Source organism: Magnolia sinica, chromosome 8 (genome assembly GCF_029962835.1).
Source record: "Magnolia sinica isolate HGM2019 chromosome 8, MsV1, whole genome shotgun sequence".
NCBI lineage: Eukaryota > Viridiplantae > Streptophyta > Magnoliopsida > Magnoliales > Magnoliaceae > Magnolia > Magnolia sinica.
The window spans coordinates 16,069,328-16,141,416 of NC_080580.1; the positions used below are offsets into that span (position 1 = coordinate 16,069,328).

At 39.9% G+C, this 72,089-nt stretch overlaps 2 protein-coding genes, 1 long non-coding RNA gene and 1 other non-coding gene across 5 annotated transcripts; 3 read left to right on the top strand and 1 right to left on the bottom strand.

The window, feature by feature from the left end:
• The first annotated feature begins 10,041 nt into the window (after nucleotides 1–10,041).
• Nucleotides 10,042–42,377, top strand: LOC131252981 (arginine biosynthesis bifunctional protein ArgJ, chloroplastic). Its single transcript, XM_058253797.1, has 18 exons — nucleotides 10,042–10,229; nucleotides 10,287–10,378; nucleotides 11,004–11,129; nucleotides 24,031–24,154; nucleotides 27,081–27,154; nucleotides 27,360–27,404; nucleotides 28,577–28,627; nucleotides 28,727–28,795; nucleotides 29,396–29,454; nucleotides 30,094–30,163; nucleotides 30,320–30,400; nucleotides 30,490–30,576; nucleotides 34,076–34,198; nucleotides 38,215–38,277; nucleotides 38,843–38,920; nucleotides 39,032–39,177; nucleotides 40,251–40,321; nucleotides 41,855–42,377. The coding sequence occupies exons 2-18, from the start codon at nucleotides 10,319–10,321 to the stop codon at nucleotides 41,935–41,937; spliced, it is 1,410 nt and encodes a 469-aa protein (XP_058109780.1). The 5' UTR covers nucleotides 10,042–10,229; nucleotides 10,287–10,318; the 3' UTR covers nucleotides 41,938–42,377.
• LOC131252983 (uncharacterized) lies at nucleotides 12,543–13,717 on the top strand. The gene is made up of 2 exons (XR_009174782.1): nucleotides 12,543–12,792; nucleotides 13,521–13,717. It is a non-coding gene; the product is annotated as an uncharacterized LOC131252983 (long non-coding RNA).
• Nucleotides 21,185–21,291, top strand: LOC131254518 (small nucleolar RNA R71). Its single transcript, XR_009175630.1, has one exon. It is a non-coding gene; the product is annotated as a small nucleolar RNA R71 (small nucleolar RNA).
• Nucleotides 42,378–44,138: 1,761 nt separating the features above from the next.
• LOC131252982 (uncharacterized) lies at nucleotides 44,139–51,476 on the bottom strand. Of its 2 annotated transcripts, none has more exons than XM_058253800.1 (4): nucleotides 50,783–51,476; nucleotides 47,147–47,695; nucleotides 44,875–45,149; nucleotides 44,139–44,652 (listed from the first exon to the last, which is right to left on the bottom strand). In XM_058253800.1, exons 2-4 carry the CDS (start codon nucleotides 47,678–47,680, stop codon nucleotides 44,421–44,423), a joined length of 1,041 nt encoding a protein of 346 aa, XP_058109783.1. In that variant the 5' UTR covers nucleotides 47,681–47,695; nucleotides 50,783–51,476; the 3' UTR covers nucleotides 44,139–44,420. The 2 variants fall into 2 exon arrangements, with proteins under 2 accessions (XP_058109783.1, XP_058109782.1); XM_058253799.1 differs by having other exon boundaries at nucleotides 47,147–47,710; nucleotides 50,783–51,475.
• Nucleotides 51,477–72,089: the final 20,613 nt, after the last annotated feature.

A 72,089-nucleotide genomic window follows, 5' to 3' on the forward strand; every position in this document is an offset into this window, starting at 1 on the left:
CACCTACTGCCAGAGGTCGAGCCATGTTGACAAGTATTATTTCACCAGGATGAAGGACAATAACTTTACGCCCCCTCAGAGGATCAACCGTTAGATGCCACCACCTCTCTCGACTCCACCTCTACGGTCAGCACCACCACATCCATCTTTTCGGCTGCCTACACCTTGATTTATGCCACCTCAATGGCCCATGGTATCGTAGTTGAACCGTTCTCAGTAGGCTCATGTGCATTCACTTGCAGCTGAGGCATCCGAGACAACAACTGCAGTACCACTGGCTTGTGAAGTCACTACGCATATGCAAGGTATACCGGTCTTCTTATTGGTGGACACCGGGTCCACTACCTCTATAGTATCATGCGCAGAAGTCAAGCGACTGGGGTTAGAAACTAGTCCCATGAAGGGAGTGAGACTTCTTGCCGCCATTGGGACTTTTTCAGACATTACCAAGATGTGTAAGGATTGCTCGATAGACTTAGAGGGCAGGACAATTCTCGTCGACCTGATTATTGCCCCACTATGGCATTATGACGTTATCCTCGGTATGGATTTTCTCACCGAGATGAAGGCTGAGATCGGTTGCGATACCAGAGTGGTGACAGCTCATGCACCTAAGGGCACGACCTTTACTTTTGTGGTTTAGGTCAGTTTGCCCTTCCGCTTGCATTGTTACGCTTCCTTGTTGAAGAATGTTGATGGCCCAACACTTGAAACCACGCTCGTAGTTCGAGATTTTGAGGACGTGTTCAGGGCGATACCTGGACTACCTCCTCAGCGCGAGATCGATTTTACCATTGATCTAGCGCCTGGTGTGACACCCATTTCGTTACTGACTTATCGCATGCCCCCGTGTGAGATGGAGGAATTGAGGAAACAGATAGATGATCTGTTGGATGCTGAATTCATACTGCCTAGTGTGTCTTCGTGGGGAGCACCTGTGCTGTTTGTAAAGAAGAAGGTTGGATCTCTGCGATTGTGTATTGATTACCATAGATTGAACCAAGTGACGGTGAAGAACAAGTACCCTTTGTCCGTGATAGATGACCGTTTGATCGATTAAAGGGGGTGCAGATTTCACGAAGATCGACTTACGTCAAGGTATCACCGATTGCGCATTAGGATGAGGACGTGCAAGACTTTCGGACTAGTTTTGGGCACTACGAGTTCCTGGTGATGTCGTTTGGACTCACGAATGCACGGCATGTTCATGGATCGATGAACAGGGTGTTTCGGCGTATCTTTACCGATTCGTCATCATATTTATAGATGACATCCCGATATACTCCAAGAGTCGGGAGGAACACGAGGAACACCTGCGAGCATTCTTGATACTCTTAGGCAGAACTAGTTGTTTGCGTAGTATAAGAAGTGTGACTTCGAAAGAAGAAGTCAAGTTCTGGGACATGTGGTATCTAAGGAAGGGATAGCTGTGGACCTGCTATTACGGAATGGCCGATCCCGACAAACATTCTTGAAGTGAGGAGTTTTCTTGGCCTCGCCAGTTACTATCGGCAATTCATTCGGGACTTCTCCAAGATAGCCAGGCCCTTGTCTCAGGCTGACTCGGAAAGATCTCAAGTTTGCATGGAATGAGAAGGCGAGCAGCTTTTCAGGAAGTGAAGGACAAGTTGATGTCCGCCCGTGCTAGTATTGTCGAGCAAGGGGTCAAGTACATGATATATACCGACGCGTCTCGTGTTGGTTTGGGTTGCGTCCTTATGCAGAAGACAAGGTGATCGCCTATGCATCGTGACAGTTGAGGAAACATGAGGAGAATTACCTTACGCATGTCTTGGAGTTGGCAGCCGTCATCATTGCATTAAAACTCTGGAGACATTACCTCTTTGGAGAGGAGTTCGAGCTCTTTTGCGACCACAAGAGCCTTAGATACATATTCACACAGAGAGACCTGAATATGAGGTAGCGGCAATGGATGGAAACCTTGAATGACTTCAAGTTTGAGGTCTCCTACCATCATAGCAAGGCTAACCTTGTGGCAGACGCGTTGAGCCTCAAGAAAGCTATAGCATTTGCGGCTCCGCTGATGATAGGCGAGTGGAACATGGTGGAATTTGTATGAGACTTCGAGTTGAAGCTTACTGTTGATGAGCCATTCGAGAGCGTCGCTCATGTTCGTACGCAACCACTTATCGATGACCGAATCATAGTGGCTCAGTGGGAGGATAAATGGTTAGTGAAGATGAGAAGGCGAGCTAGTGACGAAGAATACTCTGAGTGGAGAGTTGGTATGGATGGGGGTCTACGTTATCGAGGCCGCCTATGCATCCCAAATCTTCATGATTTGAGGAGGGAAGTTCTCGAAGCCGCTCACAATTCGAAGATGGCGATGCATCCTGGGAGTACGAAAATGTACCAAGACATGAAGCGTTCGCACTGGTGAGACAACATGAAGGTCCACATAGTAGCACGTATCACGTTGTCTCACGTGCCAGCAGGTCAAGGCCGAGCATTGCCAACCTCCTGGACTGCTTCAGCCCATGCCCATAGGAATGGAAGTGAGATTTCATCTCTATGGATTTTATTTCGGGGTTACCCAAGACGAGGAATGGACATGACTCCATTTGGGTGATCGTGGACTGGTTGACGAAATCGATCCATTTCCTCCCTATCAGAGTTTTGAACTCAGTAAACGATTTGGCCAGGTTGTACATCAAGGAGAGTGCGTCTGCATGGAATTCCTATGGAGATCGTGTCGGATAGAGACACGCGATTCACATCTATCTTCCGGACTCGTATCCAGGAAAGCAATGGGTGTGAAATTGAAATTCAAGATCGTGTTCCACCCACGATCGACGGCATACTAATGTAAATCGTGTTGGAAGATATGTCTGCGAGCTTGTGTGTTGGATTTCAAGGACAGCTTGGGACGACTGTCTTCCTTATGTAGAGTTCGCGTATAACAACAGCAAGAGAGTATTGACATGGCTCCCTATGAGGCCTTGTATGAGCGTCCCTGTCGAGCACCGCATTGTTGGGCAGAGGTTGACGAGAAGAGCTTGATTGGCCCGAGTTAGTTCAGGCGACTAGAGAAGATCGACATTATTAAGCGTCGACTTCTGGCAGCACAGTAGGCAGAAGAGCTACGTCGATACGAGGCGGCGATCGCTAGAGTTCGAGATTGGGGATCATGTTTCTGAAAGTTTTTCCAATGAAGGAGTTCTTCGGTTTGGCAAGAAGGAAGCTCACGCCGAGATTTATTAGCCCATTCCAAATACTTGATCTAGTGGTGGTGGTAGCTTACCGCCTTGCTTTACCCACGCCACTCGCGTGCACAATATATTTCATATATCTATGTTGAAGAAATACGTTCTGACCCTTTCCACATTATCAAATGGGAGCAGTACAGTTAAGTGAGGACGCTACTTGTGTACTGTGACCGATGCGTATCTAAGATAGGAAGGAGCGGTGTTACGCAGTAAGGTTATTCCGCTAGTGAAGGTATTATGGATGCACCATACCGAGGAGGAGGCTACTTGGAAAACAAAAGCTGAAGTTCATAAGAACTACCCTCGATTCTCGAGGAGTATGAAAAGGTACTAATTTCGAGAATGAAAATTTTCTTTAAGGGGGTAGATTGTAACGTCTCGAAAAATCCGCACAAAACCCGAGTACCACCTCGACAGAAATCCTCAGACCAAATCCTTTAGAAATTAGACGAAATTAACTAAGTGCTAAACAAGATTAGATGTGAAATTAGCTTGAACCACTTTAAATACGAATGTGAGACCCAAAACTTGTAGAATCACTAACGTTACATTGCCTAAAAACTTAGGATCCATCTTAAAACCCGGTTTCTCTGGAGCACATTGAAACTTCGTATCGGACTAGACCACGCGTCGAAAGTCCGATTTCTCCAAAACTATACGGTTATGACCACCTTATTGGGCTTGACGACCATCTCGGAAATCAAGTCCTAAAGGTATCCGGAAACGCACAACATGAGCCCTGAGCGAAGTGTGTGAGAAACACGAATATCTTTAGGAAATGAACCGAAACTTAAGTGAATTGAGTCGTTCGCTTGAGGCCGAATCTAAGGATTCGACTGCTATATTCGACCTAATTACATCTTCGGATCGTAAAAATTACCAACACATGTCAGCTTGTGACCGATCAAGTACGTGACGTTGAATCGAAATCGTCCCCGCGGCTAATCCATCGATCCGATCGGACCGAGATCTTAACTCGACCTAGATCCAATGTCGGGGAGCTTAAGTCTGACCACATGTAGAAAAAGGGCCTCCGATTAGCTCCGTTGGCCCGAAACAACCACTATTTGGTTATAACCTAAGTATACCATGGCCCCGGGGCCATTGAGCTAGTTTTGGGCCTATATAAGCCCCTTAAACCCTCTCTCTCTCTCTCATTCCATACGAATTTAGAAAACCCTAAGAGAGAGAAGAGAGAAGAGAAAAGAGAAGAAAAGATAGAGAAAGTGAGAGAGAGAGGTGGTGTTTGTTCATGGGATTCAATCCCACCACTCCCGTGCTTAGCTACCACTTCTATATCGCTATTCCGGCGATTCCGATTCCATTTTTGGGTAATAAAACCTAACCCTAACCTCTTTTAGGGTTTCAAATAGTGTAAGTGATGAAATAACTAACATATATTCATGCTATAGGTGACCGTCGTGCCGTAGACAAAGACTTGGCATACAAACCGAGTTCGATACTCGTTTATCGGCAAAAGGTGCCGACTATAAATATTTAGGTTATGGTTTTCAAGGCTTTCAATGTCGCAATGATTTGTTACTGGCTTGATTACTATCACATGTGCTTAGATACGAGGTTTTCGTACATATGCTTATATATAGACTATATTGATTTATAACGCATTTCATGTGTTTGTTAAAATGTTTGAATGAGTATAGAATTTAGATTCGTGGTTGCCATGATTATCCGTCGTAGATATATGATTGTTGTATATGTGACAACTCCTTTGTGAAAGGATTTTTTCTAATACATGTTATGACCAACATACGTCATGTATGTTGTAGTGTGTAGTCTAAGTGTTTGTAAAAATGTCTGATGAGTAAATATTTGGTAAATTGTATTTTATATGGGTATTGAGATAAGATTCTTAACTACCTTACAGTGTTTAAATTCATTCATGTAACTTAGATTATTTGATGTGATTTACGTATGAAATGTATAGGTGTGAAAGCATGTTTATTTGTACTTCATAAAAAATGCTCAAGTGATTCCCTCATTTGAATTAATTGTTTATTGCGGATATGCCGATCACATATGCTTTCTTGTTATGTTTAAGTATGTTTGTGACTGCTATATAGTCCAGGCGATCGGTAAAGATTCCCGAGTTAGTGGTCGAGGTCGTTCCGCCAAATCAGATGTGTTCGGGGAATCCGAGTCGTGCGCAGATTTGCCGACAGTGGTTAGGCCACGTGGAGTGCTTACGCACTCTATGTCGACCAAGTCAACGTATGCTCATACTAACTGAGCTTGTCAAGTAACCAGATTGACCCATTATATGTTCACCATGTATGGACACTACTGTTTGAATCTAAGATACCAACTTACCAGTGAAAATCCTGTTTAACCTTAGTACCTTGATCCACTAAGACTCATGAGCCGGACATTGTGGTGTATGGGACACCGTGGTCGAGTTGTCTGCCTACGCTGGGGTGACGAGCCTCTCTATAGTGACCAGTGAGCAACCCAAACTCATGAGCTGAATATGGTGGTGTATGTGACACTGTATTCGAGCTATTGGCCTATGATCAGGTGACGAGCCCGTAGTGACCATGAGTATACACGAGGACTACACTAAGGTGACGAGCCTTTCTGTAGTGACCTCGAGTATAAACCAGGCCTGCACTGAGGTGACAAGCCGCTCTATAGTGACCTGAAAACTACCTATCGTATGTGACTACTAGGATTGACGACCCTAGATGGATTAATGTTTGGATATATGATATAAAGGGAGGTGCCTTAGCTTCCCAATCCTGCTGTATGAATATGCCTAATTAAGAACTTGGCTAATCACGCACATGCACCGCATTGCATGTGCCTTTGGCGTTGGAGTTGAGCACAGCAAGAGTGTTGCATGCCGCGACCGTGAGATGATGTCGCAGAGGGAGTGCAGGAGAGGGCATACATCATTAATACATACCATCCTTGCATTAACTAGAGTACTTAGGAATGCTTGTTGTATTACTTTATCATTACCGCTTGACTTAATTGATAACATGTTAACCTTTTCCTTATAACTCCACTGAGTTGATCACTCACTCCCACTCTAGGATGGTGTTTTAAACACCAACCAGACCCTGTTGTAGATGCAGATGATGGCGATGCTTTCGAGGCAGAGCCGGACTTTTGCGATGATGAGAAGGAGTTCTCCAACATGCAGATATTAGGCGGGTCTATGTAGACCGTGTTCTGATCAATGGGGTTGCAGGGATGCTGTCTAGATGCCATTACACTTGTCATTTCACATTTTGGAGCACCCATGTATATTCATTTTATCCATTTTGGGAGTATATATGTATATATTTAGCCTGGTAACATGTTTACATTTTATATAATTATCACGTCTTACGCTTGCGTAATTTAACCGTCTCGAAGTATGATATGCTGTTTGGTATAATCCCACTCACATTTAAGGCTCTAATACAGACGACATTCAATTATCATTTTCTATGTTGCATAAGTGATGTGTTGGAACTGGGAGTTGAGCTTTGCTCGACCCCGATTTTCTAGTTTGGCCCGCTGAAATTCATGTTTGCCCCGCTGAAATTCAAGTTTGCCCCGCTCAATTTATAAGTTCTTTTGCTCAATTTCTAGATTGCCTCGCTATTTTTTTCATGCTTCCCTCGCTCCATTTCTAGTTTGCCTCTCTCAATTTCCATGATTGCCTCGTTCAATTTATAGCTTGCCTCACTCAATTTTCATGTTTGCCGTTGATTTTTATGCTTGCCTCACGTAATTCTATGATAGATAGTGTTGTTTAATTTAGCGAGCACCACATGAAGTCATTCGTATCTTTGAAATCCTTATCCATATAAGCTTAATCTCTCTAGTTGTTTATTTAGAAAATTAACGTATTTCTTAGTCTTTATTTCCTCAAGTTTTTTTATCATTCTTATCTATTATGGAACGTGAGTACTCGGTCCTCTAGTTTGCCCTTTTGAATTTCATGTTTGATCCACTGAATTTCTAGTTTGCCCCACTCAATTCCACGTTTGTCCCGCTCAATTTTCAGTTTTCCCCGTTGATTTTCTACTTTCCCCCACTGAATTTCATGCTTGCCCCGCTAAATTTCATGTCTGCCCCACTCATTTTCTAGTTTCTCCCGCTCAATTTCCAGTTTGTCCCACTCAATTTCATGTTTGACCCGCTCAATTTCATTATAGGTGATGTATATGCCATATCCATGTCGTTCATCGATTCTGCCTATTCATATTAGAGCATGAGCCCAAAATGAGGCAGATTCAAAGCTCAAGTGAACCACCACAGTAAGCAATGGGAATTGAGTACTTACTATTTGTAACTTCTCGAGGCCACAAAAGTTTTGAATTAAGCTAATTTTTATGTTTTGCCTTTATCCATATCTGCATGACCTTATGAACAGGTTGGATGACAAATAAGCATCATTATAGGCTTTAGGAAGGTTTAAACTTTTAATGGATAAGGCTTGTTAGAATCACAGTTTCATATGGTGTGGTCCACTTAAACTTTGAAGTCTTTGAAGGCAGTTATTTTGAGAAGGAAGCACCTGTTTGCCCAGCTCAATTTCATGTTTGCCCAGCTCAATTTCATGTTTGCCCGCTCAATTTCATGCTTGCCTCGCTCAAATTTCAATTTGCCCCACTGAATTTCATGCTTGCCCCGCTCAAATTTCAGTTTGCCCCGTTGAATTTCATGCTTGCCCCGCTCAATTTCCAATTTGCCTCGCTCAATCTCATTGAGTCAATTTTATGTTTGCCCCAAACTGAATTTCATATTTGCCCCGCTGAATTTCATACTTGCCCCCCTCAATTTCATGTTTGCCTCGCTCAATTTCATGTTTGCCCTGTTGAATTTCATGTTTGCCCTGCTGAATTTCATACTTGCCCCGCTCAATTTCATGCTTGCCCCCACTCAATTTCATGTTTGCCCCGCTCAATTTCATGTTTACCCCACTCAAGACCATGACAACCTAAGTGAACTAACCCCATCTCAAGTTGGGCCAGTTGATCCAAACAAAAGTTGTAGTGAGGGGTAGGTTGGGGATGACAACATGTTGAAGCAATATGGAAAAATTACAATGATTTGTAAATAAGTTTTTTTGTCATTCCTTTGAATTTCAGATGTTCCAATTGTGCAACTATACAGTTCCTTGTTTGATATTTATTTGTCAACACATCAACGAACAATATCTTCAATAGGATGTATCAGCGATACAAGTAGGCACTAATTTTAAGTAGGGAGGTGGACCCAAATTTACAAATGTCATGTGAGACTCAACCATGGATAGACTTTCAACTAGTATCAAGTTCAATTTTCGTGTTGTAGAAAGTCACATGATCCACTACTTCCAACCTCTTGTGATGAGTGCAATCAAACAATCGATGAACTGATCTTCTATTGAGCTGTGTACTTCGTATTTTCTGCAAATGTTTAATGTGGTTAACTGCTCAATGTGTGTTTAATGTGGTTAACTGCTCAATCTATACAACGTTCTTCAATTTTCTTTTATGGTTGTTGGTCTCTCTTGTAGGAATACTTGGTTCCTTAAAAATACGTACAAACAATGAGACAGTCCATGCTAAATTGATGTCTGGTTTCTTCTTACGATCAAGTTTGTGAAGTGTTCATGAAAGAGCTTGGAAGTATGCCACATGAATTATGTTATTTTTCTTTCATTGTTTGTTAAATTCTTTGTTCATATCATCTTAGGTACATGAGATTTTTATCGTTAATATTTTTTCTTACCAAAATACACAGCCAAAACTTTCATGTTCTTATCTTTGATTTTTTTCCTTCTTTTTTCTTGTGAAGAGTAGTTTTATAGATTGATTAAATGCTCAATTAGTGCAAAACTTGCCAACTGAATGAAGCGATCTTTTTATGAAACAGATTTTTGTTGAGTCTGATCTTGTTCTACTAGTAAGTGCTTCCCTCGCAAAAGTTCATGTTGTTCACATGCATGGTGGCAAAAAAATTATTGTAAATGTAATTTTTTGGCGTTCTTCCATTTGCATAGGCAACTAGAGCTTCAAACTCCAGATTGGAAATCTCTATGGCATAAATTTGAAACTTTTCATATTAAAAGTTACATTCTCTATGGTGTCCTAATGCTTTGTTTCTTTTTTTTTTTTTTAATTTTGTTTTATTTATTTATTTTTGCATCAAGTGTGAAGAAGTAAGTTTATAAAGTAATAGTACTTGTGGGGAAAGGAGATGAAGGCTACGGTGAGACCTATGGCTACGGATTATAGATGAAGTGAAAACAAAAATATCAGCTTGATCGGAAACTACTGTGGCCCGTAAGAAGTTTTGAACGGTGGTGTCAGTGTCCTCACTGTTTTCTATGGTGGGATCCAGTTAAACTTTAGATCTATCTGATTACTTTTGTAACACAATAAAACTATCTCTCCAAATGGTTAGACGGTATGGATAAAATACATGCATCATGGTGGGTCTGAAGAGCTTGGTGACGTCGCGATTTGGCTACTGACCTTGTCAGTATCTAATCCGGGTCCGAGATACACCTATACCAGGGTCGTGAGGTTCATATAGATTTCCGTGACAAATTCACTCCGTTCATCTGTTTTTAAAGACCACAGGATTCTAAAAATCATTAATATCCTGATAGTTGTTCCTACGCTTTATCTGAGTAGTAATAATACTATGAACGGTTTGGATGGCATATAAAAATCATAGTCCTGTACAGGAAGCTTTCAACAGTGGACGTTTCCGTTTCCACTGTTTCGTTTGGTGTGTCCCAAATCAGTTTTTACCGGACTGAATTTTAAAATCCTATCCTATTATGGTCTTTGAAAAACAGATGGACGGAGTGGATTTGTCACAGAAATCTCTGTGAACCTCACACAGCACCGGGCACAGGTATATCTGTGTATACCGGGGTCACAGGCAATCCGCTTCCACCGAATCCGATTCCGAGCTCGAAATTCGAGAACGAAAACCGTCCGTTGGTGCGTATTTTTCACGAGCTTGGGCAGCACGTGCAGTCATATACACTGAATAACGGTATAAAACCCTCCCCAAAACCCTTCAAAATCTCCACACTAACCCTCTCTCTTTCAGCCGTTGATCTCTCCTTCCATACAATCAAAGAAATGTCCCTCGCTTTCCATCATCCCATCTCGATCGAAATCCCAGAAATTCGTCGAAAAAAGGTACTTCCAGAAATCAAATCCACTCTATTTTCTTTCAAAAATTCGCACTGATTTTTGGAAAAAGGGTTCTATGAGGTCGACCGTACGGACCTTACTGTAAGGTCGACCTCCATGGCCCCACTGATGTGTCAGACATCCACCCTTTCCATCAGTGGCACGCCTCCCTATCAGGTCCGGATCCCAAAAATCAGGCCGATCCATAAGTTAGGCGGGGCCACACGAAAGGAAACAGTTGGGAGCGGACGCCCACCCATTAAAACCTTCTTGATTGTTTTTTAGGTCCAGTGGGAGGTGGTTCAGACATCCGATCCGTCGATCGTTTGCGTCCCATCATGATGAGGCGTCCTTTTATATTTCAGGCCATTCCAAAACTCAGTTGGGCCACACCAAGTGATTTTAGATGTTTTAGCCATGATTGACGGTTCCAAATTGTGTGGCCCATCTGAGTTATGGATCACCTGGAGTGGGAAACTCACAGGATGAACGGTTCAAATGTCCAACAGATATCATGGTGGAGCCCACAGAGGTCACCCTTGCAATTTGCTCCGATGCAGTCAATCTCGTAGGAACATTTCCCTTTTCATTTTAGGGATTTTAGCAATATTTTATTTATTTAATTTTGCAGCTTTGGAGATCGATCGGTTCATCTCGGTTCAATTCTAGGGTCTTTTCCGTCTCTTCGAGTGTGGATGTAGCTGTGAACTATGTACCTCCAGCTCCAATTCTGCTACCAGAAGGACCATGGAAGCAGGTGAGGAGGAACTACTGAAATAGTGAATGCGGGCTGGTTTAGTAATCCGACTATAGATTTGGTGCACCACCACGTGGACTATAGATTTAGTGGGCCTTCATGTGGAGGGATCATAATGCAAGAAGCGAGGCAATCGGTCTGTGGTAGCCATCTGACCGGTGATGTTAAAATGGGCGATTAACTCAAAATATTAGCAAGCAGTTAACAGTCAATAGGCAAAACTTCAACAACCAGTGGCTGGAGTTGTCCAATTCCAACAATTTTGATCTATGTCCCATCCACATGCTGGCCCACCAAGTCAACAGTTCTGATCACATGCTCATTTGCAACATATACAGTGGCAATGGTACCTCATTTGACTTCAACAAAGCATTCTTTGTGGTAGCATTTACCTTTGATACACTACTAACTCATGCATTAACATTCGAGTCAGTAGAATACTTATAAATCTGATCATATTAGAGCTTGTCAGGAAGTACTTGGCACTACGATCATATACTGTAAAACAGTATAAAACTTTTGTGGGACACAATGTATGTTCTCTTAGGCTTGTTTGGCCCAGGGGATTAGATGGTATTAAGTGGTATTGTATTTCAAATACCATATTTTAAAGTCAGGTCATGTTAGCTTTCTCCACCACTTGCTTTAATTTTTGCCATTGGAAAATGTGCTTGTATTAAAAGGGATTTCAGCAGTTCCTCTTCATATCCGCCCAAATCCAGTGTGGGTGCACACCACCGACCTTACATCACTAGGTTCTGTGGGCCCCACCATGATGTATGTGTTATATCCACACCGTCCATCCATTTTTCAAGATTATTTTAAGGCATGGGTATAAAAATGAGGCAAATACAAAACTCAAGTGGACCACACCACATAAAGAAGTGGGGACAATAATGCCCATCGTTGAAGCCTTCCTAGGGCCCACCATGATGTTTATTTGCTATCCAACTTGTTCATAAGGTCACACAAACCTTAATGAAGGGAAATCAGAATTATCAGTTGGATCCAAAACTTTCATGGCCCCCATGAAGTTTTCAATGGTAGGCGTTCAATCTCCACTATTTTCTGTGGTGTGGTCCACTTGAGCTTTGGATTTGCCTCATTTTTGGGCACAAGCCCTAAAATGCTCCCGCAAAATGGATGGATGGTGTTGATATAACACATACATCATAGTAGGGCCCACAACTCGCTGATAGTCTTGGAATGAAAGATAATTCCTTGTTGCAGTCAACATCCTTCCAAACGTTGTATATCCGATGTATTGCTGACCACCCATGACCTTCTTATAATCCAAACATGAGGTAGAATTTGAAAAACCAATAGTATTAGCAAACAATCCACCTGCCACCTGTAATGATTGCTTTTTTCAAATTTTATACCATCTAATACACTCTAATCCCTTGTGCCAAATAGGCCCTTGGGGAGTTGTTTGGATGCATGGAATTGGAGTCCATGGAAAGAAAGCATATCTTGAAAAGACAGGATTGAAAGAATTTCTCTTCATCCTGTTCGGGTGATAATTTTGGATTTGCATGGAAAGATGAGTTCATATTTGGGTATAGAACTCTTCCAAGGAAAGATTGAAGAGAAGAATGCAGCATCCATGCCAACGTGGCACATGTGCAGGATCCGAGACATTCATCGGGTTGGCCTTTGTGATGTAGAGCGAGTCGCGGACAGTTTCATGGCCAAGATGGATCAGAAAAGGCCCGGTCGACGACAGAAGTGATCCGGACCATCGGACCTTAGATCGGGCGTATCTCGCAATCCGGAATGAGTTATCTGACGTAAAAAATATGATTTTGGGGTAGAACGAGCTACTTTAGCCAACCAACCCAGCTACGCAGGGTTGCGTAGCCCAGAATTGCGAAAAACCCCTTGATCGACGATCGTTTCCCTGTTTTAATTTCTTTTTTATTATAAATAGTAAGTTTTAGTTTGATTATAACTCTTCATCCGTCGGGCTTTAGGCGTTGCGTCCAACGTGAAAAGAGCTTAGAATAATTAGGAGAACGGTTTGGTGAAGCCAAATAGGACACTTACTATTTTTGGCCGAAAACCTTGCGCACTAGTAGACATCACGACTGTCTATAAATAGTAAGTTTACTATTTATAGTAAGTCGCGGATTCTAGGAGTTTGAGTTGTAGTTTGATTCTGATTTCTTTCCCATTGCTTGGTACCTTATTTAAAGGGCTGTGAACTCGTTTTTAATTATTTATCAATCAATTTCGAATCTATTAGAATTTATTTTTATTTTCTGCTTTCTTTCCTCGTGGATTCGAGAAGTCTCTGTGAGGAGTCCAGAGAAGTTCCGTGGATTTGGAATAGTTATCCTCTTGAGGAAGACGGTGCTCGACCTCACGTCCTCCCCTGCGTCACTTTGTGAGAAAGGAATGAATGCAAGGAGAGAGTGCATGTTGGAGTGAATTGTGACAGTAGAAGGTGTTTATAAGAGCCAAAGTATAGCTGTTGCAAAGGATTCTTTTTCCCTGAATGCACATTTCGGTTTTTAGCTAGAAATGGAAACTAGGCTGAAGAGATAAAACACGAAGAAACCATTTTTGCATTCTTGACAGTGCCATGCTGATTGCTTGCCTCCAAGTGCAGATGTTCGTAAGTAGTATCCCGTGAATACAGGGTTGATCCCACAGGGAGATGAATTGCGAGAAGGAAAAAATCAAATGCAAAACAAACTAAGTAATAAAAACTAAACTGATGATTTGATTTTGGGATTTTTGGAATGGATGTAATTTAACTGAATAAAATAACACCCAAGCTTTAAAGTTCCACACATACGTTAATGTTCCAAAATCATGATGACTTGGATAACACAACTAGGATCTGAGCACTATGGTCAGCTTAATCGGAAAATAAAACAGTTTAAATATTTTAATAAGTGATATCCAATATTAGAAAATCATGGATTTGCATCATCGATATATATTCTCAAGCGTCAGTGATTTTAAGAATCCAATATTAATGAGATAATGAAAATCAAAGAAATATAACAGGTTGAGAACCTCTCCTATCTAGGAAATCTGATTGATCTAGGGTAAACCTATCAATGTGGATCTCATATGATGGAAACATATGGATCTCATAAGAGGATAAAAAAACAAAACCTAAATAATAGATAACATACATAACACCATTCTTCTCATCATTAAAACAATCAATCATCATAATCGTAAAGAATTATTAAAACCATGTGCTTCCCTTCTAGCTTGAGCTGGAAGGAACTTAAAAAAACATAATTAAAATAAGAAAGAAAGAAAAAAAAGAAAAAAATAAATGCAAATAGAAAAGATCTAAAAAAAAAAACTTATAAAACTCTAATAAAATTAAAAACTCTTTAAAAACCTTAAAATTTACTTTGGGATGCCTTGAATGATGCTTAGGAATGCCCTAGGAAGCCCTATTTATAAGTAGGGAACTCCAATTTTCGTACAAAGTTGAAAAATCCTAGAAACCGCCTCAAATATACGCAGTTTTTCAAAATAGACTTATCGCTGCATAGTTTGTTTAAAATAGATTTCCTGCTGCGCAGTTTTCCAAAATAGACCTCAGAGCTTCAGAATACACTTTTTCAGGACAATTTCAGGATTCTTCACTTCAAATCTTCGATTTTCTTCATTCTTCACTTGGTTTTCTTGGATCTTTGGCATGTGAATTCTTCAATCTTGGTCTCCTAAGATCCATCCCTTGCCTTGGTGATTCTTGAGCATCAAATCCATGCTTTTTAACACCGTTTTTCAATCAAAGCACTTAAATTCACCTTACAACACATACACGAGTAAAATAAAATATTAAGCGGATTCATGTTCATAAAACCAAGATATAAATGGAGAAAATTATGCAATATTTGAGTCCCAACACACCCCCCAACCAGCATTTTGCTAGTCCCGAGCAAAATAAGCGAAAAAAATAAAAATAAAAGTAAAAATTAATTCCAGAAACAAAATTAAAATGAAAAAAATTCTAACTACACTTTCGCAGGTAATCTCGATTGCATTTAGCATATGCAACAAGCCTTTAAACCCTTAGGTTTCTCCTAGTGGACGAGTTATAGTCTCGTGAGGGTTTCTAGAAATGTTTCCCACAAACATTGAAAATATAAAAAATAGTTCAACACTCAGAAATTTATACAATTATGCCTCCAATCATCATATAAATTCCAAAACAAAACAATACTTACCCTAAGTCTGAAGTTAGTTAGAATCTCAATTTTCTAATCCATTACATCCTTAAGTTCAGAGACCTAATCAAAATTTAGAATAGTTATGATCCAATATCCTTAGGTGCTCCGTGACACTAATCTAACTTTGAGAAATATGCATGTTCCCTATCCTAACTCCTTTCAATCATCCCAAGAATATGAAATCTCTAGTTATCTCATTTTTTTCATGTCATTTTTTCTTTTATCATCATATCCTCATTATTATATACCGCCCTTAGATGAAGATTCTCATCGGGTTTGCTTCATAACATAAGATATCGTACTTGTAATGGTAACAGTAATGGATACTTAGGTATCCTTACTCCGGATTACTGACACGAGTGCTATGGTAATTGCATTCATACTTTATAATAAAATTTTCTTTTTCCATTATTTTTTTTCCTTCAATATTCTCTCTTTTAAGCATATATCAATGGTACTAGTTCATTTTGACCTTGTTTGAATCAAAATTTGTTATTCTAGTTCATTCCTCACTTAGTTAGCTGGGGTGTGTTGTGAATTCAGTACATCAAATTATAACTCACTTTAAACTAGTGATTAGATAATTGAACTCAAGTCTATAATTTTCAGTTATCAGATTTCTGACTAATATCAACCTAGACTTAAGTATTAACTTTGCCTTTGGAATTCGCAAAATATCATGTTCACATAAAAATATTATTTTGAAAATGTTGAAAAAAATTTCCCCATAAACCTAAAAAAATAAACTTAAACCTAACTGAAACCTAAAAATAATAATAAAATAAACTGAGATCCAAAAATAAAAAAACCTTCACATGGATGACTATCCACACCTCCCAACCTAAAAAATCTACATTGTCCCTAATGTAATGATAATGTAATGCAAAGAACAATAAAAATAAAAGAAATGGTGGATAGTACCTACCATGAAAAACTCACTTGCTATGTGACACTAAAAAGAATTGAATATGATACAAATCCTACAGAAATGCTCCGTTAGACTAGGAGCATCATTCTAAATATTCTGGCTCATGAAGAGGGAAGGACTCCTCTCCCAAATGAAAGTTTTCCACATAAAGCTTCAATCTCTGACCATTAACCTTGTACACGTTGCCATTACGTGGATTCTCAATTTCAACAACCCCATGAGTATAAACATTCTTCACAATGAAGGGGCATCTTGATCTTAACTTTCCCGGAAAGAACTGGAGACGGGAATTGTACAATAGGACCTTTTGCTGAGGTTCAAAATTCTTCCTCAGGATATTTTTGTCATGAAAAGCTTTGGTCCTCTCTTTGTAGATTTTAGAATTTTCATAGGAATCTCTCCTCAGCTCCTCTAATTCATTCAACTCTAATTTCCTTTGTCCACTTGCTTGGTCCATATCAAAGTTTAATTTCTTTATTGCCCAGTAGGCTCTATGTTCCAATTCCACAGGCAAGTGGCAAGCCTTCCCATACACCAATCTGTATGGAGACATTCCAATCGGGGTCTTATAAGCAGTCCTATAAGCCCATAAAGCGTCGGATAGTCTGAGGGACCAATCCTTCCTATTTGGCCTTATAGTTTTCTCTAAAATGTGTTTGATTTCCCGATTAGAAATCTCAGCTTACCCACTCATTTGTGGGTGGTATGGGGTGCTCACTTTATGCTTGATGCCATATTTCTTCATCAAAGCCTCAAATATCCTATTGCAAAAGTGAGACCCGCCATCACTAATGATGGCCTTTGGAGTTCCAAATCTAGAAAAAATATTTTCCTTGAGGAATCGTATGACCACTTTGTTGTCATTGGTCCTACTTGGAACTGCCTCAATCAACTTTAAAACATAGTCCACACCAACCAATATATAAAGAAATCTAAAAGAAGATGAAAATGGGCCCATAAAATCAATACCTCAACAATAAAAAATCTCCAATAGTAGAATTGGGGATAAAGGCATCATGTTGCGTCGGGACACTCTTCCCAACCTTTGATATTTATCACAAGCAACACAGAAAGCATGGGTGTCTTTAAACATGGTGGGCCAGTAAAAACCACATTGCAGGATTTTTGCAGTGGTTTTCTTAGCAGAAAAATGGTCACCACATGCTTCCATATGACAAAAGGAAATAACACTCTGAACTTCATCCTCTGGGACACAACGTCTAAAAATCTGATCAGTACCATATTTATATAAATACGGGTCATCCCATAAGAAGTTCCTAACCTTGGTATATGACATTTTTCCCGTTACAAGATAGTTCACTATATCCGCATACCAAGGCAATTTGGAGATCGCAAATAATTGTTCATCAGGAAAAGTGTCCTGGATATGCATCTCCTCAGTGGAATCATCTAACACCAATCTAGAAAGGTGATCAGCCACTACGTTTTCTACTCCTTTCTTATCTTTTATCTCTAAGTCAAATTCTTGGAGTAGGAGGATCCATCTCAAAAGTCTCGGCTTTGCATCCTTCTTAGATAGCAAATATTTCAAAGCCGAGTGGTTCGTGAAAATGACGACTTTGGATCTCAGCAAGTAGGACCTAAACTTATCCAAAGCAAAAACTACTGCAAGTAACTCTCTTTTAGTTGTTGAGTAGTTCACTTGGGTCAAGTTTAGAGTTCTACTCGCATAGTAAATAACGTAGGGCTGTTTATCTTTCCTTTGGCCTAAAACAGCCCCCATGGCATTATCACTTGCATTGCACATTAGTTCAAAAGGAAGTGTTCAATCTGGTGGATGCATGATAGGTGCAATGGTAAGGGATGATTTAATTTTATTAAAGGCACTTGCACACTCATCTGTCTACTTAAATGGAACATCCTTTTGAAGAAGATTAGTCAAGGGTTTGGTAATGGCACTAAAGTCCTTGACGAAATCTTCTATAAAAACCAGCATGCCCTATAAGTGATCTAATATTTCTAACAGTTCGGGGGATAGGTAGCTTAGCTATAATGTCGAGTTTTGAGCGATCTACCTCAATTCCATTTTTGGAGATAACATGGCCCAAAACAATTCCCTTTTGAACCATGAAATGACATTTCTCCCAATTTAAAACAAGGTGTTTCTCTTCACACCTAGATAAGACAAGAGATAAATTGTCGAGGCATTCCTCAAAACTAATTCCAAATACGGAGAGGTCGTCCATGAAAACCTCAAGAAACTTCCCAACCATATTTGAAAAAATACTTAACATACACTGTTGGAAAGTTACTGGGGCGTTACACAATCCAAATGGCATCCGTTTGAAAGTAAACATGCCAAATGGACAAGTGAACGTGGTTTTCTCTTGGTCTTCCAGGTCTATCTCTATTTGGTTATATCCAGAATATCCATCAAGAAAACTATAGAAGGAGTGACTTGCTACCCTCTCTAAAACTTGATCAATGAATGGTAGAGGGAAATGGTCCTTCTTTGTGACCTGGTTCAAATTTCTATAGTCAATGCAAACACGCCAACCAGTGGTGACACGTGTTGGTATGAATTCATTATTAGAATTCTGCACAATAGTCATTACGGATTTCTTTGGGACTACTTGAGTTGGACTCACCCAAACACTATCAGATATTGGGTAGATGATTCCCACATCTAATAATTTGATCACCTCATTTTTTACAACTTCCATCATGTTTGGATTGAGACGCCTTTGAGGTTGTCTAATTGGTTTGGCGTCCTCATCGAGGTGGATCCGATGGGTGCATATGGAAGGGCTTATACCCTTGATGTCAGACATGGTCCAGCCCAAGGCTCCTTTGTGGTCCCTTAGAACTTTCAACAACTTAATCTCTTGATCCTTCTCTAAAAATGAAGAGATCACCACGGGATAAGTTTTATTTTCACCTAAGTATACATACTTAAGCTCATTTGGTAGTAGTTTTAAATCAAGCTTTGGAACATTGGTTGGTGATGGCAGAGGTCGCGAGTCCTCGATAGATAGGATTTGAGTGCGCGGTCTCTATTGGTACATACCAATGTCTTGGGTGGTAGTGCTCTCATTATCATCACAAATTTTAATAAACACTTTTACTAAATCAGAATTTTTCAAGTCCCCAATGACTTGAATCAATTCCTTAGTCAGACTGGGTTCCAATTCCTCTTCTTCTATCAAGCAGTCCATGAACTTCAGCTCATGGATCTCATTATTATCAATGGGCTGCTTACATAGATTGAAAAATATTTAGCTCTAGAGTCATGTTACTAAAAGACAAGTTCATCATTCCATTCATGCAATTTATGATTGCATTTGAAGTTGCCAGGAATGGGCGACCTAAAATGATCGGAACTTGAGTGCTAGCATTTACACATGGTTCAGTGTCTAGTACAATAAAATCCATGGGAAATTAGAATTTCTCCACTTGGACTAGCACGTCCTTTAAAATTTCCCTTGGTACCTTAATAGAGCGGTTAGCGAGTTGGAGTGTAAGCATGGTTGGTTTAAGCTTGCCTAACCCCATTTGTTTGTAAACTGAATAAGGTACTAAGTTGACACTTGCACCCAAATCTAGTAAAGCATGCTCAATTTGGAAATTCCCAATAATATAAGGAATAGTGGGACTTCCCGGGTCTTTGTATTTGGGTACAGCCCTTTGTTGAATGATAGCACTCACTTTCTCAGTAAGGAAGGCCTTTTTGTGCACATTTAATTTCTTCTTTACAGTGCACAAGTCCTTAAGATATTTAGCATATGATGGAATTTGTCTAATGGCATAAAGCAGAGGAATATCGACAGTAACCTTTTGGAGCACATCCAACACCTCTTGATATTTCATGGGGACAGTTGGATTCTGAAGTCTAGATGGGAACGGAACTGGAGGCTCATATGACTTAGTCTCTTTATCCTTTTGCTGTTGCGGCTCTTGAACCATAGCTGGTTCATCATTTTCTTGAGACAGTGGCTCATCCTCAAGTATTTCTACCGGTGGCATTATCTTGTTATCGACTTCTTTTCCACTTCTTAAGGTAATGGTGGCCTTAGCTTGTTCATGATGTAGCTCACTTGGATTCGAGTCTCCAATGAAATGCGTGTTTCTAGGGTTTGGCACAGGTTGAGAAGGAAGGGTGCTCCTTAGCATTTAGTTGAGTCTCAATCCTAGCTACAGCTGTCTTTAATTCCTGATTTGATTGGATTAGAGACCGATTCATTTGAGCTTGAGAGTTCATGAATGCGGTCAATGCATCCTCCACAAATGATCGCTTTGGTGGGGGAGCTTGAGAGTTCATGAATGCGGTCAATGCATCCTCCACAGATGATCGCTTTGGTGGGGGCACATATGGTGCATTGTTAGGTGCCCCAAAGAAGTTGTTTTGTGGAGGCATTTGAGGTGCATTGGGCGCATTAATTTGTGGTCCATTCCTCCAACTAAGATTAGGATGGTTACGCCAATTTGGATTATACGTGTTTCCCATTGGTTGCATAACTGACCTTTGGTAGTTATTTATAGCATTTGCTTGATCATGCTCATGCGTGATATTTTGTACAACTGAGATTATTGGACAATCCTTTGTGTCATGGTCTGTACCACCACAAATGCTACAAAAATTACCTAAGGAAGTGTTTGCTTTAACCATATCAACCTTCCTAATTTCCAAGGCTTCGACCTTTCTAGCTAATGCAGCGAATTTTACATTAAGGTCGTCTTCCTCTCTTAGGACATACATCCCCGCTTTTTCTCTAGGAATGGGTCTAGTTTGGTATGATTTAGCAGAGACATCCCATGTCTGCGTATTCTCTACTAACATATCTAGAAAATCCCAAGCCTCATTATGATCTTTGTCAAGAAAGGTTCCACCACACATCATCTCTATGAACTGACGGATATCCATCGTGAGCCCCTTTCGGAAAGCATCAATCACATGCCATGGTTCATAACCATGATGTGGACAAGTAATTAGAATGTCTTTGAAGCGCTCCCAAGCTTGAAAAAATAATTCATTCTCTTTTTGGGAGAATGACATGATTTCTTGTTTTAGTGCATTTGTTTTGTGCTCGGGAAAGAACTTTTTCAAAAACTCTCTACTTAAGGCTTGCCATAAAGTGATGGTATTAGGTCTTAGAGAGTTGAGCCATGCTTTGGCCCGATCCTTTAGAGAAAATGAGAATAACCTAAGCTTAAGTACATCTCAATTGCCATTATTTACTTGTAACGTTGCAATTACTTCCTCAAAGTCCTTGAGGTGTAAGTAGAGGCTTTCAGAATCCAAGCCATGAAATTTAGGAATTAATTGAATCACACCTGGTTTAAAATCAATGTTCCCTGTGTGAGTAGGGAATACCATGCAAGATGGTAAAGTTGATCTCTCAGGGTGTAAATGTTCACGTAAAGTCTGTGGTTGGTTTAACACATTCCTATGAACTTCATTTTCATCCTCAAGAGGAGGATTAAGTTGATTTTCTCTGTTTTGATTTATAGTTGGATCTGGTAGATTTGGATTTGGATTATCAACTGGGTCTGCCATGGAATTCAAGTGATGTTGAGTGCCTCTTCTAAGTGAATGATCAAGGCTTGGAACTAGTCCGCCTTCGGAGGAGAGTCGATTGTTTTGATCCCTACTCCAACGGGACATAAACCATCCACACCACACAACAAATACCACTAATTTAAATAGCAAGTATGATACTTAAAATAAAAATAAAAACTTAACCAACAACCCAGGCGGCAGGGCCGACCATGAGGGTTCAGTCTACAAAGCAAAATAAACCAACAACGCAGGCAGCAGGACCGAGCATGAGGGTTCAATCCACAAAGCAAAATAAATCAACAACCCAGGCGGCAGGGCCGACCATGAGGGTTCAGTTCACAAAGCAAAAATAAATCAACAACCCAGGCGGCAGGGCCGACCATGAGGGTTCAATCCACAAAGCAAAAATAAATCAACAACCCAGGTGGCAGGGCCGACCATGAGGGTTCAGTCCATAAAAAATAAATAAATCAACAAAAGTAAAACTAATGCAGAAATTAAACTATGCTAATCTGGAAAATAGATTCAGCGGATGATCTTTGTGATCAAACAGCAACTGTAAGACAACCATAGCACTTGGGTGATAAAATCCCAAGCAAGGCAACCTTATGTCATAGTTAGTGCTTGAAAAACCCAACTGAATTTACTTTCAAATAAAAAAAATAAAATCTATGGAAAATTTGGAGGGTTTAGAAGAGAACTTACATTAGAAAAGAACTTACCTTAGCTATCTTGTACATATCTGATCTATCTCAGTCTCTCCCCGGCAACGGCGCCAAAAACTTGATTGCTTGCCTCCAAGTGCAGAGGTTCGTAAGTAATATCCCGTGAATATAGGGTCAATCCCACAGGGAGATGAATTGCGAGAAGGAAAAAATCAAATGCAAAACAAACTAAGTAATAAAAACTAAACTGATGATTTGATTTTGAGATTTTTGAATGGATGTAATTCAACTGAATAAAATAACACCCAAGCTTCAAAGTTCCACACATAGGTTAATGTTCCAAAATCATGATGACTTGGATAACACAACTAGGATCTGAGCACTATGGTCAACCTAATCGGAAAATAAAACAATTTAAATATTTTAATAAGTGATATACAATATTAGAAAATCATGGATTTGCACCATTGATATATATTCTCAAGCGTTAGTGATTTTAAGAATTCAATATCAATGAGATAATGAAAATCAAAGAAATATAACAGGTTGAGAACCTCTCCTATCTAGGAAATCTGATTGATCTAGGGTAAGCCTATCCATCAATGTGGATCTCATATGATGGAAACATATGGATCTCATAAGAGGATAAAAAACAAAACTTAAATAATAGATAACATGCATACATCATTCTTCCCATCATTAAAAAAATCAATCATCATAATCTTAAAGAATTATTCAACCCATTTGCTTCCCTTCTAGCTTGGGCTAGAAGGAACTTAGAAAACCATAATTAAAATAAAAAAGAAAAAAAAATAAATAAATAAATGCAAATAGAAAAGATCTAAAAAAAAAAACCTTATAAAAGTCTAATAAAATTAAAAACTCTTTAAAAATCCTAACTTTTGCTTTGGGATGCCTTAAATGATGCTTAGGAATGCCCCAAGAAGCCCTATTTATAAGTACGGAACTCCAATTTTTGAACAAAGTTGAAAAACCCTAGAAACCACTTCAAATACACACATTTTTCCAAAATAGACTTATCACTGCATAGTTTGTTTAAAATAGATTTCCTGTTGCGCAGTTTTTCAAAGTAAACTTCAAAGCTTCAAAATACACTTTTCAAGACGATTTCGGGATTCTTCACTTCAAATCTTCGATTTTCTTTATTCTTCACTTGGTTTTCTTGGATCTTTGGCATGTGAATTCTTCAATCTTGGTCTCCTAAGATCCATCCCTTGCCTTGGTGATTCTTGAGCATTAAATCCATGCTTTTTAACACCCTTTTTCAATCCAAGCACTTATATTCACCTTGCAACACATACACGAGTAAAATAGAATATTAAACAGATTCATGTTCATAAAACCAAGATATAAATGGGGGAAATTATGCAATATTTGAGTCCCAACACATGCAATAAAATTAGCTTTCCACAGAAAGCTCTTCAACAAGTCATTGTTTTCATGCATCCAAACGTCCCCCATGTTTTTGTTTGTTGTACTAATCACCTCAATAGCATGTCTTATGCGATCAGGCAAATGCCATCAAGTTGTTGTATCCACATACTCATTACCTGTTGCAATTATGCAGTTACCAGGTGGGGTTACTGCTGCAAAGGGATTCAAAGCTGCAGGTATGTATGGTGGATTGCGTGCGAAAGGAGAGAAGCCAGACCTTGCTCTTGTGACATGTGATGTTGATGCCATTGCTGCTGGTGAGCTTTCCTTTTGCCAATTCTGAATAACATAGTATAAATCGACCTGGAGTCAATGTTGTCAAAATTGTCATTGTATCGCAAATTGTAATAGGGGTTGAATTGTATATCATAAATCATAATATTTTTTATGATCTTCTTGAAATATGAAAAATATAAATAAATCAGAAACAGAAATTAAAAACTCAACAATCATCCTTTTGCCATCAATATGCAAGTAATACCATGTCATGATAGTGTCAAAGGATTCTTATATTTAAGTGTTTCAAGAAATTTTCCTTGAAATATACTGAAGTATCCTTAAATAATTTATGTTCTTGTTGACTTTCTGACTCAAGACAACTAAGCACTTGCTCTAAAAGCTCGAACCGATAGAGCGTGGCGAATCAATCCATTTATCTCATAGCCCAGGCCCACTTCCCATGGGTTAGGCCCCTCAGCCGAACCCCCCTCGGGGGCACATAGGTCTCGCTTCACACGAGTCACCTGGCGGCCCCCCGAGTGTGTCCCCCAATCCCATGGGCCACCCCACTCGAGCCCGGTGTGAAAATGCCCCTGCATTAATCACCCCCAGTGTGAAAATGCTCCTGCATTAATCACCCCCGGTGAGGAGTCTCGAACACGAGACTTCCCGCTCTGATACCACTTTAACACATGACAACTAACACTTGCTCTAAAAGCTTGAATTGATAGACTATGGCGAATCAATCCCTTTATCTCATAGCCTAAGCCTCACTTCCCATGGGTTAAGTCCTCAGCCAAACCCTCTCATGGGCCCCACATTACATGGGTCTCGCCTCACACGAGTCACCCGCCACACACTAGTCGCCCACCCTGAGTGTGCCCTCGCATCCCATAGGCCACCCCACTCGAGCCCGGTGTGAAAATGCCCCTGCATTACTTTCTTGAATGTAGAATCATGTTGGAAATGTGACATTTGATTTTGTAAAACATCGAAAAAAAATATTTTGATTTCTAACCATCATTCCACAATATATGTAAGTCAACATTCATAACCATCGATAAAAACATTCTAGATAAGGCATATATCAATTTGGTGTTTTGACTAGTTAAGAAGTAAGAAATCATTAAAAAAAGCTCTACAATTTAACATTGAAAAGAATATATATCATTTGATCTCTTGTAACGAACAAAATAAAATAATTTACCTTTTCTAAACGATTTTTTTTTTCTAAATGATTCTTAAAGCCCCATCATTTCAAAAACATAAAATGAATGCCAAGTGAAGCTTAAAATAGAAGAGAACGAGTGTAATTTGAATCGGACGTTGGGATTTGAGTCATAAATTATAGGATTCAAATAAAAAGGGATTCCAAGGTGGGATTCAAATCATTTTGCTTAAGATTTGACTCAAATCATAAACCATAAATTGTAGGGTTTTGCCAGGAGTATTTCAACTTGATTAGTACATAATAGATAGCATATAAATGAACATGTGTTAGACTTTAGAAATGCAAAATTGAGAAAATTGAGAATGTGACAAAGCAATCTAAAAGATAGCGGAGGCTGTTGTTCACAGCTATCTCACAAAGCTGATGGCTTGGGTGGGGAAGTAACTTCACCTCTATGGAGTACCGACCTAACATTCAGTTGCCTCTTGGGGCAAACCTTTTAAAAAGTCTAGGTTGACAAACCTTGTATAAATCTAGGGGCGTGCTTCAGTGGTACCGGGCAGATGTGGGGCCCAAAATGATGTATCATAACACTTTTTTGAAGTTGGCGGCGTTCAGTTGGCTTGTAAGAAGGAATAAAGTGTTAACAATTGATAATCTTTGCAAGAGGAAGATGATTCTCCTAAATATTTGTTTGTTGTGTTATGAGGATGCAGAATCAGTGGCTCACCTTTTCATACATTGTCCTTATGCATGGGAGGCGTGGAGTCATTTTCTTCAGATGTGTGGGGTGTTATGGGTCTTTCCAAGCCTAATTTCTGAAATTTTTTCTCTCCTGGCATGGTGGTGGTTGGGGAAATTGGGGACAAGATTGTGGAGGTGAAGTTTGCTAGCAGTTTTTTGGGCCTTATAGTGGGAAAGAAATGAGTGATGCTTCAGGAATAGAAAATGTAGACCTATAGACGTTTTCCGAAGGGCATTTCTTAATGTAAAGGAGTGGGTGGAAGCATAGTTTCAAGAGCAAGGTGTATTCATTTCTTGGGTGGGTTTTGGGTGCTTGAGTTGTATATTTGTATATGGGTCTTTTATTGCTGTGCCTCTTATTTATTTTTTTCCTTGTATATTTGGTGGCCTTCCTTATATGAAATATCATCATCGTTTCAAAAAAATAATAATAATAATAAAAGATGTATCACAGCCAATCCGTCCATCAGTTATGTCCCCTCGGGTTACTCCTGGGACCTGAAATCAGATCAATCCAAAACTCCGGTGGGCCACAGCACAGCGAACAAGGTGGGTGGGGGCGCCCAACCTTGATTCTCACCCGGTCCCACCTGATTTGCAGAATAGCCTATTTTTTTCCTGACTGTTCATCCAGGGCATTTGAAGAGTCTGGATGGTATGGATTCTGTATACACAACACGGCGGAACCCCATGCAAATTAAGGGTGAGCATACCCTTTCAACTTGTTGCCCGTGCCCCGTGCTATGGCCCACCTGAGTTCCCTTTTGGGCAGATTTTTGGGACCTGGGTGCAACATGAGGTGACGTATCTGATGGATGGGTCAAATGTCTTGAATACATCATGTGGACCCCACTTTTTCCACTACTACCTCAGCTTATGGTGGTATAGGTGCTGCTGGAGCACACCCCATAAACATTTTGTGAGAACTTGAGTCATATCTTCTTACTCTTTGCAATGGTTGAGAATTCATCCAGATAAGGAAATGCATTTGGTGGAGCTGGAAGTTAAAATAGTTAAACTTCTAACATCTTGTTTCGGTATTTCCTTAGGGGCATTTACTACAAATGTTGTTGCAGCTGCCCCAGTGGTTTACTGCAGGCATATATTGGACATTTCAAACACGGTATGTTAGTGACAATCTCTATTGTTTATTTTATTATGACATTTTGTTGGATTTACTGACTTCCGTTCCATTGAGTTTTAGGTGTTTCGATTATGTTTATGGTAGTCCCATGTCTGGTTTATTTTGAATTAACTTCTGAGGCTGTAGCATGATACTAACTTGATCATTCATCTTACTTGTGTTCTCAAATTTGCGAAATTTTCAGGCTCGTGCAGTTCTAATAAATGCTGGTCAAGCAAATGCTGCAACGGTAAGCACGTGTATCAGCTTTTCTAGATGCCACGTTAGGTGTTCTTGCTCCAAAACTATATTTGGACTACAGTAGTCCATTCCTTTCCAGCTAAAATGGCCAAAGGACTACTACTGTTACTGCAATAGAATGAGTACGTGTACGGGAATGTTCTGATCCTGTGTCTGTTTCAGTGTTTCAGCCAGTTTCTAGTGCAAAATTTTCCCCTGATTTGCGGCCATTTTGACTGGCATTTCTCAATACCTTTCAGAGGAACAATCAAACTTTCAGGAACCTTGCCTGTTCAGCTGAGGTTATGTCTAACAGGGTGGCCCATCTGGTGAGGGAGTGGGATTTTTAGGTCTCTGCCCTTTTGGGGACTTTTGTTTTGTTGTTCTCCTTTGCGGCCTTCCGCTTGTTTTCTTTTGCCTTTGGGCTGTCTTTAAAAAAAAAAAATCACTGTCTTGAAAAAAAAAATGTAGTTAGAAAATCCCTCCAAAAATAATGGGATGGTTACCATCTTGTAAAACTCTCCCGTTCTCTATGTGTGTGTTTTTGGAGGAGAGGGCGTCCTTTTGTTGTTGTTATTATTATTGTAAGAAAGTTCTCTATGCTTTCTTTCTTCTTCTTTAATTTTTTTTTTTTTTAATGGAACACCAAAGCATTCTGCAGTTTTCAAAAAAAATGCAGCATCGGCAAACATGAGCTAGTGTTTTCACATTAAATGGGTAGAATGAGGAGAAGGAAAGGAAGAGGAAAGAGAATGGAGAGAGAATCGCGTGAGGTGCAAGGAGAGAAAAGAGGACTTGAAATGTCCCTTTTCCCAAGCCCTTCATTTATACTTAACAGTTACATGGAGATAATCTCTAAGTTACAGGTCTAAACAGATAAAGATAAAGAAGGATTTCTTCATAATGGTGTGGTACTTTAGGGTACCACACATCTTACATAGACACTCCCCCAACCATGCTACATACAGAAACACCAGAAAACACTCTCCTTTACCACATTTTTATTCTAATATCTTCATATAGTTGTTACTAGATATATCGTGATGGTTCTTTTTGTTACCTTCGGAACTATTTTTTCATATCTGTCCATTTGTTTTTTCAACCGATTCTGCTTTATTTCTATCAACTTAACAAAAAACACCTGCTATTATATGGCTAAGCAGATCTTCCAATTCATCACAGGGTGATGCAGGTTACCAGGATGTCATAGAATGTGCAACTGCTATTGCTAAGGTATTCAGACCCCGAATCTAGAATCTCTTACTCTCATTCTTGACCTGATACAGGATGGGTATGGTCGCTGCTGCTATTCTGAGTCTCTTCATCTTGCAGCTTCTCAATTTGAGTCCTGAAGCAATATTAATTGAATCGACTGGTGTAATTGGTCGAAGAATAAAGAAGGTAATCATCGGAGCAGTGCATTTATTTCATAGTTTTATATGAGGTTTTCTGATCTTACTTGCATCTTGTTATTAACACACCTTGCGGCATGCACATACCAGATCCAAGCTGCTCATCAGGTTGGCCACACCGTGGAGGTCACCATATCCAAAAATCAGGCTGGCCAATCAATTCTGACTGCTAGATTTGAGTAAAAAGCAGACACGGAGTTGTCATTTTTATAAAAGTCCATCTATTTCCTCAAATCCAACAGTTAAATTTATCTGACTGTGCCTTTTCTTTTGCTTATTTATTTGTTATTATGACATCCATGGTGGAGTGCTCCCTATGAGTGGCTCAGATCATGCACAAATATTTGCCTTGTTCTTGAGTGAGATTAAGGTTAAGAGTAACTAATCTCATGTGATATTACTTCTGAAGATGGATTTCAGCACTCCATTTCGTTGCTTTTTCAAAGTTTAAACTCCCCTACTGGACATTTCTCCATTTCTTGGCAGCTGCTTGCTCTCTCTCTCTTTTGCATTTTTAACAGAATCTGGTTTCATTACCATTTCTTGTTTGAGTAGAATGTTTTTTTTTTTTTATTACCTTTTTATGCAGGAGGCCCTTCTCAATTCACTTCCAAAGCTAGTGGGTTCACTGTCATCAACTATAGAGGGGTATTTCTCTTCACTTGTTTAACTAAACATCTTCCACACACACACAAAAAGAAGAAGAAGAAGAAGAAGAAGAAGAAGAAGACGAAGAAGAAGGTGATTGAAATCTTGGTTTGGCAGATTTACATGCTGTTAATGTGACGAGAAAGACTAGAGGAACTTACCCTTTTCGCTCCATACACGGTGATCCAGGCTGTTCATCCAGAAGGTCTCATGATAGACAGCCAACATGTAAAAAATTCTCTCCTGTCAGCTCCTCATTGTCCATAAAAGGGGAGTTAGAAACAACTGTCTATATCCTAACATGTACAATCCAATGATGAGGATCTTTAGTCAGAGGGATTTCCCAGTAAGCCATCTGTTGTGGGACCTACTCAACAAAGATTCTGGATCACCACATGGTGGGACTGAAGAGACGAGCCTCTTGAGGGGCATGCCTCCCTAGCAAACATCTATTGTGGAACCTACTTGCCATTGCAATTGCAGTGATATCTCACTCTGTGTGCGTCTCTGTCTGTGCACACGTGCATGTGCGTGGGTGGCATGTGTGTGAGTGAACTTTGGATCTGTGCATGTGAACTTTGGCTCTTTGCATCCTATTTTTGAATTTCTCAACTTACATTAGCATGTCTGCATTTGCAGGGCAGATTCTGCTGCTGTAGCCATTACAACCACTGACCTTGTCAGCAAGAGTGTGGCCATTGAGGCTGAGGTCTGCATAATCCATTTTTCTTATATTCTGAAAATCTCACCTTGACATCACATTGGAACCATTTCATTATGGAATATATGTCAGCATTATAGATATCATGTTTTTTTCAGACCTGTTGCAGGTTAATATTTAAAATCCTTTTTGTGGTTTGAGTAGGTTGGAGGGGCACATATTAGAGTTGGGGGAATGGCTAAAGGTTCCGGCATGATTCATCCAAATATGGCAACCATGCTTGGCGTATGCCTCCCCGTCAATGATCTTTCCTCTCATCATTTTTACAGATGTGCATATTTGTAATGAAATTTCTGATCATGGATCTGTTGTAGGTGATAACAACTGATGCACTGGTTACCAGTGATATTTGGAGAAAATTGGTGCAGATTGCAGTGAACCGGAGTTTCAACCAAATTACGGTAAGCAAAGAAACAGCCGGAACTTGCTGATAAATATATATATATATATTTTTTTAAAGGTTGTGGAACTCCATATCTGCTTCCATTTGCTGTCTGGTTATTTTGTAAATGAGCTATTATATAAAACTAAGCCCCCATTCTATGCAATGAGGTTTTGAATCTGGAGTTGCAAACTTGCAACTGGGTTGGGCTAGAGTGTGTGTGTGTGTGTGTGTGTTGGGCCCATATTGAGTTTTTGTGCCTGAATCCCTGAACTAATTTGATTGGCACTGACATAGCATAGAAACTGGGCACACCCAGCTGATACGGCCCGCTTTGGGTTGGTATTGGTCTGACCTGAAGCAGATGGGTTGGGGCTGGTTGGGCCTGGTCTGGCCTGAGCCTGATCGCCTAGCTCATGGGCTGGGCTGTTCTTAGACTCAGTTTCGTAGCTCATGGGCTGGACACAAGCTCCCTCATGCCAGTCCAAGTGCAACCCTACCTTCGCATGAACCTACCTAAAGCCCAGGACGATTATTTAACACGGTTGAATATTTTTTTATTGGCCCCACCCCAGTCTTCCTCTGGTTCCCTAGCTCAAGATTGGACTAGGTTTGGACAAGGTTATTGGTTCATAGGATCACTTTGACACACTTTGGGCCAGCTCTAAGTAGCAACCCTATTTGAATCCATCTAGGTCAGTTACAGTGGAGATGATCCCTTCATGTACATTTTTTTGGTTGAACTTATGTAAGAATTTTAATTTGATTGGATTAACCTAGAGAGCAATTAGTTTGGTCTGGGTCATGACTCATGTCTATTTTAGTTTTTCAATGTAGCCTTTATCGAGTTTAGCTTTTCAATAGGCTTTTAATATAGCCATTGTTGATTTTTAAATTTTTTTATTTTTTATTTAAAAGAAGGAAAAAAGAAACCTCTGTGGTTTAAGATTTTTGCAGTATAGATGAACAAATATTTTGCATGTTATGCCTTACTAGGTCTGTGGCACGTGTGTTGCACATGAAGAGAGGAAAGAATAGATTGGATGAGAGAAAAGTAGGCGGCTAGGGTATCGTGGAGAGAGAAAGTAGGCACCGGCAGCGTTTTTGAAATGATGAAAATAACTTTGGCTGATGACTCACATTTTTAATGCCCCAAATAGCCCAACCTATATTGGAAATCCCTCCTTTGTCGTTCCAAATCTTTAGGTTAAGGACTCCTTCAAAACTAATTGCGGGGGCAAAATCATCCAAAACTGCTAGTGTTTTATATAGAGACTACGAGTATTGTATACGTGCAACGCACGTGTAGAGTAGGGGAGAGAGAGGCAAAGGGAAAGGGTGAGGCTACACACATGCATGGAAATAAAGAGATTAGGGATCAACGATGGATGACCCATCCCAACTTTTCTGAGTTTGTGGCCTATTCAAGCTTTAGATCTCCATCGTTTTTGGGCTGACATGCATGAGGCGGCCCAATTGCTGTATGGAAAGGATTTCACACGGTCGTCACAGTGGGCCGCACAGAGCCTCTGTTGCACGGGCTTCTTGATGCTACCCTTCCATGCAGGCTACATGAAGAGAAGAGGTGGGTAGGGTTGCTCGCAAGGAGTTGAAAAGACAAAAATGCTCTCAGGTTGAAGGGCTATGGAGATGAAATCAAACATTTCATCCTTCTTTACAACTAATTAGAAGGGCTGAAATGTCCAAAAGTGCTCTTGCTATGGTATAGATATATGCCTTGTAGTGCTAGTTGCCATGAGTGGTGTTTTTTTTTTTCCCGAAAAGTTACGAGATTTATTTATAAAACAAGGCCAAAAGAGGCCAACAAAAACAGAGAACTATATAGTGATTATACACAGAAAGAAAAATAGGACACTCACAAGAAGATGACCTGCACCCAAAGGCTAAGGTCTTTACAAGATAGAAAAAACAGAAAAACAGAAGTCACAGTACATTCCAAGATAGACTGTCAAAAGAGTAGTCCTTCAATGCTGGCCTGGAAGCTGCCCACTCAATAAGATGATGTTTTGCCTTAGAAAATACCCCCACTGCTGTTCGTGACAGATTATTGAAGCATCTGTTATTTCTTTCCTGCCATACTGACCACAAGACCACTGGCAAATGTAATCCCCAAAAATGCTTTCCTTTCATACCAGAACCACCACCTTCCCATGCCCACAGTGGGTTGGCTAGAGATTTTGGCATTACCCATTGAACTCCAAGCACCTTCTAGAAATTATCCTGAATCTCCTGTACAAACTGACAATTCAGAAAATTGTGATTTACTGATTTGCTGTCCTTCCATCATAAAGGGCAGACATTGACTAGAAATAGACCTTGATTTTGGAGGTTATCCAAGGTGAGCATCTTATTCCAACTAGCCAACCATACGAAAGCCACAACCTTCCTAGGGGCATCATATGACCAAATAAAAGAAGAATGCACTAGATTCGATCCCGGATAGGCACCAGTTAGCAGCGAGTAAAGCGATTTGCCAGGAGTGGTGTTTCAATAATTTATCAGAAAAGGGCTCTATGTGTGATTGGTGGTGTACAAAATGTGTGTATACAGAAGTCTATGTTACGAAAGTCTCTGTTGATTCAGAATTGTATACAAAAGTGATATATCTTGATCAGTGTTGTATACAAAATGTGTTTGTTAGATCAGTTTAGACATGCCTCAATTATTTTTTCTTTTTATATTTGTTTTTTAATTGTATATTGGGATCTGCTCCCACCTGTGATGAAACCATATATCTGGTGCTGACCCTACTGAAGTTCATGTTTTCATCAAGCAATCACATGGATTTCATTGTCTTGATTTGTTTGGAAGTTGGAACACCAACTGCACAAGTCACTGTTTTTTTCCCCCATTCCTCTTCCAATGCAACAAGCAGCTAGTCACAAGAATATTTTGCTCCCTATTTTCACAGAGAATTCTTGTACCCATGAATCTGCTGGGCAACAGTTTATGTTTATCCATCTCAGTTTCTGTTACCCATGTCCACCGATCTTCTAATGCTGTGGCAGACCAACTTGCAGGAGAGCACTACTTCCTGTGACTCCATCCAAATTGTCTGCCTGGGCTAATGTCTCTCCTTTTTCTTGGTCCTTTGACTTGGGTCCGGTGCCTAGATGCTTTTTTTTTTTGCCATTTTCTTTTGGAGTCTTTAGTTTCAGCTTGTTGTTTTGCAGTGTGTTTTCTGGGAACTGTTGGATTCACTCTGCTTCTTTCTTCTTTTTTTTTTCCTTTTTCAGTTTTTCTTAATCAAATTTGCAATTCAAAAAAGAAAAATAAAAATAAAAATTGTGGGTTCAACTTAGATCCTGGAGACCACTTCACAAATTAGACAGATCATGAGCCCACTCCTTGATTACAAATCAACACCAAGATGTCACTTCAAAATTTATTTGCATGGGCTTTGTGAGTTCGTTTGTTCCGTAGATCTACATGCATGGCATTACAGACTGCATTTTCACATTTATTTTTAACCTTGCTCATGTCTGGAGTTGCTGTAGGTTGATGGAGATACAAGTACCAATGACACTGTTATTGCATTGGCGAGTGGAATATCTGGATCAACCAAGATATCTTCTTTGAATAGCGATGAGGCACAACAACTTCAAGCATGTCTTGATGCAGTGAGTGCTGCTCCCTTGAAACTTTTTTCCCATTCCCTTTTGTAAAAAGTGTGATCTGCCACATTGACTAAAAGAATATCATAAGAATATGGTTGATATTGCATGTTTTGATGCCATTAACATAAAGAGGCCAATTGTTATTTTATTTTTATTTTTTTAACATTGACAATATCATTAATAAAAAGCCGAAGCCACAATTTACTAATGTACAAAACAGGAAAAATTACAACTCCCGCCAACAATCTGAAAAATGAGCAATGACCTTTGATGCCATCACCTATTCCATAACATTGGATTTAGCCCTTCTAAACACCTCTATGATCTGCCCCTTACGATTTCTAAAACAACGATCATTCCTTTCTAACCGCAAGGCCAACTACCAGCTAGCACACTTAATCGCCAAATTATTCTACCCGTTTTCCTTATTCCCCCGTCATCCCACGACAAAAGAAAACCGTCAATGGAGCTTGGGACCTTGGCAACACCCATACCACTCCAAACAACTGGAAGAAATTATCCCACAATCCTTTTGCAAATGAGCAATGTATAAAGAGATGATCCACAGTTTCCTCATCTTGAAGACAAAGGAAACATACATTCGAAAGGATCATTTTCCATTTTTTTAAGATTGTCTATTGTTAACACCTTCCTCCTCCCCACTAGCCAAGCAAACGCCGCAACTTTCAGAGGAGCACCGTAATGCCAAACGAACGTTGTTGAAGAAACCCCATCACTAATATTATCCCCCTTAGCAATAGATGTAGGGATTTCACTAAAAACTTGCCAGATTTATCTTTTAACCATTTAACGAGTTAAGAGTTTGACTTTACCGGAGACACACCTTAGATAACAATTCGAGCAGGCTAATAAATTCTTCAATTTCTTCATCCTCTAGATTCCTTCCACACGGCGGGGCCCATACAACTTCCTCTCCTCTCATAAAGAAATAACTAGCCACCTCAAATCTGCCTCCCTAGAAATCCCTGCTAACCATGGAAATATTTCGCTCGATTTTTTACTTCTCACCTATGCATCTTCCCAAAATCTAATGTTCTTCTCATCCCCCAAATAGTAATAAATCCCTTCCCAAATCTTTTGTTTTAATGACGCTACATATTTCCACATATATGATGATCGATACAATGATGATCAGAGAAAATAAGAAATTAGAGATACGGGGTTTAGGGTTTAGGGTAGGATTATGGATGGGGAATCGAGGAGTTTTAATGGGGGAAACAAGGGAAAATCAACGGATTGAGAGATTGTCCATATGGTCAACCTAGGAACCCGCGCGCATGCATCATTGGCTAGGGTTTTGGGGTCCTCAATGACTGATTTTGGTTGGGGTTAAAGTTGGATGATGAAAAGTTAAAGAAAAAGATGATTTGGATGGTCTTAGATAGGAAGGGAAGAAGAGAGATGAAATTTTTGTAAAAATACCACTTTTGAATAGAAAGAAAGAGAGAAGGAAAATGATAGATGGAAGCCTCGCACCTCCGTTAAATGGGGAATTGAATCACATCATACTCAAGCTACAAATTACATGGAGTATTAATGCAGGGGCATTTCACATCGGGCTCGAGTGGGGTAGCCTGTGGGATGCGGGGACACACTCGAAGTGAGCGGCCCGTGTGAGGTGGGTGGCTCGTGTGAGGTGGTACCTATGTGATTTTGGGCCCACAAGGGGGGTTCGGCTGAGGTCCTAACCCATGAAATGTGGGGCCGGGGCAATGAGATAAATGAACTGATTCGCCATGCTCTAACAATTCGAGCTTTTAGAGTAAGTGGTTAATTGTCCTGCATCAAATTGGTATCAGAGCAACCTGTGGATTGCGGGGACACACTTGGGGTGGGCGGCCCGTATGAGGTGGGTGGCTCGTATGAGGCGGTACCCATGTGATTTGGGGCCCACGAGGGGGGTTCGGCTGAGGTCCTAATCCATAAGATGTGGGGCCTGGGCAATGAGATAAAGGAATTGATTCGCCATGCTCACAGTTCGAGCTTTTAGAGCAAGTGGTTAATTGTCCTGCATCAAGTATTCTTCAAATCACACAAAGAAGAGAAAACACAAAGCTCTTTTTTTTTTCTAAATAATGGTATTAGGGCTTCACACTCCCATCTTTCTCTTTTATAGTCTCAAAAAAGACCATTTACAAAAAGACGCTCTCAGATAAGATTCTCAACATAAAGACGCTTAATAAATTAAAAGTTGTTTCTAACTCCCTAATCTCAACACAAATATAAGGTATACCAAAAATAACGAAGCATGTAACAATCTAAACAACTAAACTATTCCGTAGCCCAATGGGATCCACAATCAAAATGTTTAATGATGATGATCCAACGGTCCGATGTGTCCATTAAGCTCTTATATGCAACCCACGTGCATCTTCCCAATGTAGGGTCTTCAAAGATGCATGAACATGCACATGGGGTCTTCGACGTGGCTAGGAATGTGAATTGGGCCAAGTAGGCCCCATGCAATCGTCATCTAGCCACAAGGAGACTAGCTCAACCCTCCTCCGATATGGTGCTTGGATGTCCTCATCAATGGATCTGGTCCAAAATATTTGAGAACTTAGCCTCATGATCCCTGAATAATTCCCTGTTCCACTCCTTTAACTTTCCTTTGAGAAGCTTCAGCTTCTTATGCAACTTGAATGCTGCTGAACCCTCTGCCTGAAATGAATGCCACCAGCTCAAAACCATATCCTTGAACCCTTCTGCTTCCAGCCACATTAGCTCAAACTGAAACGGTTTGGTTCCCCAACTATCAGATGCCATTTTCAGAATAATGGGGCTGTGGTCAAACACCACTCTGGGCCAACCTTGGATCTGCATGGGCCAATGGAAAAATGGACACCCAATCAAGAGAGACCAAAAATCTATCGAGCCGAGATAAGAGTCGGAGGACTGCGCCCATTAGACCACGTGAACTTGGCTCCAGACATTGGAATATCCACCATATCAGAATTCTGGATCCACTGCGAGAAGTCGCACATACTTCTGGTAATTCCATACCCCTGGTATTTCTCATGAGAAAAGCACATCACATTGAAAACGCCCCCTATACACCACAGAGCCCCCCACCTAATTCATGGGCAGCTTTTGGAGTATTTATAGTCCCGCTGATAACTGTTATTCCATTACAACAGGTTTTGTTCTAGGTAGTTTTGTGTCATGAACGCTTCAAGATGTTTGATGTAGTGACTTTTTCTCCCATTGAAACTTTTTCCATGCGCTTTCGTTCAAAAACCAAGGTTTATCATTATCATGTCAAAAATATCCCTACTATATTTAACATGAGTAGCATTTGGCCAATTTTACCTCTGCAATTAGGCATGGGAGGGGGCATAAACTTTTGAAAAGGGTGTCTGAACATTGAAGGGCATTTTTACTCCTTTCAACTCTTTCATACATAGCCTGCTCCCACCTTTCCTCTTCTTGGTCAGGGAGCCCATTCAACAAAGGCTGTGTAGGACCCACCTGGTGACAATGTGAAATCCTACATGTGTTGTGCTGCGTCGTGTTAGGACGTCAACTCAAAAAGGCGGCAGATCTAAGACTCAAGTGGGCCATGGCACCAAAGAAAGTGGGATGGGTCGCCCAAGGTTGAAACCATTTTGGGCACCTCTCACCCGGTTTAAATTCACCACACATGAGTCACACTCCTGTGCGCATACAGCGCTTGACTCTCTCAGTTATACAGACTGGGAGGTGATCAAATGGGCTGCGTAGAATTTACTTGACGTGTGCTGTTGATTCTTTCGTGTTGTTACGTGATCAGCATATAGACATTAATAGAAGTTAGAACTCCTTCAGAGCATCCTTCAAGAAAAGAAGAACAAGAACAAGAACTAACTGCTACAAAAAAACCCTCATGGTGCAAATATTCAAATGAATCTACATGAACTAGTTCTCTTTATAATCCCTTAAAAACTTAGTTCTTCTTTGAATTGTGCACCAAAGATTTTAATGGAGGGTGATCATGTGTAAAAGCTATATTTCCATTCCAGGTAATGCAAGGTCTCGCAAAATCAATAGCATGGGATGGAGAAGGTGCAACGTGTTTGATTGAGGTTTTGTAAAATGATACGATTTCTTTTGCTAATATTTACTTTCATATTTGTAGTAAATCAGTCAACAGATGTCCGCACCTCTGCTCATGATGGATGAATCTCAACCTATGTCATGATCACCACAATCATTTTGTGAGGCAGACCTCAGGCAGTTTGCCTCAAATCCTACTTAAAAAGAGGAATGCTACTTGCAGACGCCATCCTGCAAGTGCCAAACAAAAGCGCCTCAAGCATACAAAAATGGTTTACGTGTGCAAGATCCATTGTGTTCATCAGGTGGGGCATGAGGTGACTGTTCACTAACACCCAAAAGTCAGGCCAGTCCACTTGTAAGGTGCACGTGTGTATGAAAAATGGTTGGTTGGAAAAGGATACTCAATTTTCTATGTTCAACATGCATGTGTGGCCCTAATAAATCGAACCAGCCTATTTTGGGCTAAGGTACATTCCTGATGAACGGTCTGGATATCGTACACATCTACCATCTTTTCATAAAATGTTTCCATTGTTTCTTGATCAAAGGTATTCTATATTTCTAATCAAAACTCAATAGACGTGTGTGTAGGTTACAGTAACCGGTGCAAATAATGAGGCAGAAGCAGCAAAGATTGCACGCTCTGTGGCATCTTCCTCACTTGTTAAGGCATGAACTCTTGTCTACGTTCAGCTTGTTCTTATTTCAATTTGTTTGCTACATTGTTTCATTGACTCTAGGCACCCAATTTCCTTTAATGGGTCAAAACATTTTCTTCAGGCTGCAGTATATGGAAGAGATCCAAACTGGGGTCGGATTGCTTGTGCTGTTGGCTATGCAGGGATTCCTTTTAACCCAAATGATCTTCGTATATCACTTGGAGATATTCCGCTCATGGATGGCGGGCAACCACTTCCGTTCGACAGGTTAGAACCAAGCCTAGACCTCTTTCATCCTACGAATTCCTCAACATAGCAGACAAACCAAGCAGTTTTTATTGTTGCTCACCTCCGAATTCTTGTCTCTCTCTTTTTTTTTTTAATCCGTTGAGTCCTCCTTAACAAAGTTTAGAAAAAAAAAGCCAATACCCTTCATTTTCATAAAATATCCTCTCTTTTTCTATGAAGTGAATAACATACTTGGCTGCTATTGCTGTGGAAGATCTCTTGGGAAATGTGAGCCTTCAAGAATATTCTTTCTGGGTTTATAAGGTGATAAGTTGGTATTGGGTGGTTAGGCTGATGAATTTCCAGGTGCTTCCTTTTTGTGGGTAAGTACGACCTCTCTGCATTGGCGTTTCAGAGCAGAAAATCATACATTAGGTGGGCTCCATTTCCTCTGCTTTCTCTGCTCCAAATTGAAAGGGGATAAGAATTGCAATATGGGGCAACACATCCAAATATCCAATCCCCCTCAAATTGGGAATTTTCCTAACAGCCTCTAAGCTACAGCTAAGAATATACAAAAACCTCAAGTCCTGATCAAGCTGCCCCACTTGGGGCCCCAATCTTTTCCTTGTTTAAGTTACGCACTGCACTTCTAGTTGCTCAGATTTTTTTTACACACGCGCACAACCCCCCCACACACACTTATGCCGTAGTTGGATTTCACCACCTATGGGTACTCGAACCCTTGACCAGTTGCTTAGAAATATTTAATTGTCCATGGCTTTGATAACGACCTACGGGTCCTATTTCTTGGATGAATAGAAAAATACTGTTGGAATACTAAAATGACCGAAATAATGAAATCGTCGAGACATCCATGACGTAGCTGAGAAAAAATAGCACCCTCTCTTTTTGCACCTTATGCATGTAGCGATGTGGATGGCATAGGTGTGCTTCCATGGGAAATATTTTGGGGTTAAGCTGGGATTAGATTAAACAAATCCTTAATGCCACAACGAGGGACTCATGGATGTCATCTGCTTTATTTTACACTTTTCAATATCTGTTCACTCTCTCTAATCATGTTGCTAAGATTCTAGAGGGTTTCTCAGGGCTGCAGCTAGCAGTTATCTCCGTCAGGCGGGAGATACTCATGGCACTGTTGGAATTCATGCATCTGTTGGTAAGCTTTTGATTTATTTTTTTTTCCTTTTTCTCTTTTTGGAAAATTAATTAATAAAAGCAAGATTGAGATGCTTATTACAGAGATGATCTGGAAACTCCTTCCCTAATTGGATTACAAAATGGCCCATGACCAAGCCCAAGCAGGTCCTAAAGGCCTGACAATCAGAGCAGCCCAGATAGATTGTTGAGAGTAGAATTTGTTTGATGGGGCTGGGCCTGAATCCAAGTCATTACTGAAGTCTCTGGCCTGCACAAGCTCCGGCCAAGATCAGTTGTAACCCTCTTGCCAAGATCATCTGCTACTAGCCTCATGAGGGGGATACAAAGAACGCCTCTGAAACTAGACAAATCCAAGATCTGGTCAATAATGCTTGATAATCCCCATTCCCCATGGCCTGAACTTCTTGAAACCCACATTTCTAATTTTGTACTCTGAAGAACAGTCATACATGCACAGGGTCTTAGACATGCACATGATTCATCCAACACTAGCCAAATCCAAGATCTGGTCAATAATGCTTGATAATCCCCATTCCCCAAGGCCTGAACTTCTTGAAACCCACATTTCTAATTTCATACTGTGAAGAACAGCCATACAGGTGCAGGGTCGTAGACATGCACATGATTCATCCAACAAACAAATGCTGGACTAATTCATGTATAATGATCAAAAGAACTTCATAGGGGATCTCTTCCTTGTGTAGTCTGCTGTAAGTCGCATGCGATTCTTGCTTTAACATGATATGCCTGGATGGACCCCACCAACCTTGCAGATCATGGTTCCTGTCTATGGCTAGCATCCAAGCAAACTCGATATTTTTAGCTTTTGTTATCTTGAGAGAGAGAGAGAGAGAGAGAGAGAGCTTTGCAAATAGACACGTGGCACATGTACCAGCATGACACACAGGAGGTTGGTCCGGCCTTCTACATGTTTTCCCAAAAATGAATATGATCAAATCAGCATGTGGGCGCCAATCTTGGAAACAGGTGGATGGGTAATAAAATTCAACCAATTTTTTTTTCAGAGCCAGCTATTTGTTTTGCAAACTCTGGTTAACCTGACCAGTGGATGAACATTATTCTTGGGTCAGTACATCAATTTAGTGGTGCCGTGCTGACAGATGGATTGGATCTCAGACCTATCCTTGCCATGATGGCACATGTATACCATGTACTGATGTACATGAGCTTTATTGCACAGGCATGTGGCCTTGGTTGGCTCTCTGTACAATAAAACTAGATCATTCTTCAAACTTGTGCAATCATAAATTCTTTCTTTTCCTCTCTTTTGCTTGGCACAGCCCTCCTGATGTCCAACCTTTGACGACTCTATGATTCTCGCCACAATGCCGTATCCATTCACCAACAAAAAATCTCTCCATAGACAATTGGCTAATCCAACACGTGTAACCACCAAACAATCATAGAGTTCTGCAACAAACATTGCCTTTACCTACACCATCTTTTGCTTGGAGATGCCTCTGACATTGATTTTTTTCCATGCTCCCTTGTGGTTGTTTTGGTTGGACAGGAAGCGGGCAAGGAAATAGCTGTGCGTGGGGATGCGATCTGAGTTACGATTATGTTAAAATAAATGCAGAGTACACAACATAAGTCTTGAAACAGCATGGCATGATGTCGGTGGATCGTATGCATTGATGTTGTTACAACATTGTTTTGCTTGAAACAGCATGGCATGATGTCGGTGGATTGTATGCATTGATGTTGTTACATCATTGTTTTGTTTTACTCATAAAAATAGCAGGATCTGGTGCTTGAAGTGGAATATTGAAAAGAGAAAGTACATGGTGTTACTGCCCCCGAGACGGGCACACATGTAGAAGATCTGCCCTACCATGAATGGTCCGGGCCCTGAAATAAAGTCTTAATGCTCTAGGCCCATTGGTTGTAGTTTTGTGTAGTCAATAGGATGAACGGGCTTGATCATGTACGTACCCAACAAAATACTGGGCATCTGAGAAACAGCAACTAATGCAGGAAAGAATGCTAATTATGCAAATAGTAATAAATAAATCAATAAAAATATTAAAACACTATCATGTATGCCGTACAAGTGTGCAGTGATTGCCTTTGACTCGGTTGAGGAGATGTGGTGGGCTGGAAAGGGGATGGTTCATTCAAAACAGAGAACTGGTCCAGAGTCAACAAAAAGAACTCACAGCTAGATGGTCAGATTTTTCCAATCACTGCAAATTTTTTTCCTAGAACTCATCCTTCCGCATGGTGGCCCACCAGCTCATCATCTTCCTCAGATTTCTAGAGTAGCATTAAGACTAAAGCTATTGCCCTAATTCAAACGCATGGTCTGGCGCTCTCGAGCTGCAGTTGCGCTCTTGATTAGACAGTCTTGATCATCTCTAAGGCTTGCACCAAAGACTACTAAACGGAGCAGAAAAAGACGGATGAATTGAAATCTGTGGTCAGTGTGGTAGGTGTTTATATTACCTTTTTAGACAATACAAGTAAAGATTAGGGCTTCTTGTGAAATACCAACCACGTAATTTTCAATGAAGGGATGGAGCCCAAATTAGTGCTTGATACTCTGGCTGAGTGGGGTTGATGATACGCAGGCTCTTTGAAATTACTTGAAAATTGCACGGGGCATAATAGTAGTCAAATTAAACTGTCCATATTAGGGTGTCCAGTGGAGATGTATCATGAACTAAAAATGAAGGTTATTTGATTATCTGACTATTGGATTGATGGACATTTATAGGATGGTTAATAACGAAAAATATCCAAGAGTACCTTGTACACAAACAAGTGTCCAATGTATCAGAGGTTAGGATTGTGTAACCAATCTGATATTGGGATGCTGATTTGAGCAGAGTGAGCTGGCACAATCTAATCAGTTTATTTTACTTGATATATGCTGCATCTGCATTTTCTGGTTGCTTGCGTATTTATTAAGTGTCACGCACACATGTAGGTTGAGTATCATATAACGCTCTTTAAAACCATCTTAAGAAGAGAGGATGGATTGATTCGCATGCAATCCATTTCGTTTCAGCTTTCACACTCAAAACAGAGATCACATGATTGATTTTTCTCCTAAAAGAAACAATGCTGGTGCATCTCATGCAATTTCAGATGACAACGATGATTTTGATTTTTATTTTTATTTTCTCCAAAAAGAAATAATGGCTTTAGCCTTAATGTTACTCTGGAATCATCTGATGCAATTTTAGATGATTCGGTATCTTTTCAAATGTAGGGAGAATTCAGTAGCATCTCAGCAGCACACTATATCAGAATTTGTATTTCTGGTATTAAGTATATCCTTTGGCTGCGCAGGATCTACACAAAGCAACCGGTGTTTGGATGCCACTTGACAAAATGATTTCATCCCATTTTAGTTAACATTAAATTCGTATTAAAGATCATATAGATATCGTGAAAATTCACAACGATTTTGTAACTGGGGTCGAGTTCCCTGTTCTATCTGATCACACATGTTCGGAACTAAATTGTAGATATGGAGACCACCGTTGATCTGACAGCCCGCATCTTGATTGGTTGTTGATATATGCGAATACAAGGATTCGAACGGAGGGAAGGCCAAAGATTCGACAGGTAGGATATGTTCAAATTAGGGAGATGTTGGAATGGTCCATCCATGATGAGACCCTGGGATCGGATCAATGGCTTGGATCTACAAACTAAAAGTTTGTTCTCCTCTTCATGATTAATTTGGTTCCAAAATATGACTCAACCAAACGCACCTGCCTACCTACCCTCTGAATTATTGGACGCAAACTCATACGTGGGCACCCTAATAGGGTCCTCTGGTGTCCAAAAAAACGAGGCTTTTATTTCTCAACAACATGCACGCAGTACAAACATCAACAACACTCCCACTATTCTTTCTTGAAATACCAAATCATCACCCAAAATTATAGATGGTTCCAAGAGCTCTCTGGCAACGCCTCTGCGTCACAACAGATGAAATATACTCTTGTCCACATGATCTCCTCACATTACTGCTACTTTCTTTATTTACTTACACACATATATACATAAGCTCATGACCTAAACCCCCCACAAATCAGGAGATAATATCTCCAAAGCAATGCAATTCACGTCGCCTCTGTAGCCGAAAGGTGCACCTTAGCAAGTGATGATGCCTCAAAGAAGCTCCTCCCACACTTGTCCTGGTTGCTAATTCCCACACTTGATACAATGACACCTGCACTCAGCCTATCAGAACCATCTAATGCTGGTACTTTATCACCAGTTGGCTCCACTTCTTGGCTCATCTGATCAAAACCATCTACTGCTTGTAGCAATCTATTTCCTGGTGCCTGCAGCCTGATAAAAAAAGCCTTGTTACAAAATAAAAATAATAAGAATGATGATGAAGAAACACTCTCTCTCTCTCTCTCACACACACACACACACACACATCACAGCAAGTTTGCCATGTGTACATCACAAGGTTGCCACCTGGTGGAACTTCTTTGGCATGCACATAATAGTAGCATTACAGCAGTTCTTTAATACTTTATTCTTCAGGATAAATAGAAAGAGGACCTTAGAGGCAGAAGGTTGGCATTGGCAATGCTTCTTCGATTGGCATGATGTTTCTTCTCACTGCTGCTCCCACGAGTAGATTTGCCTTTGTGCTTGTGTTTTTGATCTTTCTTCTTGCACTTGGGACGCTGGTGGTGGTTCTTCACTGTGTGGGACATGGAGGTGGATGGAGGGTCATAAACATCTGCTGCCCATTTTACGTTCATCTTCCCTGTCCGGGGTGTACCCTGCTGTTCACGGCCACCTTTCATGGCAGAAATGAGCTTTAAAGAAGTCTGGTAAACAGGGGGGGAAGAATAAACAGAAGTGAATTGCCATCCAAGAAGGCTTCAAAGCATCTACTGGTATGTGTCAACTAGGCAGGTGCAACTCCAAATTTATTATTAAAAAAAAAAAAAAAAAAAAAAAAAAAAAAAAAAAAAAAAAAAAAAAAAAAAAACTGAAATTATATAGCCTACAGCCATCACTAAACAACAATACTGTTACTGTTCTATGACTTAAAATTGGTACTAAAATCGAAGTTCAACACCCTACACATACAGATTCAATGTTTCCTGTCACAAGCAGATGCTATGCATATACATGTTAGTTGGTTCCTGGTGCAGGTGGGGGTGGCAATGGGTTGGGTCTAGCCAGGGATCAACTGGCCCAACCACTTCTGAGCTGGCCTTGAGCCAGGGGTAGTGTGGATCAGGCTCATACCAGGCCAGAAAATGTAGAGGCCCATTTTAAGTAAACAGGTCAGGCTCGGGCTGAACCCTAACCAACCTTGGGTTTCAATTGTGTCAAAATTTCAGTATACCAGCAAGGCAAACAATCCGATGCGCTCCATCCTTTGATCAGTCATATACTTCTAGCAAAGTATCAGGTACTCCTTTACCAAATGGTGGTATGCATCAAATAATCCTTGGCGATTTTTATTTTTTTAAAAAAAGGTATTGAAGACTCCTCCAAGTGGTGAGAGGTCATACTCTAGAAATGTTCAAAGTACTCCATCCTCTAAATGGTGGCAGAATGCCCGTACCCTAGCATCATATTAAATCTACCTTTATTAAATGGTGGCAAATAAAACATTTTTTTAAGCATAAAATACTCTATACTCCTTACCTCTACCTAAATAGTGGTGAACTTTCGTTGCAGTAAACCCTAATATGTGAGGGAGCTTGGAATTGGAAACTCTCTCTCAATTCCAACATGTAGAGGCTGTTTTGGAGGATCCAAGATCCGTGCTTGAAAGGTATATTGGGGCAGGATTGTTTTCCAACAAAAGCCCTCAGTGCAATTCCTTTCACAGTAGAAATTATATGAACAATCCAGTCTTGGGTGAAAAAATTGAAAGAAAAACAAAAAGAAATGTGGAACCCAGGCTGCCAGTGGGCTTGGGCAATTAAAAACATTGAACAGGCCCCACCTGACCTGTTTAAAATCCAGGCCCAAGGCCACCTTGGGGGACTCAGGCTTGGCATGTCCCAGGCCTCCCAATGTCCAAACTGAGTATGGCCCTAGCACGTGTTTCAGCAAGCATTCTAGATGCTTGCCAAGAATCACGGCTCCCAAGTATTAGCGCATGTGGAATCATTTATTTATTTATTATCTTTCTTTTTTTAATTTGAAAGATGACAAGAATTTATTAGACCCAGAGAGAAACAAGACATATAAAGAGAAATACAAGGATTCAGAGCAAGTGCCCTCTCTTCGCTCCTCTAACAAGCTGACAGGCTACCTCATTAGCCACATGGCTTGCTAGGACTAGGAAGAAATGGGCTCGTGAGGAAAGAACAAACAATTCCATCGCGTAAATACAATATGAGAGCTTCCAAGGCCTCGAAATACCACCAAGACCCAATAGGAATCACACGTGGATCCATCATAAACATATGTTCAAAGAGTGTCCAAACAAAATGTAAAGCATGTACATATAAGGGCTGTCAATGGCCATGCTAGCCCATAAGGCCTTTGCAGGTCTTCCCATTATGGGCTGGGCGTGGGTTGCTAAATTAGGACCAAGGGCCGGCCATGTGCCTTGCAATTAAGCCCTGTTCATTAATGGAGCTGGAATCCGAATGTGATTTGAAGTATGCAAGACAAACCTAAACCCAGCACAGTGAGGGGCAACTCATAATATACTCACAAAATATTAGCTTGCTTAGAAGGAGCAAAGCTTAATTCCCCCACTCCAACTCTCCCCTACCCAGCCAGTTGACAGCCCTATATGCATACACCCAAACGGAAATGTATAAACATAAGCAATGGATGGATTCAAGAAACTTACAGGCAGAGACATCGAGCGAGTACAGACAGGGTTCTGAGATTTCAGAGAGCTTTGACCAGGCGGTTCTATGCAAATTGACTCGGCCCCCTCATCCATGGAAACGGGAGACAGCAGTGTCTTTTCTGAAGATGGAAATGTTGCCCACTTGCTCAAGCTCTTCTGGATCGTTGCAGTCGAAGCGCTAGCATGATTGGTTTTCAACTCTTGGGACATGTTTTCCTTTTCTTGATGGTTTAGCTCGTCTTTTTCTGAAGTTGGGACGTGACCAGATACCCCTTCCTGAGCATCTTGAATATGTAGGATTCGATCAACAGCAGTTCCAAGTTCCTCTACATTTGAACTGTCTTTCCTAATAACAGAATCATCATCTGCGTCTTTTCCAGACATTACTTTAGCAGTCTCTCCAGCATTAGTACAAGCACATTCCTCATGTTGTAGGTCTGATTTCTCTGTCTCAACATGGGGACTATTTACATAGAACTCAATGCCAGCATCTTCAGAAACTGAGTTTGCATAAGGTTTGGAATCATCCATTACTAGTACTGGGGGCTGAAGAAACAAAAACTGCCAAAACGTTCAATATTAGAAAAAACTAAACTCCAACGGAAAAACCATAAGGCCAACCAAAAAAAAAAAGAAGAAGGAAATAAGCAACAACTAGAATCCTCTCCCATTAAGATAAACCCCACCAGGACCAGATGACTTCCCACTAAGCATGCTGTGCTGATAGAAGGAACAATTAAAAGAATATGGGGAAAATGTAATGTTTGGGACTCTTAATAAAAGTTCATTACTTATAAGAAAAGGTTGAAAATGAAACCATATCTATGATCCAACTACCTAAACTATGAGCACCATAAAGCACATTAGATTCCCAGTTAGCGCAGAGGTGCATAAGCTTCTGCAAATTATTTTGGCACGAAGAAGAACACGAAGCCATACATCAAATCACTAGAGCATGGTTATTGTGGTTAAAATGTAAATTCTAAATCCTATGTCATTGTTAGGCAACAACGGTTAATAGGCATACCGAATACTAGAACTCCTGCAAGGATTCAAAAGCACATCCATCCAGCATGAGTAGTTTTGACAACAAAGATGACATCGTGAAAGTTAACAAACTAAAACAGCCCAGGGTCTGTTTGGTAGAAGCCTGAAAATGAGGTAACATCATTTTAGTTAATCATAATTGGATACCATGACCTATAATACATAATTATGATTAGCTCAAATGAGAATATGAGATGAACCCATTTCCAGACATCTACTAAACAGGCCCTTAGATTAGGCAATCTACATATGATAAATTTGACAAAAAGATCCAAAGGGGCTAAGCATTTCTTACCAAAAGTATCCTCCAGCTAAAGAAGGTTGTGTGGCCCACCAATCATTTCTCATAGCAACGTAAGTATAAACATGTCTAGACATGGAAAAACTGGAAAAAGAATTTTTCAGAAGCAAATGCATTACATGCCTGTTGGTGTGCAACTCTTCACAATGCTTTTCCATGTATGATTATGTGCAGAAAATATGTTATCATATAGAAAATCAGCAAAACATGCATATGCATGCAGTCCGAGGGTACTCAAGAATGGCTGCATTCTTTTTATTGTTTATGAGAGCTCGATCATATGCATGAACAAGTCCACACTACAGCATGGATATCTATCAATGTGTGCATGCAAGGTGCATGTAATGTTCATCATGCGTGCATCAACAGTATCTGCATGCATGCATGCATCTTCATACACAAGAATATACACATGCAAATGCATCTATGTGGTTGTATATACATCCATATGTTAAAGAATCCAAGGATGCAAGTAAATACATGCATACAGTTCTTTTTCTTTTCTTTTCTATTCTTATCTGCATAAAAGAGAAGCACAACTACAACTCACAAGATAAAAAGCCCTTCTTTTACAAGTCTATCGATCAACTAAATCATTGGTGATTAGCCTCACAAGATACATGGCTAAAGCTCGACCTTTAAAAGGTTTGAAACATCCAAAATGTATGCTCTCTAAGGACCTAGATGTTTCTTCAATGTACCTAGATGTTTCTTCAATGCCCACATTGCGCCATGATCAAATTACATTCAACAAAGAACGGTAAGCATCATCACTAACAAAAAAAAAATCTAAAAGGGCGTTTGGGTTTTAGCTTCAAATGAAGTGCTTGCATGGCCATTCAAAACATGGTTTTATAGACCCGAACAAGCATGGCTGATTCATTCCAATTTGGTTGAAATCATCCCAACTTTGTCTGATTATTCTCTACACTTGCCCAGGGACTGGTTTTGTTATCCACTAATACAGGCATTTCAACTGAGTCATGTTTGTGATGTAAACAGACCCATCACACGGGATATCTTTGCGTTCCCTACTGCATAAAGAGTAGGCATATGCTAGAAACAGGATATGTGCTTGCCTTAAAGAGTGGGGAACAAGGGTTCTAACATAAAGAACATTAGAGATTCTAGATTCCAGATTCCAGATGGAAAAAAAAAAATCTACAATGGAACCAAAGTTACAAGTTGGGTTGGCACAAAGAAGCTACCCAATCAAAAAGAAATGGCCCTAGCAAGGTTAGCTGAACGACTTGACATGCCAAGATATGAGAAGAGCGCAAGTATCCCTTTACAAAATGCAATCAGCAATTAAATGCTTCTAAGCATCCCATGCTAACCAAGTTCATTCAAGCCACAGATCAAACCCTCTTCTAGCATATTGGATGTCCCTTGGTTGGAGGAACTGAGCAGGCATCATTTGTTTCCACCCAAATTATCCATCCATTTAATTTTTCAAGTCCTACCGAAAAGGAACCTCAAAACAGAGGTGAACTTGAAATGGTTCCCGTTTCTCTCAATGCCTCGAACAATGGGCAGTTGATGATTATTATCCATCTCCTGAATCAGTATTGCAAGTGTTCTGCAGGCCTCAGGGTACATTCAAATAGAAACTTTCATTATTAAATAAAAAAGAGAGAAAAAGAAAAGAAACATAATAACTCAACCGTGGAATATATGTTTCAAGCAGGCTGCAAGAATTGTTAAATGGAATTGAAGACTTCATAAAATAGCATGGCCCCACTTCATAAAATTAAGCTTATTTTCATATGAACAACTGATAAATATAAAGTATATGACAGAAGTTATACCATTACACCCAAAAAACCAATAATAAATAGACTAAACTAGAATCTTTCTAAACCACCCAGTTCTTACAAAGGCAAAATAGAAAAACAGTAACTCAAACATTAAAAAAACGATAATAATAAAATAAAAATAAATAAATAAAAAATCTATCAAAGAAAGAGAGAATCGGTTTCTCACAGAAGGCAGGATTAATATTTCAAGCTAAAAAATAAATTCAACAGAATTGCATTATTTGTAGCAGGGATGATGTCCTCCAAGACTCTAATTTCCTCAGACATAAAATAAAATAATCACTAAATTGAAAGAAAAGGGAATAAAATTAAGGTAAATCACTACAAGCAAGTACGGTGAGCAGAGAGAAAAGTCCTTATCAGCCAATCTAGCTACACTAGCATCAAAGACATCGGTATGGGATCTTATTCCATGACATGTTTAATTTAGAACGGGAAAAATGAAGAAAACTGGCAAAAGACATTTACCTCGTGTGGTAATTACACAATCTCAAGAGATCACAATGCTGTCCTTGCAAGAACAGGATCCGACACAACTCAAGTTGATTCCAATAACAGGATCTGACACAACAGAAGCTGATTCCAACCTCCAATACCTCGATCTTAAATTTCTTGATGTTGCTCCAATTCAGGAACGGCAACAAAGATGAAAGTTTCGGATCTCTCAATGCCAAGTCGCTTCGTCTCGTTCAGATCCAAGAAAGACAAAGAAAGAGGAGGAGAAGGAGAAGAAGAAGAAGAAACCCTAAAACGACACGATCGACATCCTTAAAAATCTAGCGTCAACTCAAATTACCACGCCGATTCCATTTCTCCAGCTGTTTCAGGCGATGAGAGCAAGATCCGCCATGGAAGGACGTCGTGGAGGGGATCATCATTGAGCGGCGGAGGAACTCCCTGAGCACCGAAGGCATCGTCGATGCTCTCAGAAACCCTAATCCAACGCCTAAAGAAAAACAAGGTAAAAAACTATTTTGAGGAGAGAACTTCTCGATCTCTTCAATTAATCGAAAAATTAACTCAAATCAGCCCATTTAAAGGGCGATCGTAGAGATCGGGGCTTCAAATCGAGATCAGACTGCAAGAATTTTCGGGGTTTCAGGGCGGCGTTTTAGGGGTTTTTGGAGAGGGACATGACAAATGGAGGAAAAGGATGGGAATGGCAGATAAGAGGGAGGAGTGACGTATTTATAGCGAGGATGAGTTTTTTTTTCTACTCTGGCAGAGTATGGTGCTTGATACTCATGCACTCACCGATTGGACACGTTGCAGAAACTAAGTCTCATTAAACCGACTACATTGTGAAACTATTTGTCTCCATATCATGATATAAGATTGGTTGAAAAATCCTAAAATCTGATTGGTGGAAGATTGTTTGTTGAAACAGGACTGTTGGATGTACTTCATTTAACCGTCCAATAAATGTCCATAAATCCAACGGTCGAATAATCAAATAAGCGTACTTTTTTTTTTACTTATTATGCATCTAAACTGGGCCCCATAATTTGGACAGTTTTATTTTAATTAATTACATGCCACGTATGCAATTTATACGTGCATGTGCATCATCCATCAACTCTGCCAGAGTCCAAGTTTTTCTGCATGCAGTGAGGATTTATTTGACCACGTAGACTTTTTTATGTTAGTTTTATACCATTTAAAATATAGAGATAACTCAATGCCTTACACGTGTCATTGTTCTAAGCCCACCTAGACCGTCCATATTGTTTTTTTAAGAAAAAACTGTAGATGGAGCATCAGCCAAAATTTACTCTAAGAAGATAATAGTAACCATCAGATATTTCCTTTTAAAATTGGACCACCCACTACTTTACTTTTTAACCATCCATTTGATAGCCATCAATTTATATGGTTAGGATTTTTTGATCGGTTTGATTTCAGTGATGTACTCCATTCACAGTATGAACCGCAATTTGGATGATCTGGTGGATGGCTGTAAATCAGTGCTGCATTGAAGCAGAATGGTTTGTACCATTTTCAAAGCGGTGGTAAACTACCACCATAGGAGTCTAAGTACATTTCGAGTCTTCGACACAAAAGTAGAGTATGAAGATCCGTGTCATGCACGTAGATGATCTCAACGTGGAATGATTAAGTCAATCCAAACCGTCCAAAACGTTGGGGTCGTCATATTATTTTACGAAAAATTACGTAGTCATATTATTTTGTGAAAAATAAAAATTTCGCTGACCGTAAATAGACTGAGAAGATAATGTTTGTCCAAATTCATAATCAAACGTCCAAGCATCACCCACTTCATGACACGGGAGAATCGACACGTTTGGGAATTCGTATGCTCGAACTGCTCGTTTTAAAAAAATCATATTAAAGAACTTATAAGAAAGGGGTTATGCACAGGCCTATTTAAACCTTAAGTCCTAAAAAAAGTTTTATAAAAGAAGAATACATTTTAGCAGCGGCACATTTTTCAGAAGATATTCGATTTGTTCATTTGGTAGGGAAGGGGATTGCGACCGACTCTTTCCAAATAATAATTCATCCGACCAAGAGCTTTTGTGGGGCCCACCATGATATATCTATTTAACCACCCACCTGTCCATCCATTTTCTCATATCATTTTAAGGCAAAAGCCTGTGAACGCTGATGGGAGATCTTTCTCCCGAGTGGTCAATCAGGCTTTCGGGTTGGATCGTTTAATAGTTGCATGAGTCCAATGATTGATATATAGAGAGAGTGAGTGTTCACTTAGATTTTTTATGTGACAGGATTTAAATACTTAATAAATTATAGATTCATACATCTTACATAAATTGAGCATACTATATGCTTGGTTAATACGGACGACAGCATATGAAGGCATAGATTCAAAGTCCATTTAAATTTGATGAAACCCATAGGTACTACCTCCATACCAGACCCTCCTTGAGGGTTTGAGAGGATATGATATGTTTTTCTTAGGTACCTGGTTGATATGGGTGATAGCATATGAAGGCTCGCAGAGCTTAAAGATCAGGCCCATCCATTCTTTAGGTGGACCACACGAAGGGAAACATTTGGAGGGTGAGGGTTGCCCTGTACAGTGTTTCCAACTATGCGGTAAAACTAAAACATTAATGGGGGTTTTTTTTTTTACCCTTACCCTAATGTGGGGTGACACACCTAGGGGTGTACACCAAGTCAAGTTGGCCTTGGCTTGACTTAGCTTGGCCACTAGCTGACCCCATCTTGAACTTGGCTCGGCTCAGTCCTTGAGTTTGACTGGCCAGCTCGACTGGGTTCAATCAACAACTTAAGCCAGTTCGAGCCAAGTTCAAGCCAAAATTGAGCCTCTAAAGCATTTTCACAAACACATGTTGTGCGCTTTCAATTTTTCACCATATGTAAAACAGCATCAACTATTTACAAGTATTTCATCAAATACCTTGTAAGCAACATCAAAATCAAGAAAAAAAAATGGTATTTGTTTCATATACATATATTTCTTACCACTAGCCGACACTTCGTTGAATCATTTCATCAAACACTTGTGAGCAACATCAATGTCAAAGTAATCGAGTCATCGAACTAGTTCGATCAAAGTTCGATTCGAGTTGGGGTTCGATCCGAGTCGAGTCGGGCGAGCTCGAACTCGGTTCAAAAATTTTTCGAGCTCAAAAAATCAGCTCGAACGCAACTTCAAACTGAGTTGAATCAAGCTTTTTTTAGTCGAGCACGCTAACTGAGCTAACTCGGTTTGTGTACGCTCCTCGACACACCTAGTGATGGGTTAGATTCTACACAAACATTATGGCGGGGCTCACCCAAGCTGGCAACCCTTTTGTGTTGCATTAAAATATATATTTATAAAAATAAAAATTTAAAATAAAATAAAATAAAATAAAATAAAAAGAGAGCTTCCCTAAGGTGGTTGAATTTTTAAATTATTTTTTAAAACCTTAACAAGTTGGAGTCGGTTAACAGGATTTTAATTGTCTTAGTCCAAGTGCAGCTATAAGCAAATGGGCTTGAAACATAGCCTCAGGGCTCGGGCCAAAGACGCGATAGGCCAACGCGGCCCATTGGCACTCTTACTTATTACTGAACCACACGTGCACTTGGGACATGGAGCATGATATTATTTAATAATAGGCTTTTTTATTATAGAATTTAATTAGATTACGACTAACATTAATTTATGTTTATTTTATAGTCATGGTGTAATACCCTTGATAAATTTTTGGGGTACAATTTTTATTTTTATTTTTTTTATATGTTAACCAAAACGACCCTTAGGGGAGCCATCTAATCAAGAGAAATTTACTATTGTACGACTCATATATGGCCACGAACCTTTCTAAGCCCGCTTGCTTTTTAGCTTCCAAAGATAAGCCCCAACTATACGGTCTCATTTCCTAGGTCAAAAATGCCCCTACTTTTTCAGTTTTTGATTTGTGAAAGTTGGAGGAAAGTTGGAGTTCTCTATGGATACGGATTGTAACCTTAGCTATAACCATAGTGTTGCACCAATATGTGCACTTTAAAAAAAAAATAATTTATTTTTAATTACACGGAGAACTTTATTCTACCTACATTTTTCTCCAATACATATTTGAATAAATATGTACATATAAGCATATTAAAAAAGTTTCTCTCTTGTTTTTCATTTCTTTCTTTATTCATTTAACAAGAATATTGTATAAACCAAAACTAGTTACTTGATGTATCGTATATAATTTTTGAGTAGGAGAAGCTACTTTAGCCAACCAACCTGGTTATTTTCCAAGATTCCATCAAGTTGATGGTCGAAGATCCATTTCATTCACTTCGCGATCAATTTCAATCAGTTCGCGGTCAATTTCATTCATTTCATTCACTTCACTCTCAATTTCATTCACTTCATGGTCAACTTCAATCAGTTCACGGTGAATTTCATTAACTTCACAGTCAATTTCATTCACTTCACAGTTAATTTCAATCACTTCATGATCAATTCCCTTCATTTCACGGTATGCATTTCATAGTCAATTTCGGCATTTCCCCTTCACTTCATGGTCAATTCAATTAATTTCACGGTCAATTCCCTTCACTTCACGGTGAATTCCATGCATTTCGCGATCAATTCCCTTCACTTCATGGTCAATTCCATGCATTTCACGGTCAATTCCGGCGATTCCCCTTCACTTCACGGTCAATTCAATTCATTTCATGGTCAATTCCCTTCACTTCACAATCAATTTAATTCATTTTACGATTAATTCCCTTCATTTCACGGTCAATTCCATGCATTTCACGGTCAATTCTGGCTATTCCCCTTCACTTCACAGTCAATTCAATTCATTTCACGATGAATTCCCTTCACTTCACAGTCAATTCAATTTATTTCACAGTTAATTCCCATCAATTCAAGATCAATTCCATGCATTTCACAGTCAATTCCGGCAATTCCCCCTCACTTCACAATCAATTCAATTCATTTCACGGTCAATTTCCTTCACTTCACAGTTAATTCCATGTATTTCACGGTCAATTCCAGCAATTTTCCTTCACTTCACGATCAACTTAATTCATTTCCCGGTCAATTCCCTTCACTTCACGGTCAATTCCATGCATTTCACAGTCAATTCCGGTGATTCCCCTTCACTTCATGGTCAATTCCCTTCACTTCACGGTCAATTCCATGCATTTCACGGTCAATTCCCTTTACTTCACGGTCAATTCAATGCATTTTACTGTCAATTCCCTTCACTTCACGGTCAATTCCATTCATTTCATGGTCAATTCCTTTCACTTCACGGTCATTTCCATTCATTTCACGGTCAATTCCGGCGATTCCCCTACACTTCACGGTCAATTCCATGCATTTCATGGTTAATTTCCTTCACTTCACAGTCAATTTAATTTATTTCACAGTTAATTCCATGCATTTCATGGTCAATTTTGGCGATTCCCCTTCACTTCATGGTCAATTCAATTCATTTCACAATCAATTCCCTTCACTTCACAGTCATTTCTGTGCATTTCACGGTCAATTCGCTTCACTTCACGGTCAATTCCAGCGATTCCCCTTCACTTCACGGTCATTTCCATTCATGTCACGGTCAATTCCGATGATTACCCTTCACTTCACGGTTAATTCCATGCATTTCACTGTCAATTCCCTTCACTTCATGGTCAATTCAATTCATTTCACGGTTAATTCCCTTCATGTCACAGTCAATTCCATGCATTTCACGGCCAATTCTGGTGATTCCCCTTCACTTCACGATCAATTCAATTCATTTCATGATCAATTCCCTTCACGGTCATTACTATGCATTTCACAGTCAATTCACTTCACTTCATGGTCAATTCCATGCATTTCACGGTCAATTCCGGCAATTCCCCTTCACTTCACGATCAATTCCATGCATTTCCCCTTCACTTCACGGTCAATTCCATGCATTTCACGGTCAATTCCCTTCACTTCACGGTCAATTCCATGCATTTCACGATCAATTCCCTTCACTTCACGGTCATTTCCATTCATTTCATGGTCAATTTCGGCGATTCCCCTTCACTTCCCGGTCAATTCCATGCATTTCACGATCAATTCCCTTCACTTCACGGTCAATTCAATTCATTTCACGGTTAATTCCCTTCATTTCACAGTCAATTCCATGCATTTTGCGGTCAATTCCGGCGATTCCCCTTCACTTCATGGTCAATTCAATTCATTTCATGGTCAATTCCCTTCACTTCACAATCAATTCAATTCATTTCACGGTTAATTCCCTTCATTTCATGGTCAATTCCGTGCATTTCACGATTAATTTCGGCAATTCCCCTTCACTTCACAGTCAATTCAATTCACTTCACGGTCAATTCCCTTCACTTCACGGTCAATTCCATGTATTTCATGGTCAATTCCAGCAATTTTCCTTCACTTCACAGTCAACTCAATTCAATTCACAGTCAACTCCCTTCACTTCACCGTGAATTCCATGCATTTCGTGGTCAATTCCCTTCACTTCACGGTCAATTCAATTCATTTCACAATCAATTCCCTTCACTTCATGGTCAATTCCATGCATTTCACGGTCAAGTCCGGCAATTCCCCTTCACTTCACGGTCAATTTCATGCATTTCATGGTCAATTCCGGCGATTCCCCTTCACTGCACAGTCAATTCAATTCCCTTCACGTCACGATCATTTCTGTGCATTTCACGGTCAATTCGCTTCACTTCATGGTTAATTCCATGCATTTTACGGTCAATTCCGGCGATTCCCCTTCACTTCACGGTCAATTCCATTCATTTCACAGTCAATTCCCTTCACTTCACGGTCATTTCCATTCATTTCACAGTCAATTCCCTTCACTTCACGGTCAATTCCATGCATTTCACGGTCAATCCCGGCGATTCCTCTTCACCTCACGATCATTTCCATGCATTTCACGGTCAATCCCCTTCATTTCACGATCACCATAATATTAATTCTCCATCCAATCTATCCAATCTATTCATAAGGTCACAAAGACCTAAATGAAGAGGAAAAACAAATTTCATAATGATCCAAAACTTCTGTGATCCCTAAAAGGGTTTTAATGATAGATGTTCAATCCTTCACTGCCTTTTACAGTGTGGTCCACTTGATAGCTAGATTTATCTTATTTTTCGTCTCAAGCCTTAATACGAGTTCGCTAAATAGATGGACGGTTTGGATATAACACATACCTCATAATGGGACCCGTAAAAAGTGGTGGGGATTACAAAAGAGAGAAGGAAACAAAAAAAGCCAACGAGTCGGGGTCGACTGGGTCAATGGCTACAGATTATAACCGTAGTACCGTGGCAATATATGCAACCTTTTTTTTTCTATATGGAGAACTTTATTCTACCTATATTATTCTCTAATACATATTTATATAAATATGTATATAAGCATATACAAAAAAGTTTTCTCTCTCTCTCTCTCTCTCTTTTTTCATTTATTTCTTTATTCATTTAACAAGAATATCTTCTAAACTAAAATTAGTTACTTGACGTATCATGTATGATTTTGGGGTAGGAGAAGCTACTTTACCCAACCAACCTAGTTATTTTCCAAGATTCCATCAGGTCGATGGTCGAAAATCCATTTCATTCACTTCACGGTTAATTTTAATCAATTCGCGGTCAATTTCATTCATTTTATTCACTTCGCAGTCAATTTCATTCACTTCACGGTCAATTTCATTCACTTCGTGATCAATTTCAATTCGTTCGCTGTCAATTTCATTCACTTCGTGGTCAATTTCAATCACTTCATGGTCAATTCCCTTCATTTCACGGTCAATTCCATGCATTTCACGGTCAATTCTGGCGATTTCCCTTCACTTCACGGTCAATTCAATTCATTTCACGGTCAATTCCATGCATTTCATGGTCAGTTCCCTTCACTTCACGGTCAATTCCCTTCATTTCACGGTCAATTCCGGCGATTTCCCTTCATGGTCAATTCAATTCATTTCACGGTCAATTACCTTCACTTCACGGTCAATTCCCTTCATTTCACAGTCAATTCCATGCATTTCATGGTGAATTCCGGCGATTTCCCTTCACTTCATGGTCAATTCAATTCATTTCACGATCAATTCTCTTCACTTCATGGTCAATTCAATTCATTACACGGTCAATTCCCTTCACTTCACAGTCAATTCCATGCATTTCATGGTCAATCCGGGCAATTCCCCTTCAGTCACTTCCATGCATTTCACGGTCAGTCCCTGCTTCTAGAAATAGAAGGCCTGAGGATACTATCCATGTCCTTGGTATGGGGATCATAGAATTTCTCCATCTTAATGAGACAGTCAATCATGAACTGATCCAAAATCAAAAGAACCCCTAATGGTTATCTTTACAATGAGATTAAGGACTCATACCCCTCTAAGATGTGTTAGGTTCCTTTTGCCTTCCAATAAAAGTCATCCACCTCTGTTTCTCGCAAACCAGCAACATCAAGGGGCCTTCCTTTCAATAAGCCAATCCAAATGATCTTGAGTTTGGTTTGTTCAAGTGCCTATGCTTACTTTATATAGCATCCTTCTTAAATGCTACTGCACCAATGTGGTTAGAGCTCATTGACTTCTCTCACAAAGAAACAACATTCTTGATGAGCTTGTTTGTCATTGCTTTTTCACTTGGAGGATTGTTTGGAGGTAAGATGGGAGATATACTTTCCAAGCATTACCTGAACTCTGGCAGGATAGCCCTGTCATAGATAAGCTCAGGTTCGGCAATCCCACTGGCAGCACTGCTGTTGCTAGTGTTACCAGATGAACTCTTTACAGGATTTATGCATGGTTTAGTCTTGTTTATGATGAGATTGTGGACATCATGGAACGCTTTTGCTACAAACAAGTATGTTTCTATCCCAATCTCCCCTTTTAATTCCTTTTCTCATGAAATGCAAATCATATAAACAACTCTACTAATGGGAGTCCTCTTAGTCCCATTTCCATGCATTTCACGGTCAATTCTGGCATTTCCCTTCATTTCACAGTCAATTCCCTTCACTTCACGGTCATTTCCATGCATTTCACGGTCAATTTCGGCGATTCTGCTTCACTTCATAGTCATTTTCATGCATTTTACGGTCATTTCCCTTCACTTCACGGTCAATTTCCTTCACTTCACGATCATTTTCATGCATTTCACGGTCAATTCCAGCGATTCCGCTTCACTTCAGGTCATTTCCATGCATTTCACGGTCAATTTCGACGATTCCGCTTCACTTCAAGGTCATTTCCATGCATTTCACGATCAATACCCTTCGCTTCACGGTCAATTCCATGCATTTCATAGTCAATTCCAGTGATCAGTTCATGGACAATCAATCTCCCTAACCATTGATTAGAAGGTTTGAATATCCAATCAAAATGGTTTTTAACAAAGACAAACCATCAAAATCTTCAAACAATACCTAAAAAGTTGAATATATAATATATTAAATTTTCATAGCGAGTAAAGATGGTGTCATAATTATTGGTAAAGAGAAGTTAATTGGAAACATTAAATGGACAAGTTAGCTTACTTGGACAACTAGGGTGAACTTGATTGTTATGATACCTGTGAATTACACGTAATGGTTAATGGCAGGTAGCCTTGAGTGGAATGGAACATGGAAGATGTAATGTGATAGCAGGATGGAGATTCTATGGAGTTTTAATGAAGAAAATGGATGAAAATAAGGATTTTCAACCATCGACCTAATGGAATCTTGAAAAATAATCAGGTTGGATCAGACCAGAGTAGCCTCTCCTACCCCAAAATCATATATGGTACGTTAAGTAACTAATTTTGGTTTAGAAGATATTCTCGTTAAATGAATAAAGAAATAAATGAAAATATATATATATATATATATATATATATATATATATATATATATTTTATGCTTATATATAGATATGTATTAAAAAAAAAAAAGAAGAAAAAGAAAAAAAAAAAGGGTGCACAAATTGCTCCGGCACAACAGTTATACTAACGGTTATAATCCGTAGCCACTCACCCGGTCGACCCCGACTTGCTGGATTTTTTTTTTTTCCCCTTTTGTAATCCCCATCACTTTTTGTGGGCCTCATTATGAGGTGTGTGTTATATCCAAAATGTCCATCTATTTGGCAAACTCATATTAAGGCTTGAGACAAAAAATATGATTGATCTAGCTATCAAGTGGACCGCACTGTAAGAGGCAGTGGAGGATTGAATGTCTACCATTGAAACCCTTTTAAGGGTTGCAGGAGTTTTGGATCACTGTGAAATTTGTTTTTTCTCTTAATCTAGTTCTTTGTGACCTTATGGATAGATTGGATGGAAAATAAATGTTATTGTGGGCCCTACAAAAGTTTTAACGATGAAAATCAATTCTCCCACGGCTCTTTGTGGTGTGGTTGAGTTGATCTTTGGATATGAATTTTTTTTTTTATAATGATAATGCCCAGAAAGGATCTCGAAATATGGATGAACGCTGTGGTTATAATAAATACGTAACAGTGGGTTAACTTTAATATCTTTTGAACTCTACATACAACTCGGAGTTCGAGGAGCGTCAGCGCTCGTCTTCGAGCACCAGGCGATCCGCTTCCGGAAGGAAAAGCAGGAGCATATTCGACCTGAGAAATGGGGCCGTACAGCTGGGGCTTATTCTTGGGAGGTAAAAGCAAGTGAGCTTAAAAGGTTAGTGGGCCACATATGGGTCGTACAGTAGGAAATTTCTCTCTAATCAATTTGTCCTAGATCTATGATGAATTGTCTATTTAAATACCAATCCACACCATGGATCATCCATCCAACCCATCTAAACTAATAACTGACCAGCGGATTGACATTTAAACCATTGAAAGATAATAAAAGAATGGACGAATTGATTGGATTGTCAAAATTGATTAGTTTAGCTCGTGACCTATCTAATATGAACCGTTCATTTTATTTCCCTTGTCATTAACTTAAAAATGATATGATTTCCATGATTTTATCATCTATATAACTCTTGAACCGTTCATTTTATTTCCCTTGTCATTAACTCTTGATTTTCATGGACGATCATGGTTTATTGAATTTCTACCTTGATTTAGTGGACCAAAATACAATTGAATCATATTAATATCTTTGTATTGCTTAGATGAACAAATCCAATTGATTAAATACTGTCTCAAGCATGTGAAATTATGATTCTCATGTGCACGTGCATGGCCATCATCACGACCATTGATTTTATCATCCATCATGTGCTTTTGAATTACCAAAATATTTTTTCGTAAGCATGTACATCAGGAGCATCAAAATGTTAGTGTCCACAAGTTGGCACGCACACACATGTGTATGTTCTCTCACTCATTAGATTGAGTGAGTACTTTTGCTAGGTGTACCCTCAGAACTTTGAACGGTGTAGGATTGTATCTCCTTGACCAAGTGTCTTTTAACTGTGAGATGAATTTTACAAAGTTGTAAACATCCCCACAATGGATATGGACGCTTCAGATGGTGGCGACCATCTATGTGGGACCTACTTTAAGAATGGCACGTGTATGAACTCTAAACTATACCTAGCCTGCAACCTACCTCAAAATCCTCCAATCATTCCTCATGCGTCAAACCCTTTATGCCGTACCTATGTACAAAGAGAAAGACAGTGACCAAATCCGCGGGCCACAACTCTCGAAATACTGCAATCTGAACCGTCTATCATCTTCCCTGCATTCCAAAGAGATATTATCTCAAATTTCTTTCTCATCTAATGGCCGGAATGATTTAGATCTGTATGATAAAAAAATTTTCAAACAAAACTTGCACGTGTATGCAATTAGAGCTGGGCATCGGACCGAGTCGGATCGGATTGGGTACAACTCGATTCGGTCCGAAATCTACATAGGCTTACCCAAACTCAATTCAATCCGGAACCGAGTTCGAAACATCTGACTCGAACCAATCCGATGCACGATTTGCCTGACCCGAACTGAGTCCGACTCGGTCATAGAAACCTAGTCGGATCGGGTCGAGTACAATTCGGATCGAATTTTTTGACGGTGAAAATCTTAATCCTCGCTACTATTTTTGGTGTGGTCTATTTGAGCTTTAGATATAATTCATTTTTATTTTTTTTTCAAATGCTCTAAAATAATCATGAAAAATGGATAAACAGTATGGATATAATAAATACACCATTGTATGACGCATGTATTTTTAATCTCATTTGAGCCGTTCGTACAACTCGGAGCTCAAGGCGCGTCTCCACTCGCCTTTGCATGGCACGTATCTACACAGCTGTGAAAGTGCAGCTGTGTTGACGTGTTATGCACAAAAGTGTGCACGGTGTATTGCTGTATTGATGTTAGCAAGTTCTATGGGTCTAATCATGGCGTATGTGCTATATCCAAACCGTCTATCCATTTGGTGAGCTCGTCTTAAGGCTTGAGACAAAAAAAAAAAAAGATAAATCTAACTATCAAGTGGACCACATGAATTGTCTAACGGTGAAAATCATTATCTCTGCTGCTATTTGTGGTGTGGTCCAGATGAACTTTGGATATGATTCATTTTTTGGATAATGCTCTAAAATTATCTCTAAAAATAGATGAACGGTGTAGATATAATAAATACACCACTGTGGGGCCCATGTAACTTTAATCTCCTTTGAACTGTTCATACAACTTGGAGCTCGATGAGTGTCAGTGCTCGTCTCCGCACAACACATACCTACAGCTATATAGTTGGTGTGAGGTACACTAGCCAATCCGCTTCCCCGTTGGATCAGTTTTTTTTATCATCAAGGAATCAAGGGACGTTATGCAAGGTCCAGAGGCACCTAATCCGCATGAATGGAAACATGGATTACTGATCCAAGCCGTTGATCTGGTTCGCCCCAAGTTGGATGGACCACATGTCAAAAATCTCCATGGTGAGATAATCCTAACCCTTTAATCTTTAGATGGAGAATGGATGGTTCAAGTAAAATACATCAACTTTTTGCTTTTAAAAGTGGAAATGCAAAAGTTCGGATAGGTAAGCTCTTCCAATGACAAAAGATTTTGGACCATTAGATCAACAATCATGATCACCATCGACGGTAGATACCACATCAATGGTTGAAACATTACAACCATCTTTCGAGTTTTTCATATCTACGGACCAAAATCCTCTACAACACCCGTTGTCGGAAGAGCACATGACACCCAATCCCTATGACATCTGCTTCATCCATAAGTTGTGTTACCTCATGTAGCCCTAATTCCAAAAATCAAGTCCATTCAGAATACAGGTGGGCCACACGACCATGAATGCATGTGGTTTATCTACTCCGGATCGGGTCGGATTGAATCTGATTGGATCCATTTGGATCAGGTTTCGAATTGAATCGGTCTGGATTGACCACGATCTGAACTCGATCCGAAAAACATTCGGATTTGAATGGCCCAACTCAATTTACACCGATCCAGGCCGTCGGTTTGTTTCGGATCGAGTCAGACATGCCCAACTCTATATGCAATGGAGGAGAGAGAGTTGCAAACCACTATGTGAGGGGGGGCCACGCCTGCCACATGGTAGCCGTGTGGGCCACCGCATGTTGGCCACATGGTCAGCCACGTGGGCCCCACACTCTACCACATGGGCAGCCCCTTTTAGGGTGCTGACATGTCAATAGTGGGCTCCACTCGTGCCCCACCTTTTGATGAAAATTTGAATTTTTCTCAATTGTCATTGGTGAACCTCATTTTGAACTTCATCTTGATTTTGTTCAAATATCTTGTTAAGATTATGTAATTTATGATTTTTTATATGTTGTATATGTGTATTTGAGGACCTTGTGGGCCATACCTGATGTTTGGATAATCAAATCATGTATATTAAATTTCAAGATGCGAATTTAAAATCAATCTGGACCATAGGATTGCTATATAAACGGTTGATTTGATGTAGTAGGACCCATTTGGATTCGGTCCTATAAATGTGCCCCACCACATAATCTTGAGATAAGAGTATGATGATATGTATGCATATGCGGAAGGTTGGCTGAATGTTTTCGTTACACCGTACAATGAGTAGATTCTAATTGTTATAAGAATCGGTTTGTTCTGCTCTTCGAGTTAAGTCGCATTTCTTCTTAAATGATTTTACTGTTGTGAACGGTTTTATGTATCTTTAAAAAATGCCTCTTTATAAAAATGCATGATCATTCATTCTCTATAAAATCCATTATAAATTAATGATTAACACAACATATCTATTCTCTCATTTCTCTCTCTGTAAGCAACAAGTGGGTTCTTTGTTTTTCACACACAGAGTCTACATTTATAGAAAATTGCACATCAGACTCTTCCTGATTGCTGCACACAGAACCATGAAGACTTGTCGTAACCTGGAAGTGGTTTGCCAGAAACCCAATAACGATCTTATACCAATGAGAGTGGGCGAATAACACTTTAATGAAAGCATATCTGATACGTTCTTTAAAGCACGATTCCTTTTTATTTTCTATTTAGATTTCGGTTTTTACCTATTTATTCAACATTATACGCCACTTAGTCACCATGCTTCATAGTTGCTAGTTTTGCCATGAGTTCTGGCCAATGATTTGTCCACAAAAACAAAATATTTTGCAACGAATGTAATGTCTTCTTATGCATTTACGGAGAATGGTATAGATTCATGTATATATTTAATTAGCAATATGTTTATATACATGAGATCCAATTGATTTGACCACTCTCACTTTTCATATAGAATTTTAGCTTTATGAGAATTCTCATTTATAGGCTTAACTAGCTTATCAATCCGCATAACCAAATCTAAATCCATAAAACCTTGTGCAAATGGAATTTGTTCGTACCAAATCGAATAATTAGATTGAATTAATATGGAACATTATAAAGAATTGTTGTTGGTGTTAGACATATTGAAAAAAATTAACATGTTCACTAATTGCTTAAAATACCTCGAGAGTCACACTTTTTCAATGATCCATGGTAATTTTAAAAGGTATTCATATATTTACTTTAATGAGCAACCCATTACATCATTGTGATCCCTCATTTAATTTGACACCACAACTTACTGCCGGTCTACACAATGGATGACCAATATTATCCGTAGGGCTAACTAATCAATCATCCTATGGTTGAGAATGGTTTATATATTTTGACATTCCAATACAAACTTAACCAGGATGCACTTTTTCATTGCCCTATATCAATTTTACAATTACTTGAAAATTGATCACCATGATATCCAAATTATAAAACTGCAATTTTAATGTTATTACTCTTAAAATTCTATTATGATTATAAATATCAATGATTTTAATTTGATATTTATAGATCTTGTTAATTGGGTCACTTTTGTAATTATTGAACTATTTTAAACTTAGATTTGTAATTGAAGTTAATCACACTTATACAAATGACCTAAGATAACCATAAGTGATTACTTAATCATTGTGCCACTAGTGGCCCACCCAATTCATTTTTGCCCATATTCTAATGATTTGAGCAAACTATTATATTCTAGCTCATAGACAAAAACATATATAATGTACATAATAAGTTGACAATCATAATTCAAACAAGAAAGTTTTATATATAAAAGGCCAAAAACATTATTTCATATGTGAATATGATGATTATCATTAAATGTACATGTCTAATAAATTGCACGTAATTATTTCTTTGAGTGTGAGCCCATTAATTATGTTGATTAGTGAACCATTCCATGTGAGCCATTCGAATGTGTTGCGTTATTGATCGATGAACCAGATGACGTGATTCTTCTAATAGATCACATAATCATGTTGAACTTGAAAATTAGTTAATTATCATTAGGGTTTACAAGCATGTGCTCTTAAATCTGAACAATAAACTTGATTTGCGTACAACCGATCATTTGTTGGATTGACAATAAAATCACCATGTAAAATTTTTATGTAACTCTTGTTATAAATGTTTATCATATGTTAAGTTAATGATCAAATCATCACATATAAATATATATATATATATATATATATATATATATATATATATATATATATATATATCAAATGCATTGTGAAACCGGGCTCACAAAAATTTTAATCACCGAATCCAGTACTGACAGCCTCCATAGTACCCCATTCTCGGCTCCCAGCACCCATATGCCAGATTCCGATCCTTGGATCCTAAAATGAGATTTTTCCAACGTACGTACGTTTATCTCGTAAGAAGCATAACCATAAGTATACCAAAATCACAAGAACAACATCATCATCACATATCCACTAATATAAACATTCAAGTACAATGCTGAATGGGAAAAATACATGCATATAATAAAAACTCCATAAAAGCTTGGCTGTATGCTCCTGCTCCTGCTCAACTACGACTGTGTCTAGGCGTCACCTGCACGCATCTATCGTGCATAAGCTTATAGAAAGCTTAGAGGGTGGTGAAAGTGTATGCTCAAGGTAAGTGTCAAGCACATAGATATCAGAGTAAGCAAAAATACTGATAATCTCATAAGTCATACAATATTAAAGTAAGCAGAAACATACTGGTAAATCCATGAATGCCATCAGTCATACCAAGGCTATGCGATGTATGGCATAAATGCTAACGGCCATATCAATGCTATGTGATGCAAAAACGTAAGTAGCCAATATCATATACCGAGGGTGTAAAGCAATATGCAAATCCTGATGAGTCTACAAATACCGTCAACAGTATTTAGGTCATATAAATGTGGGAACATGGCAACCCAAAATGCTAAATGCAGCGGATGTAATGCAATATGCGGTGCGAATGAAATGACCAAGCTGGAGTGAAGTCGGGATGATAGTACGTAGTATCGCAGGCTATGAGGTCTATCACAAGGAAATTCTATCCAAACCAGTCTCATACTTAAATTTGGATGGTTAGACTCAATGTGGTAAACTTCTGATCTCAGGTTAGTTGTGCGCCCCAATCGAAATCCTGACCATTGCAAAGGTACATGTAACAAAATAGTTGCGCACCACCAGCCCGAGTGGATAGTGAATGAATCAATAAATGAGTATGTAACTCCTGCCCAACAAGTCCACATATCAGTAATATACATCTCCGGGGTCTAGTACACTCTACATGCAAATCGCCACCCACTGACGCGCAACTATGCAAGTGGAAGAGACCTCACTATCCGCCTGACCAGTAGTCAGCCAATGTCTACTTAGCACGTCGATAGCGGGCCCATTCATGAGCTAGTCAAACTTAGCCTAGTTATGCCTCCTATGCTCGGGCGGGTAAGGCCACACCCCCTCCCAATCGACCATGACACAGTGGGAGAGGCGGCCTACTAGTATTCAGTAGTCGGGTGCTCATGTATCCACTCGGTCTAGACGTTGGGGCATCTCCTGGCCTCGGAGGTTTATGGACTTTCACCCACGGATATCCAAAGTGCCCAGATGCTCAAACCCAAACATTTCGGTGTCTCATCTGGCCATCCACGATATGCCTATGGAGATCACAACCTTGATGTCGTTAGGGCGTACAGTAGTCACTGGACACAATGCAAGACGCATGAGTCATATAATCCAGTCATGTATCGATCCTACACATACCGTGCGCTCATGTGAGATAACCTCCGCCTATTAGAGAGTCTCATAACAACCTGCCCAATGACATATGCAATGGTCAACCACATCTCATAACAAACATGCAGATGATGCATATGGGCATGTATCATGATGTTATGCTGTACTCATAATCGGTATCAATAACTGGCATCAACAATCGATCTTGACAATGTGGACATTTAACCAACATTGCCCCCAAGGAATGACCCACATAGAGCCTAACATATAGTGGACCCATGGCCTCACACAAGAGTCAAATATACAACACTATGTGTAAGACCCGTGTCCTAGTCCATACCGCTCCGTTAGCTTCCGCGGTCCTTCCGGTCAAATTCCGGCAACCTTCGCACCGTATCCAATATCCAAGCTCTCTCCCAAATAATAAGTGTGGCCCACCCTCTCATCTTTCATCCACACCATTAATCTTCTATCAACCTCCATCAAAAGGCAAGGCAAGGAGCATAGAAGGCTAAGGGAGCAAGGAGGAGGCCTAGAGGTGGGTGATCCACCATTGATTTTAATTTTTGGGCCCACTTCTTGGTGGGACCCATTTTGATGAATGTAACATATCCATGGAGGGCCCATAGTGGCGGGGTCCCTCCACTCCACCGATCTCTCTCTATTTCTCTCACTCACTCCCCCTCTCTCTCTTTTCATTGTGATGGTGTGGATCCTACCAATATGTGTTATATCTACCCCATCCATCAACATCAGACGGTGTGGCCCACCTTATTGCAGGTGATGATCCACACCATCCACTGTTTAGATGGACCCAACACACCTTCCTTTATAAATATTATATATAATATGTATATAATATAATATATATTGTATATATATAATATAAGATATATGTTATATATTTTTATATATGCAGGTGGGCCACATACATGTGGGGCCCACCATGATGGTGAATGCACCCATGCCATCCAGCGTCCAGAGACACTGGACGTGAGGACAGGCGTGGCTAACAGTGAAGTGTAAACTGGCATGGGTGTGTACGAACAAAAAAAAAAGAAGAAAAAGTATAGCTTTTGGGGTGGACTGCTCATGTAGGCCCCACCTTGACATATGGGTCCAATCCATGCCGTCCATTCCATTCCCCACATGTTTTTAGGCGTTGAGAAGAAATTTGAGGCTAATTTGATTCTCAAGCGAGCCATACCGTAGGGATTAGTAGTGTATACCATTAAAACACACATTGAAGCTTCTATTCGCCCAAAACAGGCCGCATATTGGACTCATTTGGTCGGTCTTTGACCGTGGAATCCAATGGCTGGAGTGGATTCATCTAATGCGGGCCCCACATAAAAGATTTTGCAGAAAAATATGTTTTCAAAAAAAAAACCAAAACAAAGCTTAGGCAGCAGCTGCTGCCACTGTCAGCGATGCCAGCGAGCGGGCTGGATCCACGTCCAGTCGTGGGCCCCACCATTATGTGTGCTTTGCACATCCTCGCCGTCCATTCTTTGCCCGCCCTCCCTGTCTGTGGGCCACCCAAAAATCAGCCACACCTAAAGCTCAGATGGCCCACTTCAGAGGAAACAGTGGGATTAAACATTTGCCATTGAAACCTTTTTGAGCCATAGAAGTTCCGGATCAAAATGAAATTTGTTTTTCCACTTCACCTGGGTCCCTGTGACCTCATGAACGGTTTAGATGGCAGATAAATATCACGGTGGGCCCCAGGTTTTGGTGACCTCATCAACAGTTTGGATGGCAAATGAACATCACCATGGGCCCTCGTCCATGTGACCTTGTGAACAGGTTGGAGGCAAATAAATATTAGTGTGGGCCCTACTGAGGTTCACGTGACCTTATGCATAGGTTGGATGTAAAATAAACATTATAGTGGGCTAGGTTGGGTGGAAAATAAACATTACTGTGGGCCCCAGTTCTGAGTGACCTTATCAATGGGTTGGAAGGGAAATAAACATTATGGTAAGCCCCACATGGGACCCACCTATGTATGTATTGTAAACCTCACCCTCCATTAGAGTGGGCCCACCATGATGCATGTGTTTCATCCAACCAGTCCAATCATTTGGAAATTTATTTTAAGACCATGCGATGAGGCCCACTTTGAATTGTATAAGGCCCATTGTAATGTATACAAGGCCCATTGATACGACCCACTTGATGAATATAAGGCCCATATGATACGGCCCAATTGATGTATTTAAGGCCCAATGGGGCGCAATTAGGTCCATTGCAATGCGTGATTCCTCCGTGGTGTATATAATGATGTTTATAAACGGTAGTGCCTTGGGAACAATGATGGTTAGAGGCTCACATTGTAAAGATGATATCGGTTAAATGTCCACATTGTCATTCTCCCTAAGGCCCATTAATAGGCCCATACCTATAGTATATAGGCCGTCTAGACCCCATCTTCATTTTGATCAGAGCCCATCACCACATAGCATGTATAGCATAGATCCATGATTCATGATCATACGCATCATATGTATGCTTGATATGAGAAGTGACTAATCATAGCATATGCCTTCGGGTAGATCGTTATGGGCTCCCTGATAGGCGGAGTTGCCCCACATGAGCGCTCGGTACGCGCAGGATTGTTGCATGTTTGGTAGGGTGATTCATGAACTTGTATTTGTGTGATCATGATTATTGTATGCCCTAGCAATATTAGGGCCATAACCTCCACAGACACATCGTGGGTGGCTGGATTGGATACCAAAAATGTTTGGTTCTAGCATACGGGCGCCATAGATGTCCCTGGGTGAAAATCTCTAAACCCGATGGTACCAGAGGATGACTCCAACGTCGAGACCGAGTGGATATATGAGCGCACGAGGGCCAAATACCAGGAGGTCGCATCTCCCACTGTATCGTGGTCCGTTGGAAAGGGGTGTGGCCTTACTCGCTCGAGGGTAAGGGGCAATACTAGGCTGAGTTTGACCAGCTCGTGAATGGGTCCGCTATTGACATGCCTGATAGGTATTGGCAGACTATTGGCCAGGTGGATAGTGAGGTTTCTTACGCTCACTTGAATGTGCGGCTTGGAGAGCGACAGTGCCTCTTGGAGTGTACTAAACCCCAGAGATTATCCAAAATGAGAACTATACTGATACATGATGAGGATTGACATGCTTGAGTTGCATCTCGTATCGCATGACCGTGTATGGCCGATAGCATTCATATCTTGCACCACATAGCCTTGGTATGGCTGATTGCATTCATGTGCTCATCACCATGATTCCGCATTACTCTGACCTTGCATTCTGAGCACGCTTATATTGCGCACACACTTACACACCCTCTAAGCTTTCTATAAGCTTATGCACTATTGATGCGTGCAGGTGACGCCAGGATACAGTCGCAGCCATAGTCTCGTCGTAGTTAGAGCGTGCAGCCGAGCTTCTGGAGTTTTGTTACTTTCGTTACATTGTATTTTTCCTTTCAGACGCATTGCACTCAAAAGTTTTTGATCATAGTGGATTTTGTGGTGGTGTTCTTGTGGTTATTGTTCGTGGGTTATGCTTTTGGTTATGCTCATTATGAATCAGACTGATGATTATAAATCCTCGTAGTATACCAGGATCGGAACCTGGTGAATGAGTGCCGGGAGCCGAGAATGGGGTTCTACGGAGCCTGTCGACGCCGGATTCGGCGATCGGGAATTTTATGAGCCTGGTTTCCGAGTTCGGGGCATGACACCATGGGCCTGACTCAAGAGCTTAATACACATCACGA

Excerpts from the sequence above, each read along its gene's own strand:
- LOC131252981 (XM_058253797.1), top strand. The coding sequence starts at position 10,319 with ATGTCCCTCGCTTTCCATCATCCCATCTCGATCGAAATCCCAGAAATT. Across the intron at positions 28,628-28,726 it reads GTGCAACTGCTATTGCTAAG|CTTCTCAATTTGAGTCCTGA; the intron begins GTATTCAGACCC and ends TTCATCTTGCAG. Across the intron at positions 28,796-29,395 it reads TTGGTCGAAGAATAAAGAAG|GAGGCCCTTCTCAATTCACT; the intron begins GTAATCATCGGA and ends CTTTTTATGCAG.
- LOC131252982 (XM_058253800.1), bottom strand. The coding sequence starts at position 47,680 with ATGGATGATTCCAAACCTTATGCAAACTCAGTTTCTGAAGATGCTGGC. Across the intron at positions 45,150-47,146 it reads CTCGCTCGATGTCTCTGCCT|ACTTCTTTAAAGCTCATTTC; the intron begins GTAAGTTTCTTG and ends CCTGTTTACCAG. Across the intron at positions 44,653-44,874 it reads GCCAACCTTCTGCCTCTAAG|GCTGCAGGCACCAGGAAATA; the intron begins GTCCTCTTTCTA and ends TTTTTTTATCAG.